This window comes from Temnothorax nylanderi, unplaced genomic scaffold, assembly GCF_030848795.1.
Source record: "Temnothorax nylanderi isolate EJ_2023f unplaced genomic scaffold, tnyl_v1.0 TNYL_tig0577_pilon, whole genome shotgun sequence".
Lineage (NCBI taxonomy): Eukaryota > Metazoa > Arthropoda > Insecta > Hymenoptera > Formicidae > Temnothorax > Temnothorax nylanderi.
Window position 1 is genome coordinate 46792 of NW_027249639.1, and position 63039 is coordinate 109830.

Here is a 63039-nt window from a genome sequence, read left to right on the forward strand (position 1 = left end):
AATACGGGCGGCCATATTTAATCCGCCATTTTGAATTTCCAAATTTTGACCAGATTCGGAATCAACGACCTCGAAAACCCCCTAGTACCGAGTTTCATCCGAATCAAGTGACATTTCTGCATTTTTTAAGAAGAAATACTATTAATTTTTTTTTACTTTCTTCATTCTCGGCGCTGCATCAGTCCACCATTTTAAATTTTCACAAAAGGCCACATGGCATTAAAAAGTAGACACTTCAACGAAAATTTTAAGCCCTGGTTAATTGAATTATGTCAAAAATTGAAGTGGGCAGGAGAGGACTCCGACACGCGGAGAATGCCCCATATATATATATATATATATATATATATATATATATATAATTAAATAATTATGTACATTTAACCACGACATATTTGCTTATTTATTTTTATTGCGGTCCGACATACAGCCCACATTTAATTTATTATAAATGTTTTCAATTCCCCGTTTAATTTGCATGATTCTCAATATGCACATACATTACACCATTTAATTTCTCTTTTCCTTCTTTTACATATAAATTTATTATTAATAATGATTCTGTAATAATCCGAGCAGGCTGTCGAGTTAATTTAAATTCTTTTCCCTCTAAATCCTGTTCGATGACCTCCGCACCTTTGTAACACCCGCGCCCTTCCCACACACACACATACACCTCACACTCGTATATATGTGTGTTCGCGAAATCGCTGATATTTCCCGACGATGGAAGCGGGATGAGAGGGACGTGCGTGGAGGGTGTCAACGAATTATTTCTTTATTTTTTGTGTAACTCAGACCACAGTCTGAGCCGTCTTTAATGCGTCAAAATATGTACAATCTGACCTGAGAAACGATGAGCGGTGTATAATGAGAAGTCTTTTGATGCGCGAGGCAATTATATAAATTGCCTCGCTCGTGGTGATTCGCCCGTGAGCCGTTGAGACACGTGGCGGTCGGCACTCGCGCACGTGTGAGCCTGAGTCGTCGTGTTGATGTACCAGAGCTGGCTGGGGTGAGCGGTCTCTTTACACTTTAAAGTCTCTTGGCAGCTTCAATCACTGCGAGCGGCACGGTATACAGTTCTCCTCGAGAAAAGACACACAGCACACGTCGTACAACTCGTCACAGAGCGGACATGCTTTTCACACTGGCGCGAGGGAGAAGTTCGCGATGAGCGCGCCCGTGCTTGCGCAAGCTGCCGCGTCGATCCGGCCTGTCGATACCCGATCGATGCTGCCATCTGATGAGATGGCGCAACGTGATAACGGAATCTCGAACATTCCGCCCGCCATCAGCAACCTTGTTGATGATTCCTTACTCTTGATCCTTTATCCTGATAAAATGGGTAATATGGCAAGCTTGGCAATTGGCCGGGTGAGCGTCGTGGTGGCCGTCTTGAGGGTAACCACCCTAGTAAGTCCATCCTTTCCGGGGTGCAAAGCCGTTACTCTTGCGAGTGGCCATTTGCACGGTGGAGAGCGTTCGTCGGTGAGCAGCACGATAGAATCCACCTTGATGTTGTTGTTAGGATGATGCCACTTGGATATCGCCTGCTGGCGTTGCAGATAATGCGCCGACCATTGTGCCCAAAAATGCTGAACATGCTGCTGGATGAGCTGCCACCGAGATAGTCGCGAGGTTGCCAGGTCGATTAAAGATGGCTCGGGTATGGTAGTGAGTGGACCTCCAATGAGAAAATGACCTGGGGTGAGCGCTGAGACGTCTTCAGGGTCGTCGCTCAACGGTTCCAAAGGCCTTGAGTTGAGAATGGCCTCTATTTGCGTAAGCAACGTTGTTAGTTCTTCCGTCGTGAGTAGAGTCTCCCCGATGGTCCGTCTCAAATGAAACTTCACGGACTTTACAACCGCCTCCCACTTGCCCCCCATGTGTGGAGCACTTGGTGGGTTGAACTCCCATCTTATGCCGTCCAGTTGCAAAACTTGAGCAATCCGTTGATGCTCTTGACCGCCTTGGACGAACATTTTTTTGAGCGCGGCGTCTGCTCCAATGAAAGTTGTCCCGCAGTCCGAGTACATAGTCTGAGCAATTCCCCTTCTCGCTGAAAATCTTCGGAAGGCTGCTATGAATCCTTCTGATGAGTAGTCACTGACTACTTCGAGGTGAATTGCGGAGGTGGAGAAGCAGACGAACACACAGATCCATCCCTTGTATGTTTTGGCACCTCGTCCCTTCCATGTCTTGATGGTGAGCGGTCCGGCATAGTCGACTCCTGTATGAGCAAACGGACGTGACGGCGTAACCCGAGAGAGAGGTAGTTGGCCCATCAGTTGATGAGCACGGATCCCCCTCTGCCGAGCACACACAACACACCGTAAGATATGAGACTTCACCGGAGCCCGTCCGCCGATGATCCAATATTGTTGCCTGACATGAGCCAATGTCAGCTGTGTTCCTCCATGTAGAGTACGCAAATGGGCGTGGGCGATGATTAAAGTTGAGAACCGTGAGTGGCGAGGTAGAATCGCCTGATGTTTGTTGTCTTGAGCTAGTGCTGAGTGGTTGAGGCGGCCGCCAACTCGGATAACCCCTTGAGCGTCTATGTACGCAGTCAATCGACTGAATGCGTGAGTAGGTGGTAGTCTCGAATTGGCCGTGAGCATCTTGATCTCATGCGTAAAGTATGCCGCTTGAGTAGCCTTAATCCAGAATAGTCTGGCCTTCTCCAAAGCTGAGTGCAAGTCCAGTGACTTGGCTCGGCGCTTTCTCAAGAGAGAGATAAACCTGAAACAGAGAGCTGTTACTTTCAATAATTTATTGAGGGTTGAGTACCTATATATGAGGTCCCAGTGGTAGTCCGACTGAGATGCCGCTGCATACAGCGCAATGCCAGGACGAGCCTCATGAGTGCTCAACTCGTCCGACAGCGCGGGTTGTGATGGCCATGCGTCAGGTGTGAGTATCCACGGTGGTCCCGTCCACCATAATGAGTGGCTTTGAAGTTGAGAAGTAGTCAATCCTCGTGATGCGCAATCGGCCGGATTGGATGTACCAGGTACGTATCTCCAGTGTGCCTTTGCAGTGAGATCTTGAATCTGAGAAACTCGGTTTCTCACAAAATCCTTCCAGCGCGATGCATGAGATTTGACCCACGTGAGTGTCACAACAGAGTCCGTCCACAGGTGAATTGCTGTAACGTTCAACTTCAAGGTGGCTTGAACGTATCGCATGAGCCTTGAGAGCAGCAGTGCTGCGGTGAGTTCAAGTTTCGGGATGGTGAGCCGTTTGAGCGGTGCTACCTTAGTTTTGGAGCACACCAATGAAATCGTGGCGCCGTTAGAGCTGCGGACGGTGATATATACGACTGCAGCCATTGCTAGTTGAGAAGCATCAGAAAAACCGTGAAATTCCACTGACGAGGTACTCCATGTGTTATACCATCGAGGTATTGAGATTCTGCTTAAGCTGGTGAGTTCTTTTCTGATAGTGAGCCACCGTGATGAGAGCTGGGATGGCAGTGGTTCATCCCATCGGAGCTTATGAAGCCATAGCTCCTGCAAGAGCATCTTCGCCTTGATCACTACTGGTGATGCAAAGCCTAGTGGATCGAATATCTGAGCCACTTCAGACAAAACGAGGCGTTTGGTGAAATGATTGGTGTGCGATGAGATCCTTGTTGAGAATGTGAATGAATCTTCGTAAGGAAGCTATTTTAATCCGAGGATTTTGGTTGTGCAATCGTCAAATGCAATTTGTGAGCCCTGGTCCCTTTCTGCTTGAACCGCAGTGAGCACATCTTGATGAGTCGCGTGCCACTTTGATAATGGAAAACCGCCCGCCATGCACAAACTCTTTAGTTGCAATGCAATTTGTATCACCTGCTGAACTGTGTCGACGCCTCCAAAAGTGTCGTCAACATATCGACCGTCAGTGAGTGGCGGCACTGCAAGGGGATACTTGTGGCCTTCATCCTTCACCAGTTGCAGCAGTGTTCGCACTGCTAAGAACGGGGCACCCTTGGTACCATACGTGACCGTTGTTAGATAATTTTTCACTTCCTTGAGTTGTTTGTCGATCCAGAGGACCCGTTGTAAATTCCAGTCATCCTTATGTACGTTGATTTGCCTGTACATTTTGGTGATGTCAGTGGCCACTAAATGCCGAAATTGTCGAATCCAGAGCAAGACGTCTGTGACGTCTAAATGCAACTTGGCTCCCGTGTACATGATATCATTAATTGAGCGGCCGGAAGTAGATGCACTCGAGCCATTAAACACCACACGTAATTTTGTGGTTGCACTGTCTGGTTTGAGCACGCCGTGATGTGGCAAGTAATATTGTGCGTGCTGGCTGGAAACGGGTGAAGCCTCCGTCATGTGATTGAGCTCTCGATATTCCGTCATAAACTGATGATACAGGCGTCGATAGTTGTCATCTCGTGAGAATCTTCTGAGTAAGCCCTGCAAACATCGATGCGCAGTGTGATACGAATCCCCAAGAGTATCAGGTGATGATTTTAACGGAAGTCGAACCGTGTATCGACCTGTTGAGTCCCGCAAAACAGTGTTCTTGTAATATTCTTCACATCTTTGCTCGTCAGGCGTAAGATCATGAGTATTACTTGCAGGCACTTCTTCTTGTGTCCAGAATTTCGCCAGCAACTCGTCGAGAGCATCTTCTTTCTCCTGAATCGAGGCATGATACACTGCAGCAGATGCCGATGATGATGTGTCGACAGGTCCGAGAACGAGCCATCCAAAAATTGAGAGCTGCGCAATTGGTATCAATGGATCTTGTTTGATGATGTTGGGCTTGATGATCTGCCCATATGAATCAGCTCCAATGATGATATCCACTGGCCGTGGTGTGAGGAAATCTGGATCGGCCAAGGTTAACTTGGTGAGATGCGGCCATTCCTGTGGTGCAGCGTTGAATGATGGCAAGATGTTGGTTAACGTCTGCAGAATGTGAGCTTGAATGATGACGTCTGATCTTGAGTGAAGTGAGCGGAGCTGGAGTGAGGCAACTCCTCGAGTTTGAGTTGACTTTTCGCCCCCAATTCCAGTAATGATGATGACAGAATGATGACGAGGAATGTTGAGCTGACGAATGAGTGATTCAGAAATGAAGGTGAGTTCTGAACCTGAATCGATGAGAAGCCGTACGCGCTGAGTAGTCACAAATGAATTTATCTGAGCCAGGGCCGTAGCTAATAATGTTGAGTGTGATGAGCGGGCCAACGAGGAGTGAGCGACGATTGCACCATCTTCCTATTGAGCTGACGCAGCTGAGCTGGTGCTCGGCTTCGCTGATGAGTTCGCCTGATGAGCTTCATGCAGCATCGTGTGGTGTCGGCTGGTGCACTTCTTGCACCCCCGTGAGCTCTTACATGAGCGGACGTTGTGGCGGCCGAGGCAATTGAAACAGAGCCTCCGTGAGATGACGAGTTTCTGTCGGTCGACCGGTGAGAGATCCCTGAATTTGGTGCACGTCACAACGAAATGCGTGCCGTTGCAGCAGTCACACGGGTACACCGTGGAGCCGTCTGATGATTCCGTGCGGGCCGGTTGAACTGCCGCATGGTGAGCTGTCGAAGGGCGCCTGGATGCTGAGGCGACCGTGCTCCCTGAGCTGGCCGTGGACTCTATCCTCTCGAGTGCTCGTGCTCGAGAGGTGAGAAACCGCTCGAGCTGCTCGAATCGCGGATATTCGCGCGTGGCTCCTAGGGACGTCTCCCACTGCTCCTTCGTCTGGCGATCCAGCTGCCTGGACAGCTGGTACACCAGGATGCTATCTCCCAGATCCTGTGAGACGCCCAAGGCTTGCAGGCCCTTGATTCCTTCCTTGAAGGTGTTCAGCAGCTTGTCCAGTGATGCGGCGTTTCTCTGCACTGGTGTTGAGCTGGCAAAGAGTTGGTCCAGATACGACTGAATGAGCAGGCGTTTGTTTTCGTAGCGCTCGACGAGCATCTCCCATGACGGGATGAGAGAATCTCCGGTGAGGGGCAGTCCGGAGATGAGCTGAGCAGGTGTACCTTCAAGCGAGAGTCGCAGATAGTGAAGTTTTTCCACGTCAGTGATTTGTCGGCTATCAAGGATAACGGCCTTGAATAGGTCGCGATACGTGGGCCATGCAGCGTAATCGCCTTTGAAGGACGGGATGTTTATGTCCGGCAGTCTCTGTTGAGACTGTGAGGGCTGCGCCGTTTCAATCGCCGCGTTCGGAGCAAGCCTCTTCGCTAATGCGCCCTTGAGCTTCGCCAGAGAGCGACGAGCCGCCATGCATTCCTGCGCCTCCACGGCGAAGGCGTTCTTGGAGAAGTACTCATGAGTGATGAGCGCCGCCGGCCATGAGACTTCGAAATAGGCATGTTCCTTAAGGAACGCCTTGTGCACTTCCTCGAGCTGGATCGAGATCTGGAGGATTTCATCCACCGATGTGTCATCCGCGGTAGGAGGCAACGTCTGGTTGATGGCCCGCACCGTTGCGATGCGATTCATCTGCGTCTGCACTTTCAGCGTGAGCTCCGCGGACAGCCGCACCGGTGAGGCCCGACGCTCTGACACGCGCTTGTCGGCCGGCAGCTCGAGCAATGGCGAGGTCTTCCCACCCGTCCCGGTTTTGGCGGGATCCGTCATGATGAGCCGCCCCTGAGCTGTTCACGATGAGAAACCTGAGAAACGTCGAGACACGTGTAAGAAATGCTGCACGAGACGAGAACGTTCGAGGAATGCGAGAGAAAGCGCTATGCGAAGCGAGAGTCATGTATTGAGCACGTGATACTGTTTATGTGACACTCGCGAGGGCGCGTGAACATACTTGTGTAACACTCGCGAGCGCGCGTGAGAATGTCTGTACTTCACTCGCGAAAGCGCGATAATGTCTACGTGGCACATCGCGAAGGGCATGCCCTTTTCACATGATCTGTGTCTGAGTTACACCATAAGTTCCACGCATCCGGCTCGAAGGACCAAATGTTCGCGAAATCGCTGATATTTCCCGACGATGGAAGCGGGATGAGAGGGACGTGCGTGGAGGGTGTCAACGAATTATTTCTTTATTTTTTGTGTAACTCAGACCACAGTCTGAGCCGTCTTTAATGCGTCAAAATATGTCCAATCTGACCTGAGAAACGATGAGCGGTGTATAATGAGAAGTCTTTTGATGCGCGAGGCAATTATATAAATTGCCTCGCTCGTGGTGATTCGCCCGTGAGCCGTTGAGACACGTGGCGGTCGGCACTCGCGCACGTGTGAGCTTGAGTCGTCGTGTTGATGTACCAGAGCTGGCTGGGGTGAGCGGTCTCTTTACACTTTAAAGTCTCTTGGCAGCTTCAATCACTGCGAGCGGCACGGTATACAGTTCTCCTCGAGAAAAGACACACAGCACACGTCGTACAACTCGTCACAGAGCGGACATGCTTTTCACACTGGCGCGAGGGAGAAGTTCGCGATGAGCGCGCCCGTGCTTGCGCAAGCTGCCGCGTCGATCCGGCCTGTCGATACCCGATCGATGCTGCCATCTGATGAGATGGCGCAACGTGATAACGGAATCTCGAACAATGTGTATATAATGATTTGCCTATTTCTCTGTTATAATTATATTCCGCTTAAATTTTACTAGATCTTTTCCTTATTAATAAATGTTTAAATGATTTTGTTATGAATAAACGTATATTAATTGTAAAATGAATACCAGTCATTTCTTAGAATAAGACCTCGTCCTCAGCTCCCTCCCTCTCTCAAAGATCGCACAAGGTCCGATCCCCGGTAAAAGGGATAATATCCTTGGCCGAAAACAGGACCACAAGTGCACGAAACTCTCAGTAGGCGTAATAGCGTCCCTTCTGGACGTTGACCCATGACTGGAGTTTCCCGAAACGTGCACTCGTCTCGAGGCACGCGCCTTTTCCAGCGTGCACCCGAGATACGATAAGATCTCGTTACGTCTTCCTATCTCCCCTCCTCTAGATAGCCTTTTCCTTGCTATCTACAAATTCCGGAGTTTGACGTAACAATTATTAGGTGCAAATTTAACTGTATTTATTAGAATATAGGGTAATTGTATAGATGGAGGGGATCACCTTGGATGACCTTGATATTTTAGTATGTTGTCAATGTCACCCTCCTGAGTGACCTTTAGAAGGTTTCAGCCCGCGCTCGTTATTCGTTAAAAAGTTATTAACAAAAAAAGTTTGGAAAATATAGCAGCTATTTTGAGTATTGAAAGGCATAAATGACTAATATATATGTCGAAATAGTTCACACATACACTTTTTTTTTGTTTAGTTTTTGTTTAGTTTTGTTTAGTTTAGTGACGCGCTTTAAACAGTTAAATACTGTTAAAGCGCGTCATCTAATCTATGTAGATTAGTGACGCGCTTTAAACAGTTAAATACTTTTAAAGCTCGTCATCTAACCTATGTAGATTAGTGACGCGCGTCACTAATCTACTTTAATTAAAGCGCGTCACTAATCTACATAGGTTAGATGACGCGCTTTAACAGTATTTAACTGTTTAAAGCGCGTCACTAATCTACATAGGTTAGATGACGCGCTTTAACAGTATTTAACTGTTTAAAGCGCGTCACTAAACTAAACAAAACTAAACAAAAACTAAACAAAAAAAAGTAGCCCACGGAGATTTAGCATTGTCGACATTGCCCACTTGGAACCGAGCAAAGTCCGCAATGTGATAATCGTTGCTGACATTGCCATCGCTGGATGGGCAGTGTTAACTTTGCCCACATCAAACCGGGCAATGTCCGCTAATAAACTACTTTGCCCAGTCGCGTTGTGCAATGCTGACATTGCCCGGGCAATGCCGACACTGCACACCATGCGGACTTTGCCCATAACATATATATATGTGAGTGTGTGTGTGTGTGTGTGTGTGTGTGTGTGTGTGTGTGTGTGTGTGTGTAAGTTTCTTAATATAAATTTTACAAATACTTTTATTTTAGCGATACATATTCATTCCTCTACAAAGTGTAAGAAACGCGTCTATTCACACAAGCACACGTCCCTGTAGCGCACCTCGCGCGTTATCGGGAAATGAACGTTTCTTTTTCTCGTTAGCACACGTCCCTTTAGCGCACCTCGTGCGCTATCGGGAAATAAACGCATCTTTTCTCTTTAGCACACGTCCCTTTAGCGCATCTCGTGCGCTATCGGGAAAGAAACGTGCGTGCGCTATCGGGAAATAAACGTGTCATTTCTCTTTAGCACACGTCCCTGTAGCGCACCTCGTGCGTTATCGAGAAATGAACGTTTTTCTTTTCGTTAGCACACGTCCCTTTAGCGCACCTCGTGCGCTATCGGGAAAGAAACGCGTCTTTTCTCTTTAGCACACGTCCCATTAGCGCACCTCGTGCGCTATCTCGAAAAAAACGCATCTTTTCTTTTTAGCACACGTCGCTTTAGCGCACCTCGTGCGCTATCGGGAAAGAAACGTGCGTGCGCTATCGGGAAATAAACGTGTCATTTCTCTTTAGCACACGTCCCTGTAGCGCACCTCGTGCGTTATCGGGAAATAAACGTTTTTCTTCTCGTTAGCACACGTCCCTTTAGCGCACCTCGTGCGCTATCGGGAAATAAACGTTTTTTTCTCTTTAGCACACGTTCCTTTAGCGCACCTCGTGCGCTATCGGGAAAGAAACGTGCGCTATCGGTACTATGTTTCATTTTCTTGTGTGCTATCGGGCAAATGTGCATATTAGTTGGTGCGTTATCGGGATAGTGCGCCATTTATTTGGTGTGCTATCGGGACGTGTGCTATCGGGCTGTGCGCTATCGCACCGTGCGCTAACGGATCCCGCTCTCCACAGGGAATGGTCACGGAGGCGTCATCAGAGGCACCTTCTGTGACGTGCGCAGGGGTCGGCGTCAACGGCCGACCAAGACAAGTGCACCCGGACATCTACAAGGAATGTGTCCGCAATCGTCATCAGGGGCATCTCCAACGAGGTGCGCACAGGTCGGCGTCAACGGCCGACAACGAGCACACCTGGACATCTTCCACGGGAAAATGACCCGGATTCGTCATCAGGGGCATCGCTAACGAGATGCGCACGGGTCGGCGTTACGGCCGACAACAACGAGTGCACATGGACATCTTACACGGGGAAGCGACCCGGGTTCGTCATCGGGGGCATCTCCAGGGAGGTGCGCACGGGTCGGCGTCGACGGCAAGCGAAGTCGGCAGACCGACGATACCTGGTGCAGCGGCGCCAGTGTAGGAACGTTCCTACGTCGCAATAAGCGCGGAAATTTCCACCGGGAAATTTGACAACATCCCCACGCGGGGACGGCGTGATCAAGTGCGCAGCTAGAATCATTCGGGGATGAAAATCGCATAGTGGGGGAACATGCGCCATGGTGGGGTGCGAAAGTGAAAGCGGCAGCTCGAGGCAGTCTTTCGAGTATCGGCTTAGCGAACGGATGTGTCTCAAAGTAGTTCCGCGTAACGCGAAGATAGAGTACGACGATAGCGGTAGTAGATACTTAACAATCAGGAACTCCCGCGTAATTGCGCGTTAAACGCTCACTCAACAATAGTGAGAGGTACAAAAATACCAATTAACATAAATAATCCGGTGCAAAAGGATATAACGGCGGCGACCATAAGTGCATGTCGAGTATACTACAATCACGGACATTGAGTCTTGCGACTACGAGATGTTGTACGAACGGCGTTATCTGTTATGTTTAAACAACCGAGATCAACAAATTCAGCGATTGTTAATCCATAAAGCGCGATCCACACCGAGGCGTGGCGACACCGTGGCGAAACCACTTTGTGTAAATGTGAAGCGACTTGTAGAATGGAAACAGCGATCTGCAATTAAAGAATAGTTAATTCTGAAACAAAGTCTCAAGATTAATTATCAAATTATCCGTACTTACCTTCCACTTACCTTGTCCGTCGGCGATGATCCATCGTTGTCCAGCGGCGATCCGGTATGCGGTGAAGCGAGGATCCGGGGAAGTCCAGCAGCGGCGATGATCCATCCGGGGCAGGAGCTGAAACAGAAGAAGAGTATTAGTACACTGATAATATTAATTAGCGAGATATCTGGTGACCCGGTATGCGATTAGGCGAGGATCCGGGGAAGCAGAGCAGCGGTGATAATCCATCCTGGGACGTCATCCTGAAACAAATAAAATTATCTTAGCGTCCGGTTAATCATCGGGACGATAAGCGAAATTACCTTCTCGGTAAGCAGAGGTCAAACCGAGTGGCGACCGTTAGATGGGAAGATAGCCGCGAAAATCGGGCCCAACTCGTGCCGTCCGGTCACAACCTTTTTTTTTTTTTTTTTTTTATAGTGGTGGAAATCTTCTAAAGACATCCCACCCCGTTCGGGTCCGGGGCGGGGGTGTGCCGGATTCTACGGGCGCATATCGCACCGGGTTGCCGCAATGCGACCCCGATCCCATAGCCTGCCGGCTAAAACCACCACTAAGTTCCCCCTCGTACACGCGTCCTAATGGGGGGAGGGGCTGGGAAACGCCATGATTCTTCCATGCCCCACCCCATGCAAGCCCTTTTCAGGGCTTCCCTCCTGCGGAGAAGGTAAACCTTCCCCTTCCGTCTAGGACGGTAGTTTTAATAATGACGAGCCGGAGGGAACTCAGTCCGACTCGTCACCCCCCTCTGGGGGTGCCGACTTCCTTATCGGAATGGGAGTGAACCCTCCCTTCAAGGGTCGGAAGTGACGCACGGCAGACCCGAACCGCGCGCCACCACCCCCAGGCGATGGGGGGGGGGAGTGACAGCCACCCACCGAGGACGGACCATCGGGGAGCGCCGGGTGTCCCGTCCGGCACTTGCCATTCGGAACTCGCCATAGGGAACACCCCGGCAACCAGTCCGGCCCGCCCACGGAAGCGACGTGCCCATCCCCCCCCACCGCGCCCTCCGAGAGTGCAGCCCCCTGCCCTAGCGGAGCAAGGAGGGACGCATGTGAAAGATCCCCGAAGAGGAATCTTCCCGAGCCCCTCCCTGTCCCGCTCCTCCTCACTCATTCCGTCGACAGACAGTCGACTCTCCGTGGATGCGACGAGGGAGAGCGGCCGCCGCGCGGCCTCCCAGCCTCGCCGCCCCCACCCTCCTCCTGCTGACACACCCCCGCACGGGGGTGCCGGGTCAGCTTCTTTGTCCTCTAACTCTGTGGGGCTTTATGGCCCCCCCGCTTCCTCCGTCCCCCGGAACCTGGGAAGGAGGGACGGGTCTGCTCCTGCCTCGAGTACGCCGTCCGTACTGTCCCCCTAAATGGGGCCGGGGAACAGGCGGAGCGGCGTGAACGACGTTGCCCCCCGGAACCTGGGGAGGGGAGGCTGGTCGTCCGCCCTCACTGTCTAATGAGGGGAGAGAGGCGGCTCTTGCTTCCTCCCTCATCCTTTCGTCCTCCTCCTTTCGCGCCATTACGGCGTTGCAAAAGGAGGAGAACGCCCTCCATTTATTCTGGCTCGTTTCTCCCATGCCGGTCGTCATCGCGATGATCGCCGACAGGGAGAGATCCTCTCCCACTGCTGTCCGGAGGGCACGGCGCTCTTCTGCCCACGCTGGACAGAATTCCAGCGTGTGCTGCGCCGTGTCCGCCCCCTCCGGACAATGGTGGCAGCGCGTGGTGCGCTCTTTCTTGATGTCGTGCAGGTACTTGCCAAAACAACCATGGCCTGTCAGTATCTGCACAACGTGGAAGGCGAGTCTCCTTGTCCTCCCGCCTTCCATCTACTCCTCGAACACCGGGTGAACGGCATCTATGACCCTTCTCCCAAACTCCTGCTGGAAGGCCCAATCCTTCCAGCGCGGGAGAAGGGTCGCCCTCGCGTTTTGCCTCAACGTCCTCCTGATGTCTGGGGTAACTACCCCCAGCCGTTCCCTGACCAGGCATGCCCCCTCGTAGACTTCGGCATACGACCTGGCCAGAAGGTGCGCCGGGGGTATCCCAGCGAGGGTCGTCGCCCCCGCGTGAGCGACAGTCCGATATGCCCTTGCCGCTCTGGTGGCTATAATTCGCTGCACGCTCAGCAATTTATTTCTGAGGGTGCGCGATCCCCCCACTTTCTGCCACCAGATTGGCGCGCCGTACAGCATTACGGCATGGACCACCGCCACGTAGAGGCGACGGACACGTCCTCCTGCCCCGCCGAGGTTTGGTAGCAACCTTGACAGGTTGTTCGCCACCAGTTTGGCTCTTCGCACACCCGGTCGACGTGCCCGCTGAAGCTTCTAGCGCCGTCCACTCAAAGACCCAGATACTTCTGTTCGGGAGTGATCGGGACTTCCACTCCTTTGATACGGAGGCTGAGCCCCTCCGGAGAAGGAGGCTGACCCCGCTTTTTATCGAAGAACGCTGTAATTTGCGTCTTCTGCGGGGCCACCTCCAGGCCCAGCCTCTCTATCGAGCGCACCACACTCGCCGCTGCCACCGTGGCCAGTCTGGTTAGCTCACGCCATCCCCCCTCCCCGCTGACTCCCAGGTATATGTCGTCCGCATATTCTGAGAGCCAGCAACCTAGGGGGAGGGGCGTCCCGAGGACCAGGTCATAGCCGATGATCCACAGGAGAGGTCCGAGGACGGACCCCCGTGGAACCCCGCATTCCACCAGTCTGATCCACAGGACTCCGCCCCGGTCCGTGTAAGACAGACCCCTGTCCCGGAAATAGTCCCGGACGACCATAATTAGATAGGGGGGCACGCTCATTCTCGCGAGCGCCTCCCCTATCACCCACCAGGGGAGAGAGTTAAAGGCATTTCTCACATCGAATGAGATGCCGATAACCACTCTTCCCTCCTCTATCTCGAGCTCCGTCCTGTCCAAGACGCGTTTTATCGCGTCTATAGTTGAACGCGCAGGACGGAACCCGAATTGGTCGTCCGAGAGACCCTCTCTGCCCATCCGGGACAGGTGCTGGACGAGGCGTTCGGCGATCACCCTCTCAAAAATCTTGCCGACCTCATCCAGCAGACACACGGGCCGGTAGGCGGATGGCGTGCCCGCAGGCTTGCCCGCCTTTGGCAAGAGCACCAAACTGGCCTCTTTCCACTTGTCGGGGAACCGACCGGCGCGCAGACAAGCCGTAAATATCTTACGCATCTTGCCGGTCAGTTCCCCCGCGGCCAAGGTCCACGCCTTGCCTGGAATGCCGTCAGGGCCGGGAGCCTTGTTCTTCCCGACCCTGCGGAGAGCCCTCGACAGCTCCTCTTCGCTCACCCCCCATTCCTCTTCCCATTCTACTTGCGGAGTCGCCGGGAATCGCACCCGTCCTCCCTCGCTCTTGGGGAACAGGGTGTCGACGACTTCGCTCACGAATGGGGGGTCGAGCGTTTCCGTAACCGGGGGCGCCCAAGGTTTCAATTTATTTTGAACCAGTTTGTATGGGCGCCCCCACGGATCCTCCTCCACGCTGTCGAGGAGCTCCTTCCAGGCTTTCCCCTTGGCCGCGTGTATAGCCTTGGAGAGGTCCTCGCGGGCGGATCGCCAGGCCTCTCCTGCTTCTTCCTCGTCCAGGCTGCCGCATCTGCCGGCGCGCGCTCTTTGCCACTTCCTTTTGGCCCGGACGGAGGAGCGCCTCAGATCTGCGATCTCCTCCGTCCACCATAAGCGCATCTTCGAGGAGGGGAGGGTTTCAACCGGGGCATCGCCACGTCGCAGGCATTACCCATCGCCCTCATTAGTGCCTCGACTTCCCCGTCAATTTCCCCTTCCTCGATCTTGCTTCCCTCCTTGCTTATCCAATTCTGGACCATGATCCCCGCCATCAGGAGGTCACTATCCATCTTCTTTAGCGCCCACCTCTGTCGCGACTCATTGCGGCGGCGGGCGGGTTTCTCCGTGCGGGTGGGGTGGATCGCCATCTCTATGTAGAGGTGGTCTGATAGCGTCTCTTGATCCACCGCCACCCTCCATCCTCGTATTTCGCGGGCGACCGGGGGGGGTGGCCCATGTCAGATCCACCACGGATCCCCCCCCGTCTCCTCACGCACGTTTGTTCCTTGCCCCTGTTTACGAGGCAAAGACCAAGACCCGCCGCCCATAGTTCCGTTATTCGGCCCCTCCAATTGGCCTGCGGGGGACCCCATAACGCAGATTTCGCGTTGAAGTCACCCGCGACTATAATTCGACCAGATCGACACTCACGAACGCAGCCCTCGAGTTCTGTGAGGAATCGCTCGTATCTGGTCTTTGACCAACTTGGGGGGGCGTACACCGCCACAACAGAAGTGGGCCCCCAGTCGACCCTGACGTTGCAACCGTTCGCTTAGCCGAGGCGCCGGGGACACGCCGGAGGTAACAACGGCCCCGAAATACATAAACAAGTAGCAGGCTAGAGCAAATAGACTAAGAGCGCCGGACATGCGAGTCCGAAGAGCCCTTATGGCTAGCGTTTATTTCAAAAGGACAGCTGCGGAACCAGCAAGGGGAACCGGGGTCAGAATGACCCATACGGACGAGCCGCGGGAAGCGGAACGTACGAGACAGCGATCGGGACCTACCGGGAGGCACGAACGAAGGAGATGCCACCGATCTTAGCGCGAGTCCGACAAAGGGCCCGCGATATAGCGGAACCGCGCCAAGGTGACCCCCGAGCGCGAGCCAAGGGGGCCAGCGCGGATAAAGAGACACGCGGAACGAACCAGGGGGCGCCGACCGAGCCCGTTGACGCGATCCGCATCGCAATCCGAACCCCGAGAGCGGAGATAGCGGGGACACACCGCGTCCCCCGCGAATCGGGGCACGATGATCATATCGAGAAACTAAGGGGCGGAACGCGCCCAGGGACCCTTCAGGGGCACCGCGATATCGGCGGAGGCGCGATCCGACGTTCGGGGGCCGCGATACCGGGGACAAACAGTGTCACCCGGAACTCGGAAACCGAGAGTCTCCGGAGCGAATGAGCGGACGGAGAGTGATCGGGGGAGGCGCCGAAAGAGATCCCCAGGGTCGACAGAACCACTCGGCGGAGTGGTCGCGAAACACGGGAACCGGGGGCCCGGGGCACGAGACTCCCCAGGCAGATGCACGCGGACATGCGGGAGCCCCGGTATGAGAACCACGGGCGACATAGAATGCGAAAACATGAACAAATGTTATAAGAAAAGAGAAAGTTCGGAACATCTGGCGCGGAAAATTACTGCGGCTTGGAAGTTACCGAGAGTGGGATCGACGGTCCCGAAGTGGGGACGCCGCGAGAGCCCGAGGACTCGGGGCAGTCGCTCGGATATCGTGGTCGCGGTAACACGTACTTAAGAATCTCTCGTACACGAGCTTGGCGCGTAGTTTAGCGCAGCGATACATACAACCGAGCACTCCCGCGTACCATCGCGTTAAACATAACTCGTTTTACTATAGCGAGCGGTAATTAATTACCAATTATAACGGCGTTCGACGAATGTGTCAGCGTGAAGCGCATACAGTGCGGCGATTATGTAACCAACCACGACGATCTGAAATAAATCAATCGTTTGTTAATATACGCAGTGTCAAGTTAATTTGAATTACTTACCTGCTACGTACCTTGTCCCACGGCATCGATTCAGCATAGTCCAGCGGTGTTCCAGTATGCGATAAGGCGAGGATCTGGGACAGTCTGCGGCAGTTGAGATCCATCCGGGGCGAGAAGCTGCAAAGGAAAACGGTCGATTAGTTGAGCACACTCATTTTCTACTTACCCGTTCCGACGACAAGGATGTCCATCGTGGTCCAGCGTGGTCCAGTGGCAGTGGCAGCAGCGGGGCGGTGATCCATCCAGCGTTGAGAACCTGAAAATAAAGAGAATTAATGAAGTTTTGTTGCAACGTCGTACCGTGATTTCGATAATTACCTTCTCGGTAGAGAGAGGTCAAACCGAGTGGCGACCGTTTGATAGGCAAATCTGGCTGAAAGGTAGAATTATCGCGTGATCCACGTGCCCACAAAGTGACGTCCGGTCACAACGTAACCCTCACCCGCCTTCACAAATGTGCACGGAGGGGACGTCGGGAGACTCCTCCATGTTATTGCGACCGAGCCTAGCTCGTCCCCCGCCCAACATGGGTGATTTTCGGGGATCTTGTATGGCTCGGCCGCTATTCCCAAGCCACACCCGCGCTCTGTCAGGACGTGGCAGAATAGGTCCTGCGCTGCGCGGGCGTGGTTGAGATTTGTTTGGAGGATCCGTAGGGCCATTACATATACCCTACGGAGTCCTCCGCTCTACCCTCCTTTTCGTCTTGTGGGGTATCACTGCTCGTTATCCCCGCATCTTCCACTTCCACCTCCATTTCGGTGCTACACCCCTGCCCCTCCCGACTTGTGCTCGGTTGGTGCTGGGTATCCCTCGCTTCCACGACATTCGTACAGGGCGGTGGGGCTGCAGTGTCCCCCCCAGCCCGCTTTTTTGGTTGAGTGTTCGTGGTTTCCTCCTCCGTCTTGCTTGCGGGTTTGCTCCTTTTGGTGCCTATGGCAGGCCTGCCGATGAGCGCCTTGCCTTTGCCCTTTGGGGCTTCAGCAGGCACTACCCCGGCAATTACCCTTCCCTCCTTGGTGACCTGGAAACCTGTCACCACCAATTCCGACGTCTTCTTCGGTTTGACCTTAGCCGTGGTCTTGGCTCCCTCTTTTGCGGTGGTTGCCGCTTTTGCGGTAGTTGCCGCTTTTGCTTTGACCGTGCTTCGGTCTCGCTTTTCTTTGCGGCAACCTTTGCACGCCGGTCCCCCCACTCGGTGATTGTGAGGGAGATTCTTCGACGAGCATACCCCGCATTTGACGGGGGCGGTGCATTCTCTGGCTGGGTGGCCAATCTCCCCGCACCTGTAACAAGCCCCCGTGAGGTCGGCTTCGTTCGTGCATGTGGCACGAGTATGCCCTAGCTCCATGCATTTATAGCACTGGAGCGGTCTTTTCTCCAGCAGCTCTATTTTAGCCGGAGACCACCCCAGTGCTATCTTTTGCTCCCGCGCCAGCGCCTTGGCCATAGCGATCGGGCACTTGATGACCGCCGAAAATAGGCCGTTCGCCATTTTCCTCGCTGGTCCCACCGTGATCGTCGAAGGAGTGGCATTGCCCTTTACTGCGAGCGTCTGCCTTATTTCTTCCGGCGTCACCGACCCCTCGAAACCGCTGACTCTCAAGTCAGCCGTCATGACTGGTCGAGCCACCTTAACTCCCTCGCGGTTTGCGAGGACCTCCTCCATTCTGGCAGCCAGAGTGTCAGCTTTCTCGGCGCTGCCTTGTCCGGCTATCTCCAGACTCAGGCCGCCGGTCGCCGTCCTCCTTATATTGGGGACCTTGGTAATGCCAATGTCCTCCAATTTAATATTATTCCTAACAATGTCCATCGTTTCAGCGTAGCTTTCCGGTGGGCATGTTAGTGTTACCGCGGATGTGCGCGGTGTCCTCCTTTTCCCTCTTTTCTTGGGGGGGGAGGTAGGGGTCGTCCCCCTCGTCCCTGCTCCATTGGGCTTTGGTTTGGTGGTAGCCGGGGGGTTCTTTTTCCCTTGGGCTTGCATCTTGGAAGGCGCTTGTTTTCCTTTCCCTTTCCCTTTCCCTTTACCTGTTACCACTGTCCATTCCATTTCCTCACTTTGGCCCGGAGCGGCCTTGTCTCCCAGTACCTGGGGGGGCGTCGTCACAGACGCGGACCCCGTGGGAACGGAGCCCGTCTTCTGTCCCACCGCTTGAGCCCACGAACTTTGTTTCGCGGGCTGTGCGGGGACTGGCGGCGTCGCTACCGTCTGTGCGGCCTTTCCCTCCTTTTCCTTCCCTGCCTTCTTCCCTTTCTTATTCTGGGGACAGGTTTTCTCGTGGTTGCAGGCGTTCGCGGAGTTGTTACGCTTGCCCACTCTCCTCCTTGACCTCTTCTACTCTGTCCAGCCTCGATCTTATTTATCCTTTCCTCTATTCTTTCGAACTTTTCCGTGAGGAACGCGATCAGGCTTCTGTCTTCTTTCGTTGCCGGAGTTTCCGCCGGAGCTTTTCCCTTCGGCGGCAGCTCCGGATCGATCATTTTCGACCTTCCCTGCAGGGATGGACGAACCGCCGCGGGCATACCCTTCTCTAGTATGTCCTGTATGACGCGATCCCTGGAGCTTTCTTCCGACACCTCTGTCGGTTGCTCCTCCGTCCGCGTCTCTGTGACGTAGTCCATTTCCTCCTGCCGCGTGATATTGTCGAGGCCTCTTGGTTCGTCCTCCACGCCGTCCGATGTGTCGGGTGAGTCTCGCATTCTCACTCGTTTCATCCCTACCCTCCTGGTTGGGGCGTTGGTATCTGTGATCGGCGCGTATGACGACGCTCTCGTTATTCTCGCGTCGCTCTCCACTTGTGCCACGCGCGCCGTCATTTTCTCCAACCCCTGTCGGAGCTCCAGGATTTCTTCTTGGGACCTCCTTTGGTTCTCCCTCTCCTCTCTGAGAGCGGAGAGTTCTTGTTCCTGAGCTGTTATTCGCTCACGGAGCCTCTCCAGCTCTTCCTCCTTGGCGAAGCCAGTGGCTGGGTCCTCGTAGCGTTGGACCAGCAGCGTCATCGCCGCCTTGATCATGGCCGCTGACTTGTTCAACCTACCGCGATATTCGCCTCTCAGCGAATTCGATTTCTGGGCGACTAAGTCCACCCCGTTGATCGCCTCCAAGATTATACCTGGGAGGGTCTCCACCGGGGTGGTGCTCAGCTCCTCCTTCGCCTTCATTTCCTCGATCTTCCTGTTAGTCGAGAGGCTAGCAGGAACTACGGCATCCCTGATGATCTTCAGTTCCTCCGCCATACGGATTAGTTCCGCCTGTCCTTTATGGAGTTGTTTTAAGTAGTAACTCCCATCTTTAGCGGGTCGACCTTGACCGCCGGCCTGTCTTATTCCTCCTTTGAGGGGGCAGTTTTTTTCCCCTACCAGTCGCTCGACGATGACCCTCGCTTCCTCGAAGACCCCTGCCGTGCGTTCCAGTTCCTCCCTTGTAATCTTCTTCCCGTCATCCCGCGCGCCAGACACTTTGCTACTGCTGGTCTGGGGTTGCGATCGCTGTTGGGTTTCTTCCTCGTCGTTACAATCCTCGGAGTCGAGGGAGTCTACGGAGTCTACCGCAACTGCTCCCCCGTCATCCTCCGAATGAGACTGATCGGATCTTGAGCGCATGTTTGCGTTCAAGGAAGAAATCGAAATGTCCCTCCTGTACGTCTTTTGTCGGGCGTCTTTAGCTTGGGAGCGCGCTGCTTTACGTTTCTCCTCCGCATCCTTCTCCTTCTTTACCTTGAGGAGCTGAAGCCGTTGTTGTTGTTTTTGCTTCTTATACTTTTGGGCTGTTCCAGCAGACCTCGTACTACGGAGGACCCTGCTGTCACCCTCTGGCTCTCCGTCAGTGTTGGAACAGTGGTCGTCCATTGGCGAGTCCTGGTCCTCGCCCCTTTTCGCTGTTCCCTCTATGGACCTGCGGTCCCTGACACTTTTCGGGCCGAGAAGTCTCGAGCCGCGAGCTGTGTCCGAGGCGGAAGAGCCGGGGACAGGTGTTAATCCCGCTATCATGCTCTCCGCCTTGTGTGACCCCGCACTCATAGGCGCTGTCGGGTCACCCGTCTCTTCGCAACTTCTCCGAGGGTCTGTATCCGGCCCCCGGTTGTTGCCGTTGCTCCCTAAGCTCGTCATGGAAGGGTTTAAATTTTTACTACAACTCATCTTTGGTTAATCCCGCTCCTCGCTGCGGCTCTGCCACCCAGGGCGTGCCCTCACCAGCCGGCCAGGAATTTCCCGACCGACCGGCGCCCCCGAGTTCCCCCAGGGGAGGTGGCTATGGCTCGGGACCCCGGAATAGTCAACGGGGGCACTGGCCTCCAGCCCCTTACACACCCACGGGCGGGGCCCATCAAGGGGCCGACGCACCGTGGGCTTTCGGTGGGTCCCCGGGCTCCGACACCCGGGGCACCGCAGCGAGCGCCGCCACGCGGGGGGCCCCACGGACGGATGGGGCCAAGGGTGTCGTCACCCACCCATGACCTTGCCCGCCGTGGCGACCAGCCTAAAGTCTCGGGTCGCCGGCCGAGGTGACCTCTGCGCCGACGACCCCGTCTGCCCCATTGGTCGGCTTAGGATAGGGAGAGCCCCCACCGTACACCTCCCGCGCGCGGGACTAGCGGGGAGGAAGGGGGGTCCGGCCGAGTAACTTGATCCCAGCCCTCCCCAGCCGGTCGAGAGACTCAATCCCGGCCCGCCGCCGCCCGCGAAAGGGCAGGGCACGGGGGCTCCCCCAGTTGTAACGATCACCGACCAATGGGGCCACTTAAACTCGCCGTCGGCCCGTGCGTCCGACGGCTAGACCCGCCGTCCCCGACCTCGGAATACGTCCGAGCGGCCCGTTGGGTTTCCCACCCAGGTCGCCCCGGCCTCGACCTCGGAATACGTCCGAGCGGCCCGGAACGACCCTCCGCACCAGCGGCACCGTGGGTCCACGACCCACCGTCCACGAACCTGGTGTGCGAGCCACCGATGCGGGCCTCTCCTTCGGTCGACCCGGCACCACGTACCGGGCCAGCCCGAAAGAGGGTTACCCACTTCTCCCCTGCCGGAGCATCGGCGTGCAATGGGTATAGTGAGAAGTGGGTCTTCCCGCTCCCTCGGCGAGACGGCATCCCTGCCCGCCTTGGGGACTTGGGAAAACAGTAACCCTCCCCTCCCCACGGGCTCACCCTCCCTGACCCTGCCGGAGCACCGGCGTGCAATGGGCAGAGAGGGGGCCTATCTCCGGTGGTTTTTTATCGAGGTTTTCCTTCCTCTAGGTCGGCGGGAGGAGTAGAAACTCCCCCCTCACGGTCCCGACCGACCGGGCGTTTGAAGTCAGGGTCGCCATCCCCTACCGGCAAATCGGGTCTCCGGTCTCCTAGAAGACCAGAGACCCTTACGGGGGTTGCCGGACCCCCATTCTTCCCGCCACTCCGATCCATAGATCGGCGGCAGGAAGGGTGGACTCTTGGACCCCGCACCTCACCAACGGGCCACCACAACATCCTCTGCGAGCAGAAGATGTCGGACGTAGCCCGCCGGATCCGAACGGGGAGCCCTCTCACCACGCCAAGGTGGTCCACCACGAGAGAGGTCCGGTCACAACCTAACCTAATAGTCCATCGCCTACCAACTAAAACCCCATGAGTTGCAACTCTTAACCTTAAGGGGAACCGTGGGAAATAGTTATTATTACTTCCACTGGCGTTTCCCAGTACAAAATTACGTTCCCTTACCCCACGGGGAGAAGGGTCAATCGGGGAGCGCCCTCAGGGAGCGCTTCAGCAACCAGTCACGGACTCCAGTCGGGGAGCGCCGCGGCGCCCAGAGGCGCCGCAACAACCAGTCATGGAGCCCCTTCGGGGAGCGCCTCAGCAACCAGTCAAGCAACCAGTCAAGACCCCCCTCCCCGCTTACGGCCCTAAGGGCCGAAAATCTACATTTGGTAGATCTAGGGGGAACTAACCCCAGTCCGCCCCCTATCTAGGGGGTGCCAATTCCAAAATTGGAATCAGCAGCGGGAACATGGCTGCCCAACCATGCCCCCACCCCCCTCGATGGCAGGAAGGCCAGCAGCCCCCCGCAGCCAACCCCCCAGAGGACCCCGCAACAACCAGTCACCGACCGAACCAATCGGGGAGCGCCAAAGGCAACCAGTCATGGAACGGATTGGGGAGCGTCACGACGCCACCAAAGGGCCCGCCACGAGGAGCCGCCCCTCTCCCCAGCCGACCTACTCCCCTTTAAACGAAGAGCAGGGGTCCGAGCCTAAGACCGAGTCCCAGGCCCCGGCCCCCACATACACCTCACACCACTCACTACATTCACACCACGCGGACAGCAGCAACCCACCACGAGGATCCCCAGTCCCGGGTCCAGTTCCCGAACACGCCGACCACGGCCACAGGACCGCCGGCACGAATAAGAGCCAGACCCGGGCGCACAGACCCCCAGGCCCCGCTGCCCGCGTTCATCCATATAACACAACTCCCACGCGGGGGGAGAGGGAAGAAGAGCCCCCGTCCAGCCGGGAGCCTCCCGCCCCCTTTTATTATTAGCCCAACTGACCCAACGAGCGACGGAGAACGAAACCGAGGCCCGAACCCCCCGCCACACCCGGCGCGGCCCAGCCGTCGAGTAGTTACACAAGACGAACCAGCCCGAACAGGGAAACGACTACGGGGAACGGCCCCCACGGCCCGAACCCGACCGCCCGTCCCCCCCATCCACGAGAGAAGCCCATCAGATAAGGGAGGGAAAGCCGCCGACTACTAAGTCAGCCATCAGCGGCCCCCCCCGCCCCCACCCCCAATCCCATAGGGGGCCCAGGCCCAGGTCACGTCTGACAGCTGGTCCAGACCCAAACCCCCAGACGAACCAGGGTGGGGCGGTGGTGGCGTGAACCACCTAGGAAATGGTTCCGCCTGCCCCTCCTCGGACATATGATCTATGCCAGGCCCTGGTCCGCCATGTTGACCCCCAGAAACACGATTCTAGGCCTAGTCAACCATAACTAATACACACCTGATGACAGGGTAAGCGGTCCCAGATGGCCCAATGGCCCCGGACCCCTTGCCACTCGTGTCCGCCTCAGGTCGGTGCATCCGCAGGGGCACACCCGCCCAGGGAGGAAGGAATAGGGGACAACCGCTCAGGGCACGCCTCCCCCCAAGCTAAGCGGCCCCCGCCCCTCCCCCCAAGTGGTTTTTATAGAGGTGTCCTTCCTCTCCACCTCGCCGGTGGGGGGGAAAACGAGCGCGTCCGCCAGGACGAGAGCCCCGCTTCACGTGCCGACTGAGGATCGGCCACGGTCAGCCGCAAGCCCCCCCTCGGCGGCACCCACCCGACACCCCCCCTCTCGGTTGCGGCTAAACCGGCTCCTATTACACCTGGGTAATTGGTATTAATCCAGAATCTGAAATATGATTGTGTATCTTAATGTTTTATAATATGAGAAATTTCTTAAGTTGCAAATGTTCTTATATTTTAATAAAAATTGGATAAAAGAAATCAAAAAACTATTTTTTAATGTTTTACAACTGGAGAAAATAATAGTTTGATTGACTCACTGTTGCTGGATTATCTCAATCTCATTAGCTTGCACAGGAAATTTTATCCATTGTGGTATAATGACATTTATTGCATTTATAATTTTATGTATTGCACCACTAATAGATGCCTGGCACATACGCTTAGAAAATCTTGTCCAACTCTTCTTTGATAGGACCTTGAACTTACAAAATTTAACGTTGCTAGAACCTTTACAATTGTTACGTCCTGCTGACTCCACGATTTCTTTCTTTCGTGGGATCGCTCATTTCATCACACGAAACAGACGGAAACCGTAAAATACGAAGCGGATGCACTCCAACTGTCATCGCTCATTAAATAGTAAATGACGAAACCTTCCAGAAGACTCGAGCCTAATAAAATAGGCAAATTATAGACTTGTTTGTCGCATTCCATTCTAATTCCACGAAATGAAGCACGAAATTTCAATTATCTCGAAATTTCGTGGCATAGGGCGCAATAAATTAAAAATGCCATAAGGATCTGGGTGACCTCTCGGGTCACGGGGGAGCTGATCTCACGCTTTTCTGTGAAACGCAGATTTGACCTAAGACCCACGGCTCGCGGCGATTGATAAAGTTAAGCCTCTGGAAGGGACTGTCAAAGGGCAAGTGATAACGTACTCGCCAATGAATAGCCGCTAATTAGAAATTGCTCATAGACAATGACGATTTTTGGGGAAACTCGCCAGGGGATAGGCGGAAAATCGAAACCGACGTTACGATCAAAAGAGAACTCCACCAATCAAATCAGAATAAAACATAATCCCGCCTCCTTAATTTTGTATAAAAATCGCGACTATGCGCACTTGGAGGCACTTCTGATCCAGTCCGAGACGTTTTATCTTGAAGCCATATTTACCAGCCGCACTTTTTACTCAAACGTGAAACAGATTTCTGTTGCTCCCGCGGTTTCAACAATCGCGAGTAGATTCTGTGCGCGTCAAGATCACGTCGCAGTCCCGAACCGAGTCAAACCTACGTCGGGAAGAATCCGCCGCAATCACCTCAGATTCCACGATCGCAACCATCAATAGTAAGCCCGAGATACCCGCTCGCTTGTCATTATACATCTTTACATAAATATATATATGTATATACTATATACGAGAATACATATATATATATATATAAATTTATCTTTAAAACCTCCCCCCATTTCGGATTCAAAATCATAAACTAATTTTTAGTGTACTCGCAAATACACCGCCGCAAGTCCTTGGGCATAACTATCCGGAATCGGATAAAACGAAACAGGCGCGCTCGTATAGTGGAGCGACAGCTCCTTGCTTCATTTTTAAGACGCAAACAGTATCCGCATATCGACCACTCTATCCTTGATTCTCCCCTTTCGCCATCTCCCTCACCTGTCTGTTGTTCCCTTGGGTATCGGGTGTTCCCCGATACCCCAGAATCATCCCCCTTTTTGGAACCTTCCTACTCTCCAGTTCCTTCCAAGGAACTTGCGGAGTTCCGGGAGAGATCTCCAACTTTCAATTTCTCCCCGGTTTCTTTCGTATATCGAGAGGAATCTGTAGACAGAACTGGTTCCCCCGCGCTCTCTACCTCGACCACCCTCTTCCGAGACCGATCACCCTCTCCCTCCTTCTCCGACTCGAGTATCGAAATACACTAGGAATTCTCCCCCCGAACCTCATCCCCCATAAAAATAGTTTACGAATATATAAATTTATAGTCAATTAATAACCATTAATTGTACCGTAATCATAATCTTACGAAACCGTAAATTTTAAATAACTATTTCTTTGAAATAATTCTGGATATCCTACACTAATGACTATGTTACCAAATTAATGTTTGTCTATTTTATACATTGTCTTTTGTATCTACACATACATAGCCCATACTCTTTCTTCACAATCTGATGTAAAATATTAGTTAACTTACCAAATGTATTCTGGCGGGCAGGATAGCCATTTACTATAGATTCATTTCCCTTAAAATCCTGCTCGATGACCTCCGTACCATTGTAACACCCGCGCCTTCTACACACACACACGCCGCACTCACACGCATTTATGTAACACAATGATTTTCCATTTTGTTCTTTTCTTGTAATAAATGTGTAATAATTTTAAAATGATATTGGCTTTCCATTATTTAATTTAAGGCCTCGCCTCACCGCTACCTCTCTAAATCGCACAAGGTCCGATCCCCGGTAATAGGGATATTACATCCTTGACCGAAAACAGGACCGCGAGTGCACGAAACTCTCAGCTGGCGTAATAGCGTCCCTTCTGGACGTTGACCCACCACTAGAGTTGTCCCGAAAAGTGCATTCGACTCGAGGCACGCGCCCTTCTAGCGTGAACCCGAGAGAACATAAAGATCTCGTTACGTCTTCCCATACCCCCTCCCTTGGATAGCCTTTTCTTCGCTATCCGTTGAACCAATATACCTAAATTCCGGGGTTCTGACGTAACACAATTAAAAAAAAATAATTAAGATATATTTACAATAGCTTACATAACTATTATAATTTGCAACATGTGAGCAGTATATTTTGATATAATAGATATTTATCTTTAACTTGATCATTATTTTACCTTTAATTCCAATAGAATCGCTGTTGGTCTTACAGCTTCTTGCACATAAGGTCGTATGTTTATGCATAATGCCAACACAGCATCTTTTGAAAGCCTGTGCATTAAATATTTTTAATATATATATTTATATTCACAATATATTTACACTGTTACATAAAATAAAATAAACAAGATATATAATAAATAAGACACAATAAATTCAAAGTTCTATGTATAAAAACTATTTTTATTTTAAAATATATAAATTATTATATTTATGTAATTTACCTTTATACTTTTCTTCATGTTTTTATTTTTAATATTTAATCTTGTTAAAGTATTTTTTTACCTACCGATATAAAGAAAGAAATTGTGATTCTGGAATTTCAAAAGGGTTAACTGCATCTCGCAGTTGTCTTCTCTGTATTCTTAATAAATTATTTTCTTCCTCATTAGCCATTTGCAAAACCTACCATACTACAGCCATATTATAATTATGCATAAAAATATTATTAAAACGTTGTATATAATATTATAATATTATAACTATACTATTATAATTGTATGTCGATGAATGCTAATAAGAATGTATATATACATATGTACCGTACCACATTTATTCTAATTCCGAAGTACATTTATTAATTCCCTAGATTTCCGCCTTTCCGCCACCAAGTTTCATGGCGAAAAAGTTCACGTGAAAAGTTTCATATTTCCGCGGTTGGGAGAGGTACATGATCGCGCGAAATCATAGAGTTCACGTGAAACTTTTCACTTTTCACGTTTCCACCCTAGGGGAAAAGTACATGATCGCTGCCAGCGCGCGTCTCGTTCCGTTTCGTAAGTCCTGTCACGGTCGCCATTTTGGGATTACCGTGTACCTGGCAGACTGCAATTTCCATACGCGCGACTTCACGATTCACGCACTAACAGATTGACGCCTTATCGCGGCCTATATATACTGTGACAGGACAGAGGGTCGGTAATGCCACGACTTGAATTTTATATGAATTTATTCACGGTCGCCACTCGGTTTTATCTTTGCCCACCGAGAAAGATATGAATATGTATATCACTGACCCTTTCGATGACCTTGCTATTCCCCTTTTTCTGTTTCAGGTTCTCTGGATGGATCGCTGTTGGACTGCCGCTGGACTGCCGCTGGACCGTCGTGGGACTGCCGCTGTGCACCGCTGGACTGCCTCGGGACCTTTGCTGGACCGCCACTGGATCTCCGTTTGGAACGCCGACAGGTAAGGTGAGTAGGTATATCGAAATCAGGATCGTTGTGCAGGAAATGTTAATAACTTGTCACTCGTGTCAATTTCGGGTAAAATTTAATTTATTTTCCCTTTCACACACACATCTTAAGCATAGTTGCCATTTCCTGAGCCTGGTAGCATTCGGTCGCATGTAGAGGGGATGGAGTGGGGATGGCTCTCGTGAGTCACGTGACGGCCCGTGACGCACACAAGCCACGTACCGTGTACGTGTGCGCTCGTGGCTTCGACCAACGTCGTGCGATTCGTGCGAATAGATCGAGACAGACATATGACTGTCTGTCTCTTTCTTTCCTTCGTGCCGCTCGAGCGCGGCGCTGACGATACGTTCAATAAAGAAAGAGTTAACGAAATCCACATTATAAGTAATTTGTTTTGAACAGTAAAAATATTTAGATATACATATTCTTTGTACAGGGTGCTTCCGCAACATACACATCAGTAAGTCGGGTTGCCTATTCGAGCAGGCGCGCATGGTCGTTCACAATTGCGTTGACTTTGGTGCATCACCTATAATCACTCGCATATCTTTTTTACAATAAAATGAACTTTGTAGCGCCCGAAGTTGTAATACATTTGTGACGGTTTTGCATAGCGATAACGTTAAAACAGAAGTCGAGATGACAATACAGGTTATGAAATAAATTTTATTAACAAAACGAAAGATATCTTTTCTCTTACGAAAAAAGCTCGTATCATAGTCCATCATAATCATTATATATTATAATTTTATTACTTAAATTATTTTTTGCACACAATGTTTATACACAGGACAAAAGTCAGCAATTAGCATATGTGTGCAAATTTAAATTATAAGTCGGCCAATAAATTTCATTCAATGTAAGTTTAAATAATGGCAGAAATCACTATTAACAAATCTTACAATATTCATTTTGTTACATTAATAAATAATTTATCATTAAATTGATAATCAATTTAATATATATCAATACTAATAAGCATTATATATAATTCTTTATATAAATGATGCTGCTGCATCTTAAAAATCTTAATCTTAATCTCATAAACAAGAGGAAAAGAGATCGAATTACAAATCGGGCGTAGAATGAAAAGAAATTGAATTTTACCATTCTGATATAGTGTAAAATTCAATTATGTTATATAAAATAAATACTTAATAATACAGATAATAATAATAATACCTGACCTTGAAGCCGTGCACTAAGAAGGGGCACGGACAGCTCCTCGGCCAGCCGCGGGTGGTCCTACGACGGCTGTCCGCGGACGAAGCGTGGCGAGCGGGCGCGGTATCCCGAGGGAGCCTGGGGCTCAGCGCGTGGGAAGCAAACCCACGGGCCTGCGGAACGGTGGCGCGCTACCGGGTGGCCCAGCCAACCGCGATCAGTCGAGATGCGGCCTCGTCCGCCAGGGCGGACGATTTCCGGGGGGCAGCGGGACCCAGTGGCTGCACCATCACGTTGCAGAGGACAACGGTCACCGTGAGCGAGACGGTGACGGTGACGGCGGGGCCGCAAGCGGCGGCGCCGAACGAAGCGGACGAATCGGAGGGATTCCACAGTCCGTCGTCCGAGGAAGAACCCCAGGAGGACGAGAAGAAGGCCCTCCACTAGAGTGTAAGAGGCGCGAAGCGTTCCGAGGACGGAAGCTAGAGTGTAATAAAGTTTTGTTTATGTTGGCATACTCCGTCCGGCGCAATAGTACATAAGATAGAGATAAGTTGCGCGATGACAATCGCCGGGCTACGGCCCACTTAGCACGTAAGCTTGATTTGACGATCCACAGATAATTTAGTTCCGTTTGGCACGAAAGTGCTCGGCTCGGCCGGTAAACATTAATTAATTTGATGCGCGTGGATCGCAAGGCAGCGCAGAATAGATAGCGCCGAGCCACACACAATCTTCGTTCCCGAAACATACGGAGGTAACTCCGTGAGGCGACGCAAAGCCAAACGAGGTAAAATAACTACCGGTGCCACGTTAGGGCATCGCGGGAGACAGGCACAGCCGAACCGCGCCACGATCCGATCACCGGGAGGCAAAATACGGAACCGCGGTAAATGGCGGTCCGATCGGGCGGACTTAGGAACAAGGTAACCATCGGTGCCACGTCAGGGCACTGCGAGAAATAGGCACAGCCGAACCGCGTTGCGATCCGACCACCAGGAGGCGAAGTAGCGAGACAGACGTCTTCTCCGAGGAAAAACCGGCGGTGCCGTGTCGGGAAGACCTGGTACACCCGATGGACCAGGCGCCGTCGCGATCCGAACTCCTAGACGAGAGTTACGGGGACGGTCCGCGAAAACGATACCCAGGCGCCGGCTACGGGAACCGAGGCCGGAATACAGACGGGAAGGGTCGCAGAAGCGGGCACCGGGGGTCGCCGTCAACGGCGGGCACCGCGAAGTGCACCTGGACATCTTCGTCGAGAAGTCGGTCCGGGTGCCCGTATAGAAACGTCAGAAGACTCGTGCGCACAGGTCGACGTCGACGAAACGCGAATATTGTAAGTAGTGGGAAACCACTACCCGGGAGGTAATAGAGCATGTTATCATTAAGGGGACGCATGTGGAATTTTCCACCGCGAACATCTGGCGCGGCCAGAACTGACAAACACCAGATGTTACTGCGTCGTAGCCCGCATTCCGGAAAGAGAAAGCGGCCGCGGCGCGATGGAAGGGGAAAAGACCGTAAGTGGGGAGCCTGCGAACGGAATATTCCTCGAGGCAGTCTCTCGTGGGCGCTCGTAAAGGTAACATCTCTCTCGCGCGTATATCTCGGTGTGTCGTGAAAAGTTCGCGATCGTCTACCGGATTACGATAATTAGTTTACCACAGCGTCCGAAACCAACGGGAACGCCCGCGAAACGCGTTAATTGTCGCCGATACAAAAGGCGAACGGTCCGAGTGAACCGAAAAGTGAAACTTCGCACTTTGCGAGACGTGCGACCGCCATCTTGCGCGGATATTGTAACAGCGAAAACCTGTTTGTGTAAAACGAAGATTATGAATAAATGGAAACTACACTTGTGAAAATAAAAGAGTTAACGATTACTTACCTGATACTTACCTGCACGGGTGTCAGCCATCTTCTATAATCGTTGACCCGGGTCGGAGTTTATCACCGGTGCTACATCAGTGGACATCGGGGATGAGGCACCAGCGGCGAAATCTCGAAAAATTATAGTAACAATTAAGTTAATTTACCACGGTACTTATACTTACCTCGGGGGAGTGGCGGTCAGCCATCTTGTGTACGCGGGGATCCTGGTCGGCAGTCAGCAGCGATGATCGATGGGCCGGCGACACAGATGAGGCACCCATTCCAAAAACCTGAAAATAATAACAATTAATTAAGATAATTCACCACGGTACTTATACTTACCTCGGGGGAGCAGTGGTCAGCCATCTTGTGTACGCGGGGGTCCTGACGGGCGTTCAACAGCGATGATCCATGGGCCGGCGACACGGATGAGGCACCCGTTCCGAAAACCTGAAAATAATAAATATTAATTGACTTAATTTACCACGGTGTCGGGACTTAGCCTGGTGGTAAGCCATCTCGATACTGCGTATACCTAGGCTGGTGATGAGCGTCGATGATCCGAGAGGAGACGATGGAGAATGGGCACCCCGGTCGAGAATCTGAAAAGAGGATTGTTTAAACAAATTAGTTGACCATACACTCATAAATACTTACCTTCTCGGTGGATTGAGGACAAACCGAGTGGCGACCGATGACTTAGAGGGCATAAAAGAGCGTTCCGTGACCCAATGTTATACCGTTCGGTTACAACCTAACTTAACATAAACAAAATTTAAACAAAAAATACATATTCTTTGTCTTGGAATATGCTTGCGCTTATGTAATAAAGATCTAACCATGTTTTTAAACATAACGCAATCCTGCACATAAAATGCAAAACACGTTGAAAAACGTTAAAACGCGTTATAAATTAAGAGATAACGATGGAGCCAGAACGAAACCGTTATTCATTTGAGGAATTAACGGACATGATTCTTATTTATGGCGAGTGTCGCAAAAATCAAAGGCAAGCGGCTGCACTTTACCCCCGAAGATTTCCAGAGAGACGACACCCAGATGGATTCTTTCATCGATTTCATGAGAGATTAAGAAGAAATGGATAGTTTAATAAATCTCGGAGGCCGATTCATGTTTCGCAGAGAAACCAGGAGGCAGTTGATGCTGTTCAACAGGCTCTTGTTGCAAATACTCATACAAGCACAAGAGCAATTGCCATATATTTAAATATGAATCATATAACAGTTCATAAAATAATTAAACATTCTTTGGGTTGGCATCCGTTCAAACGGCACACAACACATAAACTTATACCTCGTGATATGCCACGACGACTAAATTTTTGTGAATACGTTGTTGATCATGTAAGTTAGTTTAAATTTACTTTTATTATAACATACTTAGACATTGTTATTATTTATCAACTTGTGTCGTCAATTTTATATTAAATTATTCAATTTTTGCAGGTGGATTTCAATGATGCCGGAAATAATAAATTTTTGAAAAATATTTTCTGGACGGATGAAGCAACTTTTGGGAGTGATGGATGCATAAACCGTCATAATGAGCATCACTATGCAGAACGCAATCCACACTGCATAAAAGAAAAAAATGTTCAAGGACGGTGGACTGTAAACGTGTGGCTGGCAATTATAGATGATCACATCATTGGCCCCGAATTTATTGAGGGAAATGTGGATGCATGTTATTATTCACAATTTCTTCTCCATCGGCTTGATGAATTATTAGAAAATGTGCCACTAGCTATTAGGCTAGAAATGATATTCCAACAAGATGGACATCCCGCCCACACTTCTCTTTTGGCAAGAACTGTTTTAAATAGAAAATTTCCTGGGAGATGGATCGGACTTCATGATCCTCAAGAGTGGCCATCACGTTCTCCTGACCTTACCCCTATGGACTTTTTCGCGTGGAGCTTTTTAAAGAATAAAGTGTACGAAACTCTCCCCGAAAATGAGGAAGATTTAAAAAATAGAATTCGCAACGCATGTGCAGAAATCACTCCTGCCATGCTAAACAGAGTGAGAGAAAATTTCATGCGCAGAATCGCGTTATGTTTAGAGGAAGATGGCAATTACATCGAACATCTGTTATAAGCATATAAATTTATTTATTATTTAGATAAAAAATATTATTTAGTTTTGTTTTAAATTGTATTTTTTGCACATATATGTTCAATGTTCCTTTATTTTATTATTATGTTAATTCATTATGAATATCTGTGTTAAACATTCGTATTATTAAACATATCTTTTATCTATATTTTTTAACTATACCTGAGTAAAAGCTAATTTCCCCTGCCTCACTCACTGTCGGATTTGCAATTCAAGGTTTGATTCTCAAATTCTTACAAAAAATGTTCGCATACGAAAATGACGGCGTGTTCACTGATTGGCATATAACTTTTATATCTTAAATTATATACGCCGTCATTTTCGTATGCGAACATTTTTTGCAAGAATTTGAGAATCAAACCTTAAATTGCAAGTCCGACAGTGAATGAGGCAGGGGAAATTAGTTTTTACTCAGGTATAGTTCAAAAATATAGATAAAAGATATGTTTAATAATACAAACACAGATATTTACAATACAAACACAGATTTTTAATAATACTAACACAGATATTCATAATGAATTAACATAATAATAAAATAAAGGAACATTGAACATATATGTGCAAAAAATACAATTTAAAACAAAACTAAATAATATTTTTTATCTAAATAATAAATAAATTTATATGCTTATAACAGATGTTCGATGTAATTGCCATCTTCCTCTAAACATAACGCGATTCTGCGCATGAAATTTTCTCTCACTCTGTTTAGCATGGCAGGAGTGATTTCTGCACATGCGTTGCAAATTCTATTTTTTAAATCTTCCTCATTTTCAGGGAGAGTTTCGTACACTTTATTCTTTAAAACGCCCCACGCGAAAAAGTCCATAGGGGTAAGGTCGGGAGAACGTGGTGGCCACTCTTGAGGACCATGAAGTCCGATCCATCTCCCAGGAAATTTTCTATTTAAAACAGTTCTCGCCAAAAGAGAAGTGTGGGCGGAATGTCCATCTTGTTGGAATATTATTTCTAGCCTAATAGCTAGTGGCACATTTTCTAATAATTCATCAAGCCGATGGAGAAGAAATTGTGAATAATAACGTGCATCCACATTTCCCTCAATAAATTCAAGGCCAATAATGTGATCATCTATAATTGCCAGCCACACGTTTACAGTCCATCGTCCTTGAACATTTTTTTCTTTTATGCAGTGTGGATTGCGTTTTGCATAGTGATGCTCATTATGACGGTTTATGCATCCATCACTCCCAAAAGTTGCTTCATCCGTCCAAAGAATATTTTTCAAAAATCTATCATTTCCGGCATCATTGAAATCCACCTGCAAAAATTGAATAATTTAATATAAAATTGACGACACAAGTTGATAAATAATAACAATGTCTAAGTATGTTATAATAAAAGTAAATTTAAACTAACTTACATGATCAAGAACGTATTCACAAAAATTTAATCGTCATGGCATATCACGAGGTATAAGTTTATGTGTTGTGTGCCGTTTGAACGGATGCCCACCCAAAGAATGTTTAATTATTTTATGAACTGTTATATGATTCATATTTAAATCTATGGCAATTGCTCTTGTGCTTGTATGAGGATTTGCAACAAGAGCCTGTTGAACAGTGTCAACTGCCTCCTGGTTTCTCTGCGGAACATGGATCGGCCTCCGAGATTTATTAAACTGTCCATTTCTTCTTAATCTCTCATGAAGTCGATGAAAGAATCCATGGTCTGGGTGTCGTCTCTCTGGAAATCTTCGGGCGTAAAGTGCAGCCGCTTGCCTTTGATTTTTTCGACACTCGCCATAAATAACAATCATGTCCGTTAATTCCTCAAATGAATAAGGGTTTCGTTCTGGCTCCATCGTTATCTCTTAATTTATAACGCGTTTTAACCTCTATGAGTTTCACGTCAATTTCCCTTAAACAAAAGGCGATCGGGAGGCTACGATGCACGGAGTGCAAGAAGGGAAACAATAATCCAAAAAGCAACATTTAGCATGTGCTAAAATTATTCAAATGCAGTTAACGAATATATTTCTTATTTATTGAGCCAAGAAAATCAAACGCAGTGGCTGCATTTTGCGTTCATAAATTTTCGACAACATCCAAAATACAGTTTCTTTCACTACCTTTATGAAAAATTTTTCTTTACGAAAACAAATGGATAATTTTATAAATCTAGCAGGTCAATTCATGTTTCGCAAAAAAAACAGGACTTTTTTGCCTTTTTACGAAGTAAAGTATCAATTTCTACCAGACAATATAGAAACTTTTAAAATCAGAATAGGTAACTCGTCATTCAGAGATCCTCTTATGATGAAAAAAGTGATAAAAAATTTTATATGCAGGATTGCGTTATGTTTAAAAACATGGTTACATCAAATCTTTATTACATAAGCGCTAGCATATTCCAAGACAAAGAATATGTATTTTTTGTTTAAATTCTGTTTATGTTAAGTTAGGTCAGGTATTATTACTATTATCTGTATTATTAAGTAATAAAATTATAATATATAATGATTATGATGGACTATGATACGAGCTTTTTTCGTAAGAGAGAAGATATCTTTCGTTTTGTTAATAAAATTTATTTCATAACCTGTATTGTCATCTCGACTTCTGTTTTAACGTTATCGCTATGGAAAACCGTCACAAATGTATTACAACTTCGGGCGCTACAAAGTTCATTTTATTGTAAAAAAAGATATGCGAGTGATTATAGGTGATGCACCGAAGTCCACGCAATTGTGAACGACCATGCGCGCCTGCTCGAATAGGCAACCCGACTTACTGATGTGTATGTTGCGGAAGCACCCTGTACATAATATATTTTTTATATACAGTATATAATAAAATTATAAAAATCCTAAAACAAAAAATATATTATGTACAAAGAATATGTATATCTAAATATTTTTACTGTTCAAAACAAATTACTTATAATGTGGATTTCGTTAACTCTTTCTTTATTGAACGTATCGTCAGCGCCGCGCTCGAGCGACACGAAGGAAAGAAAGAGACAGACAGTCATATGTCTGTCTCGATCTATTCGCACGAATCGCACGACGTTGGCCGAAGCCACGAGCGCACACGTACACGGTACGTGGCTTGTGTGCGTCACGGGCCGTCACGTGACTCACGAGAGCCATCCCTACTCCATCCCCTCTACATGCGACCGAATGCTACCAGGCTCAGGAAATGGCAACTCTGATCTTAAGTACAAAATTTTCCGCACGCGTAACCGCACTATGCGAGTAATTATCGATTCTACGTTCGCAATATATTGTAATGTTTCGTTCGCAATATATTGTAATGTTTCGCGTTGTTATAACGTAGTTTAACTTTTCTCCGGATTCGCTCCGTACGCGGGATTCTCGTAGTTCGCAGACAGGCAGATACCTACGCGTCCGCACTGTATCGTGTCTGGCGAGAGACTCCTCGAGTGCTCGCCCTTCCTAGCGGTTGTTCTCGCTCAGCGTCATGCGATCCTCACGTGTGTTCACGTGTCCCTATTGTGTGCTCACTGTATTCGTACGCGTGTTCGCTCGCCGTTTGTCGCAAACAAGTTTTTCTACCACTTTCTCCATTCTTCTAGAAAGTTCCATCACGTACCGCGTGATTTTAACATTATTACTTTCGCTACGATATATGCGGTTGTTAACAACAATTATATACCCACGCGTTAACAAATTTTATCATCTTACGTTCTTGTGGCGCTTTCCAAGTACTCGTGTCTTAGAAGGCGTCACATTATGCCGGTGTTTTACACATTATCGCAACGCCATACGCTCGTGCTATGCCCCTTTACGTTACTGTAAATTCGACTTTGGAAATCCGCTGATTTTTCCTCATGGCTGTGACGGGCGTGTGTCGCTGCGCTTACATCTCCAATTTTATCATAATCGGATCAACCGTTCGCTAGTTCCTACCACGAGCGTGTTGGGTTTTTTCTGACCCCGCTATCGTTATCCCCGTATCGCTTAGTACCTATTTCCGCTTTTGCCATATCTCTATCTCTTATGGTTCGCTACTTCCTAGGGCGATGGCCTGGCGTCGATGCCGACCTTGTATTCGCGTTCCCTAGGCTATTCGAAAGCTATTTCCGCTTTCAGCTTCGCGATAGGCCTGCTGGATAATTAGTTCCTTGCGCGGTGGAGTTGGGTCGTTACTGACCCCATGTCCGAATTCCCCGTGACGCTTAGGCTCTAATTCTAACCTCATATATCGCCTAGCTTGCACGGTTCGCTACTTGTCGGGGTGTTAATCGTACCTCGTCAACCTTGATATTTTCGAATTCCCCGTATGACCCTGAACGCGCCTATACCAGTTGCTATCACGGATTACGCACCGTTCGCTATTTTCGCGAGCATTGACTCTATGTGAGTGCCGTTTCGATAACCGCGTCCTCCGGACTCACCTGAAGTCGATGGTACCCTTGGTTACCGTGTGGGATGTCTCGTTTGTCCGTTCGCGGGGCAGTGGTCCGCCATTGACGGGAGTGGGTGTGATGGATTCTTCGCGTCCTCCGGAAGCTGTTGGTACCCCTTGTTCCCGGAGAATGTGGCTAGTTCGCTATCTAGCGAACCCAGTGCGCTGTGACGTTCGTGTTTTCTTTCCCGGGTGTACCAGGTGTCCCTGGACTCGCACGCAACGGAATTAGTCACTTTCGCGTTCTAGCTTTTAAATAAACCGTTATTTCGCGCGGGTGACTTTAGAATCGCGTTCCTTACTTCCCGCTTAAGACATTTCCAAATAGTGACTTTTCACTTTCGGGATCATGCTCTATGTATTCCCCCGAGTGTACCCATAACCTTAGAATGTTAATCTATGCTCTTTCTATTCGTTAAATCTTTGCAACATGTGCTTTCGCTGGTTATGTTTCGCGTCGCGTGGCGGAGGAAATAAAGGGTAGGTTTTTTTGTAGAAATATAACTTTATTAACCCGCCAATAAGGCGTCAGTCTTTTACCCGACTAGTTGTCCTATTCAACTTAAATCATAGCGCAATATGGCGCTTAGCAAATCAACTTAACCTCTATTTTATATATGGTGAACAAAATAAATCGTTGCGCAATATGGCGCTTAACAAAAAATAAACCTTTGCGCAATATGGCGCTTCACACAAAATAAACTCTTGCGCAATGTGGCGCTTACTCTTAATTCTACGGCACGCTAATGGCGTCTTTGTCGCTCTTAGCTTAATTCAGTCGGTTGAACAGTTGATATCTCCGGTGATTGTCTCACTTTCCTCCTCGCCATCCTTGCGCTGGTCGTCCATCTTCACCCACCGCTTCGTCGTCAGCTGCATTCGCATCGAGGTGTGTTTCACCTCCATGATTAGCTCATGCCTCCGCAGCACCACCGTCGGTAACCCATTCTCCATTTTGGCTACTTTCGAGAATAACGCCACCGGCGTCGGCAATGGCGGCTCCATGCGGCTGGCTGCTGGGCCTGCCCCAGCCGTCGGCTGCACGGTTCACAATGATGCATCTAATCCTATATAAACTTAAAAAATTTTCAAAAATTTTTATCTCTACTTTTGGAAGCTTTTAGTAACTTATCGACTATGCCACCTCGTCGTCGACAAGGAGAAAGTACAACCCATATAGGGTTTTACTAACGGTCTTATTCTGGCCCAAAACTGGTCCCCAAGTCACCAATATTGGCGTGATAATGGCAGCCACGACTAGCCCAGCAATGGGACTTCTGTGGAATGATAACTTCGGTCCAGCAATGGGTAACAATGTACGGCCAAACGTGGTAACCAATCATGGGCCATTAATGGTTAATCTGTCCTGCCAATGGGTGCTTACGAAAAAGCGCTCGGAGTCAGAATTTGACCAGAGGTACGCACGCCTCTCTATGATTCAAGTATTTCATGTTCTGCCCCAATTTGTCTGAAATAGCAACCCGGATCGCTTGAATAGGGCTAGATAGTGGATAGGGCTTTCTGCACAAGAATATTTGAACACGTTACGTTACCGTAAGTAATTACATATATTTAGGCCGTAAATTTAGACTTGATCTGAGCGTAGTAAGTCCGAATTTACACACAAATGTAAATAAATCAGCACTTAACGTAACGTAGCGTGTTACAAATGTTCTTGTGCTGAGAACCTAACCAAGATATTGGATTTCGTTCTTATTCAAGATACCGTTCTTCAAGAGGTAACTATTACATATATTCAATAATATATGCAATACATATAATAAATAAATATATAATATTTATATCTTTTCCTTCAGATTTACTTTGCCGAGATATTGGATTTTGTCACAAACCTATATTTATAGGTTACTGTCCATGAAAAGGTAATTATTACATTTATTTAATAATGTATATATATTGAAATTTAATGTCTACAGTTAGCATTTATTACGTATTTAAATATATATTTTGTTCCATACACGTAAATTAACATTAACTGCTTGTACATAATACTTTTTAAAGTAAAACTTTAACCTTACTTTACGTTGAAATTATTAATAATTAATTAAAAAATAAAATGAAATTATTAATTATTATTAATATATATTTTCTTACATATACGTACATTTATTTGACGTTTTGCATGTACAGATGTATTTTATGTTATTGATAAGATATATATTATTTGTATTTGAGAGGAGTGGGGGAGCCTGCGGAGGGAGAACAGGCGGATAAGGGAGAGCGAGTGAAAAAGGTTGAAAGGAAAAACCGGAGATGTGAGGAAGCTGCTGGAGGAAGGGAGTAGAGAGGGGAGTGTGAAAGGAAGACGGGAGGCTGGAGGCGAGGTGGATGGTGGCCTAGAAAAGGCGGAAAAAGTTGGTGAAGAGGCACGTAGAAAGTAAGGTTAGGAACGAGTGCGGGTTTAAAGAAGCGGAGACGGCAGTCCAGGTTACATGATGAGGGAGCTGAGATGGCAGCATGGAGCATCAATCGAGCGATCGATCGAGAGGTCGAGAGATGGAGGAGTATCGATGATGGCGTGGCAGGGAGGAACGGAACAGCGAGTTGGCTCGAGGGATCGAGGAAAGACCGAAGGAGAGGGCAGACAGTCGAATTGGCGGCACGAAGCAAGTGCGTGAGTACGGCAAGGCACACGTGTTGAGCTGGAGGTACGAACGCGAAAGGAGAGTAAGGCACGGAGAAACGAAAAGAAGGGAAGGAATTAGCGAAGAAAAGAGGAGAGAATTAAGTAAGTAAGGGTGGAAAAGGGAAAGAAGCAAGAGTCGCACATAGACAGGCACACGTAAGGGGGTCAGAAGGAAGTAGAGAGAGAGAGAAAGAGGGGGAGTCGAGAGGTAGAGCCTGAGAAAAATTTAATTACAGGAGGTGGAAAGGAGAGGTAGCGGAAAAGCGGGCAGAGGAGGGACGAAAGAAGGTGACAAAGAAAGCGACCAGAAGATAGAGGACTGGAGAGGTGGAAAGGAGAGGTAGGAGAAGCGGAGAGAGGAGGGACGAAAGAAGGAGATAAGGGAAGTGATCAGACGGCGGAGGACTGGGGTGCGTGAGCAAGAGGAGCAAAGGAAAAGAGTGAAAAAGAGGAAGTACTGGAAAATGATGGAATGCAGAGGGAGGTTTATGATAGAGAAGGAGGTCATGGAGAAGATAGTGAAGGAGCAGGTAAGGGAGATAATGAGAGAAGGCAAGGAGGGGAGTAGGAGAAGAGAGGAGGATGTGAAGGAGCTGAGAGAGGAGGTGGAGAGCCTGAAGAGAAAAGTATATAAGTTAGAACAGAGCGCGGAAAAAAGGAAGAGGGACGACAGCGAGGAGAGTAGGGGTAAGGCTGGAAAGATGAAGTGGTGGGCGGATGATTGTGAAAAGGACGACGAGGAGAAAAGGAAAAAGAATATAATTATAAGAATCGAGAAGGAGAGATGGATGAGAGAGGGATCAAATTGGGAGAAAGTGAAGAAACTGTTCTCGGAAGGATTAAAGGTAAAGGTGGAGGTGAAAGAGGTAAGTGTAGTAGGGCAGAGAGGGGATTGGGTGACAATATTAGTAAAGGTGGGGGGCGAGGAGGAGAAGTGGAGGGTGTTAGATGCAAGGAGAAAGGAAGGGAGCAGGTGGAGAGTAAAAATGGGTGAAGATAAATCATGGGAGACGAGGGTAAGAGAAAGAGAGGAGATGGAAAGGAGAAGGGAAAGGAAAGAGGAGGGAGGCGGGAAAGCAGGGAGGACAGCGGAGAAAAAGATTGCGAGAAAGATGGAGGAGAGCCTTCTAATGAGTTCGGATGAGGACGAAGATCAGGGAAAGAAAGGAGGGTAAGAGAAAAGTAGGTGGAAAAAGGAGAGAGGGAGGGAGTTGGAGGGAGAAGTGGAAGGGGAAAGGGAGGGGAGGAGGAGATGGGAATAAGGATAAGGCTAACGCTTTTTAATTTCAGAGAGAAGGTAGAATAAAATGGAGGGGTGGCGGTGAGCGTGAGGAGGGTGAGAGACGGAGGGAAAGGAGAGCAGTGGCGGATAGGAGGGAAGCAGAGAGGTGGCTGAGGGAATTGGACGAGGACAGGGAACAGATGAGACAGGAAGGACGAAGGCGAAGGTACGCGGAATGGAGGAAGCAGAAGAAGATAAACAGAGGGATGAAGGAAGAGGGGAGAGGGAGAGGGAAATAGGATGAATTGTAAGGTCGCATATGGCCAGGATAAGAAGGGGAGAGAGGTTGTAAAGGGTTGGGAACGTCCCTGTAAAAACGCCAACTGTAATAGATTGTGAACCCTACGGGGATATACAATAAAATTCTACATACATATTATGTGTATTTACATGCAGCATTTATAAAGAATTATCTGTTATTCTTATTATATTGTTTATTGCTTTACAAATATCTTATAATAATAAATAGCTTACTAATAATATTAATGTATATTTACAGGACGCAAAAATGGATCTTATTGATATATGGGAGTTATTTTTTTATGAACAACATGAAGATCAAGAAGAATATAATATACCATTAATTCGAGAGCGGCATGTAAGAATTCAAAATTTTTATGAGGATGTTGTCGAAGCATATTCCTTAAATGGTAACAAGATTTCTTTGAATTATTATATATTATTTGACCAGTATTACTATAATTATATAAGGAAAATTGTTAATTATATGACATTATTTTATAATTATTTACTTTGATAATAAGACATTGTTTTGTCGCTGCATTCTGTTTATATTTCTTGTTGAACGTTGGAAACAAAAAGATTTTACGAAAGTATATAAATTACAATCAATATTTTTATTACATTAAAAATCACAAATCAAATGTAAGAGACAAAATAGTAACAATTATCATATTTGTGAAGTATAAAATATTTTGAAAAAATTCTAATTACATAAAAAATATTAATATTCTTAAAATATACCCGTAAAACTGGTAAATATATGAATAAAATTTATAGAATATTAATTTGTTTGTTTTCCAGATTTTAAAACACATTTTCGTGTAGAAAAAATAACATTTGAACGGCTAGTTCAAGATTTTGGACCAGCATTATTTTCGGATCGAGGTCCTAATGAAATATCTCCTGACAAAAAATTGCAATGTCATTATGGTATTTTGGAAATCAGGAAGTTTATAGGTGAGTAATTTCATATAGTATTTAAAAACGTAGAAAAACATTTCGTAATAAATTATACATCTAATGAAAAAAGAGTTGAATTACATAATCGTTATTTGAATCTCATAACTGTTATTAAAAAGAAGTACATTATTAATTGCGTTATTAACATACATATTAATTCAATCAAAATAAATTTTAATTTATGCAATAATAATCCACGTTTACAATAGATGTAGTAAGCCGTTAGCTTTTTGCTGTAAATCTAATTTTGTTGTAATTTCTGATAAAACGTGTTTTTTCACGCTATGACAATCATACAACTTAAACCTTAGGGATCAAGACTTTACTTATTACTTTTGGCAACGTGAGAAATGCATTTTGTCAGAAATTACATTAAAGTAGTGAGCTTAGAGCAAAATGATGACTTACTACACCTACTGTGGACCTGGGATAAGAATTCTATTAGTTTCATACAATAAATGTATATATTTTAAAGTACATTTTATTAATAGGGAGCTTTCCAGCAAGCGACACAAGTCGACACAAACGTCATTCTATCTTTTTTTTGGCAATGAGTAACAAAGACAAAACGACATGTGTCGACTTGTGTCGCTTGCTGAAAAGCTCCCAATAATCCAATGTCAGTATAGAAAAATTATTATTTTTAATGAACATTTGTCGTAATTATAAAATCCATGTTTATATAGTCATCTTATTTTTCAAACGTAACATAGAATCTGTCAGTAAATCGGTATCTGATCATTTTGAGACACCCTGTATACAGATATTTTATTTTGTTTATTTTAATTAATTGGAGTTAAAAATTACAATTATTGAAAATTATATAACTTTTTTATTATTATTATAATTATTTCAGATGTCTAGCAGACCGATTTGGTGTGTCTAAAGACACTGTATGGAGATCTGTATTAAAAGTATCAAAAGTGTTGTCAGCTAACGTACAGAATTATATTAAATGGCCCAACCCGTTTGAAATGGATCACTCTCAGCAAAAATTTGCAGATATAGCTGGTTTACCTGGTGTAATTGGTGCTATTGATGGATGCCATATCCATATTAGTGCTCCTACAATAAATTCACATTGTTACGTAAACAGGAAAGGCTATCATTCTCTCCTTCTACAAGGAATTTGTGATACTTCGTTAAAATTTATAGATGTTTTTGCTGGTATTTGTGGAAGTGTTCATGACTCCCGAGTTTGGAACATGAGCGATATTAGACGTGTAATAGTAGAAAATGATCATAGATACTTCCAAGATTATTATTATCTCATTGGTGATGCAGCATATCCATTAACTAATCGTATGCTTACACCATATCGCGACAATGGTCATCTCCAACAATGGAAAATAGTTTATAATACTAAACATTCCAAAACTCGTGTTGTTATTGAACGAGCGTTTGGTATGTTATTAGGCAGATTTCGGAAATTAAAATATATATATGGGACATTCCACGTCAACTGAGACAGAGCTATGCCCAAAATTTGTCACGACCAAAAAAATCGTTCCTGGGCTCAAAATGTTCGTACTCCCATGTACTTTCGAAGGTCACATGGCGCTTGCGGAAAATTCAAAATGGCGGTCAATAGGGAGCCCATTAACCCCATTAAATATCACATTTCATCCGGAAAATGACGATCCCCAAAATTTGTCACGACCAAAAAAATCGTTTTAGGGCTCAAAATGTTCGTACTCCCATGTACTTTTGAAGGTCTCATGGCGCTTGCGGAAAATTCAAAATGGCGGATTAAATATGGCCGCCCGTAAAGAAATGTCACTTGATTCGGATGAAACTCGGTACTAGGAGGTTTTCGAGGTCGCTAATTCCGAATGTGAAGTCGAAATTTAGAAATTCAAAATGGCGGATTAAATATGGCCGCCCGTAATGCAGAAATGTCACTTGATTCGGATGAAACTCGGTACTAGGGGGTTTTCGAGGTCGCTGATTCCGAATGTAAAGTCGAAATTCGGAAATTCAAGATGGCGGTCAATAGGGAGCCCATTAACCCCATTAAATATCACATTTCATGCGGAAAATGACGATCCCCAAGTTGATGATCATCATTCATTGAATTGTTGTTTGTATCTTGAACATATTTCATATAACATAAAATTGTAATTATGTGGAAAGATCTCTGCGTTTACCAGGGTTGAGACTGTCTTCAATATCAATATTCGAAGCCCGCATTACTTTCTTTTTTTATTTATTTTTTATATTTTATTATTTTTATTTTTGAATTTTTAAAATTTTTTAAATTTTATTTTGTTATTCGTTTGATTAGATATAATAAGATTATATAAAATGTACAATTTTATAACGTTTAATATTGAACAACTGCAAGTGCCTCTTTGTCTCAACCCTGGTAAACGCAGAGAGATTTCCACATAATTACAATTTTATGTTATATGAAATATGTTCAAGATACAAACAACGATTCAATGAATGATGATCATCAACTTGGGGATCGTCATTTTCCGCATGAAATGTGATATTTAATGGGGTTAATGGGCTCCCTATTGACCGCCAGCTTGAATTTCCGAATTTCGACTTCACATTCGGAATCAGCGACCTCGAAAACCCCCTAGTACCGAGTTTCATCCAAATCAAGTGACATTTCTGCATTACGGGCGGCCATATTTAATCCGCCATTTTGAATTTCTAAATTTCGACTTCACATTCGGAATTAGCAACCTCGAAAACCCCCTAGTACCGAGTTTCATCCGAATCAAGTGACATTTCTTTACGGGCGGCCATATTTAATCCGCCATTTTGAATTTTCCGCAAACGCCATGTGACCTTCGAAAGTACATGGGAGTACGAACATTTTGAGCCCTAAAACGATTTTTTTGGTTGTGACAAATTTTGGGGATCGTCATTTTCCGGATGAAATGTGATATTTAATGGGGTTAATAAGCTCCCTATTGACCGCCATTTTGAATTTTCCGCAAGCGCCATGTGACCTTCGAAAGTACATGAGAGTACGAACATTTTGAGCCCAGGAACGATTTTTTTGGTCGTGACAAATTTTGGGCATAGCTCTGTCTCAGTTGACGTGGAATGTCCCATATGCATATAATACAGAGTATATACATCTTGTAATTCTTGAATGTTGTATTTTACATAATATTTGCATTGATAACGAGGATGAAATACTAATTGAACCTGTGCATGTAAACATCAATGAGATTAAACTTGCAGGCTTAGAAGGAGATGTTAAACGAAACACTATTGCGCATATGTTATATAATATGTAATGTACAGGATGTCTCTCTCTCTCTAAAGAGAAGTAGTACATCTCTAATATACGTATAGATTTATAAATCATTCTGAACACAAAATTCTCTACCATTTTACAAACAACCACGCAAAAATTTGAGTTAATAATAATTAAAAATGACCGCGTTTGGAAGCTTTTTTAATTAATAACTCGAAAATTTACGTAGGGGAGACCGGGGCTAAACAGTCCGTTTTTTTTCGGTGCCGATTTTTAACAACAAAATAAATAATTGTAGTTAAAAGTGGTATACCACTGTAAAGAGTGAACCTTTAGCTACAAAATTTATATAGGAAATTTTTGTCCATGTCGCTTTGTTTAACCGGTATAGAGCAAAAATGACAACGGTGGAAAAATTGAAATCTCAAAAATGCCGGGGTATAACAGTCTGCACTGCATTTTCAATACATATACGTACATCTAATTCTAAAAAATAATAGGATACATTTTAATAATTGTTTTTTAAAAGAAAAATATAAAAATTTATTTAAAATTTTTATGCAAAACATTATTAAAAAATAGTTACGAGAGTTCCTCTTTCCGCAGAAGTCACTCGTCGGACTTGTTTTACTCCTCGACGTCCGATGACTCTATTCGGTGTCTGAACGGTTGTAATTCCCGTCTCATCCATATTCCATATGCAGTGAGCCCGAAAATGTCTTGGAAATGCACCCGGACTGCTTACTGACCGATTAGCCCCAAACACAAGTTTCAGGTTTGATCGCCCACGAAATATTAGACATCAACGATAATGAAAAAACTACACTGGATTCGTGTTCAGCATGCATTACTCTTTATAATCACGTACCTCGAGATTTGGAGAGCAAATATTATTGCAGATATTACAAAATTTTCACGCGCAGAAAATGTAACTTTCACCTTCCGAAAACACGTTTGCCCTCGTAAAAATCATAACACGGCAGGTAACCTGCCGAAACTCCGTTGGTCACATGGGTACTATAAGCAGCGTTTACAATGTTAATAGCGAGTTCGCACAATATACAGGTTCCGAGATATTTGATTAGACGTATTTACCCCGTAGACGTTTTAGCCCCGGTCTCCCTTACTTGCTAGAAAAATAGTGGAAGATTTTATGTTCAGAATAACCTATTCTACAAATATATGATTTGTGTATAGATATCATATATAATTTAAACATTTCTCTATACAGTTAGAAACGTAACATATGTATTATAAAAACAATAGTTTTTGAATAATCCTCAAAAGCAAAGTCCTCTTATTGAATTTAGCTTTTGTACTGCACAGTGAGACAAAATTTTTAAACTGTATTGAAACCTGTACATATTTTATTATATATATCAACCATAAAAAAACTATAATTTAATTATAAAAAAGGTTAGATAAATGTAAGTTTTCAAATAACATAAGAAATTATGTAAGAAACAGATTTGCGTTTAATTTTATATTTAGGTTTATGTTATATTCATATAAATGTATTACCTTGTTTATATATTGGAAGAAATATAATACTCTAATGCTCTAAAAAAACACGATATTTATAGAATAACCACGTTCAACACGTTTATTTGTACTTTAGATACAGGAACATTACTTAAACATAATATAACAATTATTTTTATATAATATTTCTTCATTAAAATTTTTGATATTATAAAGGAACCGAATTTGAACAAAACGTATAATAATATTCAGTATTAATACAAAATAATATGAAATAAAATGAAACATGTTTCCATAACTGTAAAATTTCTAAGGCTAGTATTCATATAGTCGGATTTTATATTTAAGACCGTCTTAAGTACGATCTTAAAATGTTATAAACCAAACAGAGCCATATCAGCATCGTAAGACATTACTTAAGACAGTCTTGAAATAAGATCCGACTGAATAATGGCCTAAAATTTACTAATAATGTACTTACTCACTAATAATACCTATACTTATTGCATAAATATAATAAAATAAAAAAATTAAATCACAGCATTTTAATAATAATGCAATATTCGCAATAAGTTTGCATAAGTAATTACTTTTATTCTGATATGTAAAAACGTTTAGATATTTAGATTTCGTTTTTCCAGTAGGGGAGACCGGGGCTAGACCGTTAGTTTTTTTTCGGTGCCGATTTTTAACAACAAAATAAATAATTGTAGTTAAATTTGGTATACCACTGTAAAGAGTGAACCTTTAGCTACAAAATTTATACAGAAAATTTTTATCTACGTCGCTTTGTTTAACCGGTATAGAGCAAAAACGACAACGGTGCAAAAATTGAAATCTCAAAAATGCCGGGGTTGAACCGCCACCCCCCCCCCCGGGGTTAATCCGTTACACTGCATTTTCAATACATATACGTACATCTAATCCTGAAAAATGATAGGATACATTTTAATAATTGTTTTTTAAGAAAAAAATAAAAATTTATTTCAAATTTTTATGCGAAACATTAAAAAATAATTGTTTTACCTATTCCATAAAACAATTTAGGCACGTGAATACAGAGGTTAACCAAATCATAAACTCCCCAACGGCACGTCACATTGTCAACGCGAGCAACCACGGGAAACACGCGTGACGGCGTTCCGGTGCCATAGGATCAGCGCGGACCCTCGAGCAACCTAACCAAGCCGCGTTTCTCGCGGGTGAGCGATAAATAGCGACAGGGGGGTTAGAAAAACTCGCGGTGGAGCGCGACCATTTTACCGACTCGAAGACGTCCTCGCGCCGATTCCTCGACGCGCCGACGACGACGACGACGACGACGACGACGACGACGATGCGGCGAACGCTGGACGATGCGGTCGCACGCGCGACTGTCACTGACACAACGACCAACAACGACGATCTACCGCGCGCGCGGCATGTCAACTCTCGCGCGGAAATCGCAGGATCTCAGAGCCGTGCCGTGTCTCGCCGTACCTCGCCGACGTGCCGTGAGCGCGAGCGATCTCGAAAACAACGGTCCGCCACCTTTTCGGTCGGCCAAAACACCCGTTTTGCGACGATACGTGCGTACCATTTCCCTCCTACACAAACTGACGCACGTGCAAGGGAAGACAGAATCACGCTCGAGGGAAACCTTGCGACCGCTCTCCCCAAGGGCGATCGCGCGCCAGCGTGGGTCACCGCGGGTAGTGATCGAGAGAATGGTGGAGCCGCCTAGCACCGCGAGCGACGACGACGCGCCTCCGAGACGGGGAGGTGACCGACCGCGGGACATGCCCGCGATCTCGTCAGCCGGCTCGGCCGCGACCGACGGTGACGAATTGCCCACGGGTAGTCCGATAATACCCGTACAGCCGCCCATAGTATGGGTACCAACGCCTCTAGGGGAAGTCGACCAGCCGTCCGATGACTTCCTCAGCCCGTCGAGCGGCGACGAGGAGACGGAGTAAGACGAGGAGGCGCATGGCGGATCGCGAGCCACGGCGGATTCAATTAGTCGCCTTGGAGAGGATTTTCTCATTTAATTTTCTTTTGTTCTCTCTCCCAATTGTGACATTTTATTTGGCTCGATTTAGTGGCGATCTCGGCGATGAAATTCCAAGACTAGATTAAGTTAGTGGTTAAGCCTTGCGGGCCCATATGGCCATAAGTTCACCGAGCGTGGTTAGCCGAAACGGCATAAGATAAGGTGCCATTTCATGGTAGCGACGAGCGACGAGCGACGAGCGACGAGTGACGTCGAGTGACGAGTGACATGTTTTTCGTCGCATTTGTAGTTGGATTTTTCTAACTTCAGGCGACGTCTCTCACTTTGAAATTTGTCGCCGATTTTTCCATACTCAATATATTAAAAGAAAAGTGGTAAAATGGAAAAAAACCATGAAAATTTAGGGGTAAGTAATGAATGTAAGAAAAGTCGATAATAATTCAGTATATATAACCCTGAATAACCTAAAAAATAATAAATATTTAATAAGTATTTTAACTAAATTTATAGATTATGTATTAATTTTTATTTATTTTCTTACAATAAAAACATACATATAATTAAAAATAAGATAATCTTAATTTCAAAACATGAATTTATAAGTAGAACTTTGTGCATAACTGCAAAACTATATGTTTATTTAGAATCCACAAGAAATACAGGAGGTGTACGTTTGCTCTGTATGCGAAACAATATTTAGAAGCTCAGAGATCTATAGCCATGGCTGTTTTAAAGGATATCCAGAAGTGCACATTGATCAGAACCATTATGTATACCCTCAGTGTGGTAAGCGATATTATTCTCAGGCTATTGTTGTTAATGGTTTCTCGTGTAAAGTGATCGAAGGTTGTTCATTTACTTAAAATATCAATAATATTTTACAGATAATTTAATTTTTTGTTTTTCTAAGTAATATGTATCACATAACTGATTGATTTCTTGTAAGAAGGTTATGTCTCTTTTCCTGTATTCTCTTTCTAATTGATTTGTTGAAAAAGGCTAGAAAGTTTTTACTGTGAACATATATTTGATGGTTAACATAATTTTTAATATGTTTCTAGAGGATCGAACCATTGTCAGGCGAAGTGAGGTTAATGGCAATGAACAAATCGTCACAGAACCATTAACTTCAACAGGTTCATTAGATACATTAGATAGTCAGATACAAAATTTAAATATAGAAGAACAACTGATTCTCCTCATTCAAGAAAGAGAGCCTCTGTGGAATTTAAGAAGTCCTCTTCAAAATCGGAGCAAAGAAAATAAAGAAAAACTGTGGGAAGAAGTTGCTGCTGCCATTGGATCAGGTTACACTGTAATTGGTTTAAAAAAAAAATGGAAAAATCTGTGTGATTCATACAGAAGATTTGTAAATTCCGAGAAAGGTGCAAGTGGTTCAGCAGCTAAAAAGAAGAAAAAATGGATGTATAGTGACATCATGTCTTTTATGAGCGATATGAATCTTCAGAACAAACTTACAGATTCAAATATAATTTCTAATACAATGATGTCAGACAGTAATGACTCCACAATGAGTCCCATTCCACCAGAGGTATTGTCCGATGATGAGACTGCTTCATCTGTGCCATCTGCTTCTGTGCCACGTACACGCAAAAATACCAAAAACTCACAATCAGATATGGAGATAGGTGATAAGTTGGTGCAAGCTATCACAAATAGTACTCCTACGAATATCTTCAAATTTCCAGATATACCAGCTCCACCTTCAACAAGAACTCCGGAATCATCAGATGATGCTTTTGGAACGTTTATTCAATGCTCCCTTACAGAAATTAAAGATGAACGTGATCGAACAAAGGTTAAGAGAGCTTTGATGAACACATTGTTCACGGAATTAGAAAAAATAGCAGAGCGCAGCTAATGTATGTCTACATAGTAGTTAATGTCTACATAGTAGTTAATGTATTTTAAGATTTCGTACCTAAAGTTTTATATTTTTATATAAGCAGTAATAATTTTGTTTCATTTTTGTAATTTATTATTTTTCCCCAAGGAAAAAATAACAAATTACAAAAATTATTAACACATCGTTCTTCACTTTAAGGTAATATAAAATAAATAAAATAATGACTGACATTAATATATACAAATTGTAAATATAAAGTTGTTTAGTGTTTTTATTTAATTTATTTTTTTTATTTTTAATTTTTTAATTTTTTTTAAATTTAGTTTTAATTTAGTTTTTTATTTAATATTACTTCCAAGTGTAAAGAACGACATCGTTGGGAAAAAGAAATGAGTGCGCGCGTATCCAATGAGTGACGATAATCTATGATTGAGATTGAAAGAAAAAAAAGGTATTCCATTATTCTCTATAGCAATACTCGCACGTTTCTTCACGTTCTTCTATTCGCGCTATATGAATAATTTCATTATAACAGTAATTATCATTATTCTTGTTTCACGAACTAATTAATAAAAATTGACAGAATTTTGCTTCGTGTGACGACCTAGGTTTGGGTTATTTTTCATATTTCAATAAGGAATTCTAGTTGGTAAATTTTATGATATAAGACTATGTATTATGTTTCATAAATGTACATGTATAATTTGCCATTTTTCATCGGCGGAGATTAATATTACAAACTGAAAGCAAAAGAATTCTTATAATAAATTTATTCTTCTACATTCTAAATCGCATCTATTCTTTACCAGTGTATACCAGTAGTGTTATGCTAGTAAAACTTAGTACACACTTTTAAATAATATTGATAAACATTGTTTGTCATATAATAATGTCATATAATAAATATATTATAAAATGAATTGTAAAAATTTACAGTTTACAAATTATCGTATTGCCAATTCACGGCTCCTTCATTGTTGAAGTAAGAAGTAAACTCCTCTCTGATTTGAATGGCTGTATGAGTAGCATTGTTTGATCCCATTCGGTTGATATCTACTAATCTTCCGTGTCTTTCATTTCTCTGAGTACTGTTAGCAATTGGACCATAACAATATGCTTCATCGAGCAGCTCTTCTGAAATGTACGGCACTTTTGGGCAATTGTCTAAATCATGTCGTCGCAACTAGTTGTGAAGAACCACAGCAGCTTTAACTATTTTTGTAACGTTGGAATCACTAGTTATTATGGCTTTTCTAAAAATACGCCATTTAGCAACTAAAATGCCAAAAGTATTTTCAATTACTCGTCTAGCACGACTAAGACGATAATTAAAAATACGTTTTGGCAATTCCGCTGATTGCTTTCCAGGATAAGGACGAAGGAGATAGTTTTTTAAAGGAAAAGCTTCATCGCCAACTATGCAATAAGGTAGAGGCGTTGTTCTCACATCACTTATGGGCGTTGAATCTGGAATATTCATTTTGTTCTCTTCCAATTTTTGTCCTAGCAATGAATCTTTAAAGATTCCACCATCACTTCTCCTTCCGTACGCTCCAATATCAATAAAAGTAAATATGTAATTGGCATCACACATTGCCAATAAAACAAGGCTGTGACTATTTTTATAGTTAAAATACATTGAGCCAGCGTTATTTGGGCACTGAAAAATATTGATATTTATTATTTATTATTAACATATTCACATAAATCGTAACGCAATATATATAATACAATTAAATAATGTTTATACTTGAATAATAATATGCTTCCCATCGATGGCTCCTATGCAATGTGGAAAATTCCACTTTTCTTTAAAATCTTCTTCTATAGAAAGCCACTGTTCTCTTTTTAATTCAGCAGGCATACATAACGGCTGAAGTTTCTTCCACAAAGCAACACATGTTTCATTTATGATATTGCTTGCTGTTGTTACACCAACTAAGTACTGGTAATGCATTGAAGTTATGGAATCTCCAGAGGCCAAAAATCTGAGCAAAAAACGTGTAATTAACACATTAACTTAATACAGAAAATTAATTTGTATAGCAATTTAATATCATAAATTTACATTTAAACAACATTTGATATATAATAATATGCATACCTCAAAGTTAAAGCTAATCTCTGTGCAGGTGATATGGGTTTTCTGATGCAGTTCTGCTTTATTAAATCCTCTCCAACTAAAGTTAGCAGTTCTTCCATTTTTGTTGAGTTCATCCTGAAGTAATTGTAAAATCCTAAATTTTCTAATCGAAGTGATGGCAGTATTGCCTCAAAAAAGCCATGTTGTTCCCGTTGAGAGCAGATTGGTGACACCCAAAAGCGTTTCTTTGAGTAACTTCTCTTCTTTTTTTTTTCAAAATGTACTCTGCCACATGTGCTAATTTTCGTTTGTGTGCATTGTTACATTGTTGCGCAATTATTTGAGCACATTGAAATTGATAATTTAAGTATTGCGTGTACCATACTACGTGTCTCTTCCAAGCATCATACTCATCTGACATGTTTTCTTTAAAGCTACAATTGAACAATTCAACAATTAAACAATTGTACATAACACAAAGTATAATTAATTTTACACACTCACAAATTAAAACAAAACGAAGTAGTTCTTCTTCTTCTTATTTTATAGCACTCGATCCCCTTATCGGGTTTGATACTGCCAAGCGTTCTGATGTAGATTCTAACTTTTTAAATATTATTAAGTGAATCAAATGTGGGAGAACAAAAACGATTGATTGCCTCCGCAACCTTAAAAAATTTTCTTTATGACGAAACACGATAAAAACACGTTTGCTATCAATTTGCGACTAAGAGACGTCAACGGTTTATTTCACAATACATACTCCAACATACACTGAACAGCTGTCACTCGTCACTCGTCGCTCGTCCGGCTCGTCACTCGTCGCTCGTCGCTCGTCGCTCGTCGCTCGTCGCTCGTCGCTCGTCGCTCGTCGCTACCATGAAAAGGTACCTATAGAATAAATTAAAGATCACGAGTCGCTGACCGTACGAGTTGTTTTCGTTTATTTTGCCGGTCCATTGGTTTAGAACATTTTTGTTTGACGCGCGAGGGTCAGCGTGACAATTCGCGCAACTAGTAGGTGGACCACAACAATCTCCAGGAAAAAGGAATCGGAGGATCATCAGCCGGACCTAGTATACGCGCCCATAGGGTCGGCGTCGTCGGCGGAGCATCAGCTCAAAAAGGGGATTTCTTCCCCAGGAACAAAGTCCCGTATTCATCTCTCGAGGACCTGGGACACCCGCCTGTAGGGTCGGCGTCAACGTCCAACCACCAAAAAGGCGCCCGGACAACTTCTATAGGAAGTCGGTCCGGAAACCTGTTCCGGGGCATCTTAAAAGAGGTGCGCATAGGTCGGCGTCAACGGCCGACGACCAGAAACGCACCCGGACGACTTCTCCAGGAAGTCGGTCCGGAAACCTGTTTGGGGGCATCTCCAAAGAGGTGCGCACGGGTCGGCGTCAACGGCCGACACCCAAAAGGGCACACGGACGTCTTCTTCAGGAAGTCGATCCGGAAATATCATCAGGGGCACCTCAAAAGTGGTGCGCACGGTTCGGCGTCAACGGCCGGCAACCCAAAGTACACCCGGACATCTTCCACGGGTAATCGACCCGGAATCATCATCGGGGACGTCTCCGAGGCGGTGCGCACGGGTCGGCGTCAACGACACCACGAAAATAAAGAAGGTGAAAACCTGGTGCAGCGGTACCGAAGGAAGGGGACCTCCACATGGTACTGCGCGTGGAAGTTTCCACCCGGGAGCGTCCGAAAGGGGGGCACGGGGGACAAGCGTGATAATCACGCGCGGCGATATGGGAGCGCGTGCGAAAACACACAAAAACCGAAAGAGAAAGTTGTGACGTCACGGCGAACGGCGAAAACAACCCGGGAGTAGGGATGGCTCGGCATGGTGGGGAGCCAGCGCGAGATAGGCGGCTCGAGGCAGTCTCTCGAGTATCGCCATAGCGAACGGACGTGTCTCGTATAGGAGCGTATATCGCGAGCGTAGATCACAACGACAGTTATCGGAGATACTTAACAATCGGGAACTCCCGCGTAATCGCGCGTTAAACACTCGCTCAACAATAGCGAGAGATAATTAATTATCGAAATAACATTCAGTGATAGTGAAATAGAACGGTGGCGACTTAGTGCGTATCGAGTATATTACCATCGTGGACATTGGGTCTCACGACTACAAGATATTGTACGAACAGCGTCATTTGTCATATTTAATCCACTGGGATCAATAAAATCGGCGTTTGCGGAAATTGTTGCAAATAAAGCACGATTCACACCGAAGTGTGGCGACTCCATTATGAAGCACCTTTATGAATTGTGAAACGATCTGTAGAGCTGAAATAACGATCTGGAATTAAAGAATAGTGAATTATAAAACAAAGTCTCAAGATTAATTATATAATTAGTGATACTTACCTTCTACTTACCTTGTCCCTTGGCGATGATCCCTCGTTGTCCAGCGGCGATCCGGTATGCGATGTAAAGCGAGGATCCGGAGACGATCAGCAGCAGCGATGATCCATCCTGGGCGGGGCCTGCAACAGAAGAAGAGTATTAGCACATAATTAATATAAATTATCGAGACGTACCTTTATCCAGTATGCGAATCAGGGTTGGGTCATTTGACCATTTTGAGTAGTTTCCTACATTATCATGTAGGAAACTGTATTATACGTATGAAACGTAGAAAACGTATTATACATAACCATAATGGCTCCTGCACACAGGACGCAGACGGCATATGGTTTCGACCAATCACGTTGCTCGATTCGGCGCAACGCGATTGGTCGAAAGTCGAAACCTTATGTTTATGAAAAAGTTGACAGATCATATTGGCCTAGTTTACATCGATCACTTGATACGCGTATTAAATAGTAAATAACTAGTAAATTAGTTTGATTATTGGCTGATCAGTTCAAATACACTATTTGATACGCGTATCAAGAGATCGGTGTAAACTAGGCCATTCACATGTACATACAGCAGATCATAAAATAAATTCGAAAAAATGGAGCAAAAGAAAATTGGAGCAAAACGCCCTTATCCTTCCGATCAATCAATTGACCTGGCGTTAGCTAAATTCTTTTTTAGCTGCAACATTCCTTTTAATGTGGTGGAATCAAAATTATTCAGAAACTTCGTGAATTTGCTGAATCCTAACTATAAAGTACCAACAAGAAAGAAGCTTTCAAACCAATTGTTAGACGCGGTGCATGAAGAAATTACAACTAAACCCTGGTGAAAAAATTTCTCATTTTTTTTTCATATTTTCTCATATTTCTCATATTTTCTCAGAAATTTTGCAAGAATTGGGATTTATAGAAAATTCTGAAAAAATATATAAAATTTCTCAGATACTTTCAGAAAAAATTGGATAAAGACTTTCGGAATATTTCAGTATCCGTATGTATGAAAATTTCTGATAAATTGCACAGATTTTCTCATATTTATTCAAATTTCTACAAAGATATATTAGCAAAAAATATTTTATTTTTATTTTATCTGAATTTTTCTGAAAAACGTTCCAATTCGTATTAATAATATAAAAAATTCTGATATTTTTTCACCAGGAAATACCAAAACACGGAAGGTGTACTAGTAATTGATGGCTGGAAAAACTCTGCTGCGAATACTCACCAGGTTGTCTGTATCATACATACTGTAATGGACAAAAGTATATATCTTAATTCATGGGATTTAACTGGTGTGAGAGAAACAGGAGCTGCATTGTCAAAAGTCGTTGAAGAAGCTACGGAAATGGCTAGTAATAGATTTAATATTCGTATATATGCTATCGTATCAGACAATGCTTCTGCCATGATATTGATGGGTAAATCCGTGGAACATTGGCATGTGACTTGTGCAAGCCACAGTGCTAATTTATTAGCAAAATCTTTAATCGATAGAGAATTTGCTGAATGCGTCAACCGACTATTGAAAGAATTTAAACGGTCAGGACCAGAAAAAGAACTCGTGAAAGGAGGAGGGAAAAAAATCGTTCTTGCCTGTGAAACCCGTTGGTGCAGTCACAGAGATGCATTTCGTATTGTTTAAGCAATTTATCAATTATGCGTGAATTGGTAAAAAATCGAAAGGTCGTTGTTCAGACTGACATATCAGAAATTCTATCTAGTAACGAATTTGAGATGAGACTTCAAGATTACGTGTTGATTTTTGATCCTGTGTGTGAGATGATAAATAAATGCCAACGTTCCAATAGCAGCATCGCAGATGCTTGCGAAGAATGGTTCAAGTTAAGCATACCAACAGATAATATTAATTATGAGAAAATATTACACGATAGATTAGAAAAAGCTTTAAGACCAGCAATTTTAACAGCTAATTATCTACATCCTGTTTATAAAGGTAAACGATTTATGCATCTTGAAAAATACCAACGTCAAGTTTACGATTTTTTCAGTAAAGAATTGAACATTGAAAATCCACATGATCATCCTGATGTTCAGGCGTTCATTAATGGCACAGGCATATTTAAGTCCTTAAATAACAAAAATATCAAATCTCCTCAAACTTACTGGTTTATAGTTGCAAAAACGTACTCTCTTCTTGGTGGATTAGCAGAGAAATTGATGAAAATTCCAGCTTCTTCAGCTCAAATTGAGCGTGTATTTTCTAATTGGTCCTTCATTCACTCTGATTTACGAAATCGGCTAACTGCTGAGCGATTCCAAAAGTTGATTGAAATATACTATTCATTAAAAATGACGGACGAATGGGACGAATACAATTTCTCTAAGTCTGATTAATGTACTTTATGGAATATGTTTTTATGTATTTTGTTCAATATTTTTGTAATTAATCATATGTGTGAAACTTTTTTAAAACAATAAATGTAAGTTTAAATAAATTCGAAAATTATTGTATGAATGATTTATATATCTTAATACATATATATCATATACAAATGGTTTACATATTTTAGTACATAGTTATACACAGCTCTGAGTACAGTAATAGTCGAGTAATAGTAATAGTTTATTTACTTCAGACTTCAGACTAGTTTTTTCTCAACAATGTCATAAATATTTTAATTCTTTGATTAACTTAACAAAAAATAATATGTAATTATTTAATTTAAAAAAATAGTCTTTCTCGTTAATTAAAAATATTTACTTTACACTAGTTCAGACTAGTTTTTTCTCAACATTGTCATAAATATTATAATTCTTTGATTAACTTAACAAAAAATAATATGTAATTATTTAATTAAAAAAAATAAAGTCTTTCTCGTTAATTAAAAAATATTGAACTTTTTAAAAATTAAATTTTTTAATATTTATCTGTAACATTTTTATCTTCTAATTTTAACTGATAATATAATTCTATCATTTTTCCATTATCATCAGATATATCATTCTTACATAAAGATTGGAATTTAATTTGCAAAACTGAAGCAGGTACTTGCATTAATTTTGAAGCAAATTTTGTTAGACTTGGATGTTTTTTTCTGCATAATCCCAATATTTTTCTGGGTCCACAATTTTATGTTGCGACAGTTTTTCGAAAAGTTCTTTTCCCTTTGAAAAAGCATGGTAGTCATCCAATCCTTCGCTATCTAAGACTCCAAGCAGATATTCGAAAACTGCAGTGACACGTTCTGTATTATTTTCAAACATATGTCCCCTATACACTGGATGCAAAAAATTTGCTGCCAGTAACATGGGTGACATAATCGAAGAAATTTGTTCACAAATTTCATCCATACAACCACGATACTCTTCCACGATAGCTGATTCAATTTTTAACCATTCTTCAGTAATATCTACAATGCTAGCAGTGGGGTTTTCGCATTTAGAAATCAGTGAACAAAAATGTTCGTACAAACATATGATTTTTCTCAAATCTTCTTCAAAAGAGGAGGAGGAAAAGGACGAAGAAGTACTATCGAATAGAGTCATTATAATCTCATTTTAAAATGTAAATTCTCCAGTAGCTAGGATTTGCTTCATAATAAGCCTATTTTTTAGGCAAGCATTGAGAATATCTTTAATGAAAAAACAAGACTCATCGTCATTCAGTAGTTCAAATTTCATTCCACCACGATTTATAATCTCTTGCTTCAATTGAGGAGTGTTAAATGCATTCAATAAAGTTCTCACTTTTGAAATAAGTGGAATATTTAATAACGACTTTGTTATTTTGTTAGCAATTGTGGCTTGGCACTCGAAGAACCATAGATGATCAAGTCCATCGTCGTTTATGCATAAATTGTCGCCTGCGATGATTGCATAAACATCAGCGTTGTATTTTAACTTAGCTGCTTTTACAGCATCGTGAATTATCTCACTCACATCGTTTTCATTGCCTGCAAGTGTCCAGAGTTCAAGAAACAAATTTTCTTTGTTTTTACTATATAATACCCCGATAATGTGTTTTGTATCTGCTGTGTGATTTATTTGTGACACCATTAATATTTTGTCCGACTTCTCACAGTTTGAAGAATTATTCTTAGTCAATTGTTGGTACATTGTATCCAGAAGTGTGGTATTCATGATGTCTTTAGAGGGAAGTTTGTAAGCAGGCCTCAGCAACTTTATCAAATTTTTAAAGTGGCAAGATTCTACGACGTCAAAAGTAATATTGCACCCACACAAAAATTTCATGAGCTGATTATCGATAACAGATTTGTCTGCTTCCGATATTTTATCAACAAAAGAATCAAGCTTTCTCTTTTTGTTTCTGGATGATCCTTTCTTATTGCCATCGATTGGCAACAACGCTGGACGTTTCAGCAACTGCGATGAAGAACTTGCTACATTCTGTTAAATAATATAAACAATAAAATTAGTAGAAAAAAGAGTTAAATCACATAACGTAATACTTATCGTGCTAGAAAAAGAATAAAAATCTCAACGAAAAATATATTTCAAGTCACTCATTTCCAAGACAATCATTAATAACAGTTTTTAAGTATAAAATTATTAAAGTAACTATTAGAGAGCCTTTTGTCTTACTCTCTCCTATTTTCGGATTTTTTCTTTTTCCATTTCATCCTGAATGTTATAAATAACTTAATGTTATAAATACTTACACAAGATGTATTCGTAATTAAGATATCGGTAGAATGTGAAGTGGCTGAAACGTCGTCTGCATTTTCAATATTTTCATCTACGATGAAAATTATTCCTTCGGGGCTTTCGACAGTTTCGACTTGCAGTTTATCTTCTTGACATTGTTTTCTGAACAAAAAATTGGAGACGAGATTGCAAGTATAACTTACTAATTTAAAAAAAGTCAAATAAAAAATTACATATTGTTTACTTACCTGTGATTCCTTAACCTATTTTCGGCACTGTGCCGTATAACTCTTTTACAATAATTGCAATATGCAAACAGTTTTTGGCCTTCGTAATATTTTTCAAAATTTCCTTCCTCCCAATATTTATGACACGGCCTACCTCCGCGATTCATATTTTCGAAGTTAATAATTAACTTGTTTAACTTCTTTGTAATTAAAAGATGGTTACCGACTATCGTGCATAAAGTTCAGCTAAAAAGAACAGGATCTATTATCAATTTATCAATCGGGTAATCTATAGTGGCGCCATCATACGTATAATACATGATTGAACTCACGCATGGAAGAAACAATGTATAATACATTGAGTATAATACTTACCCAACCCTATGACGTATTATACTATGTATAATACATGGAAGAAACCACGTATAATACATCGAGTATAATACTTACCCAACCCTGATGCGAATAGGCGAGGATCTGGAGACGGGTAGCAGCAACGGTGGTCCATCAGGGGCATCAGTCTGAAGGAAAGAAAGAACATTAGCGTCTTGTTTAAGAATCGGGGCGTTGATACGAAATTACTTTCTCGGTAGTCAGAGGTAAAACCGAGTGGCGACCGTTAGATGGGAAGATAGCCGCGAGAATCGGGCCGAACTCGTGCCGTCCGGTCACAACCTAACCTGAAATCGCCGTGAGCTGAAGTCGTGCGCCCGGCGCGCCACAGTGACGAGACTAGCGGACCAGCCCCGGGTGCTTACTAGCGGATAAGCCCCAAACATAAGTTTCAGGTTTGATCGCCCACGAAATATTAGACATTAACGATAATGAAAAAACTACACTGGATTTGTGTTCAGCATGCATTACTCTTTATAATCACGTACCTCGAGATTTGGAGAGCAAATATTATTGCAGATATTACAATATTTCCACGCGCAGAAAATTTCACTTTCACCTTCCGAAAACACGTTTGCCCTCGTAAAAATCATAACACGGCAGGTAACCTGCTGAAACTCCGTTGGTCACATGGGTACCATAAGCAGCGTTTACAATGTTAATAGCGAGTTCGCACAATATACAGGTTCCGAGATATTTGATTTGGCGGATTTACCCCGTTAGCGGTCTAGCCCCGGTCTCCCCTAAAGCTAAAAATCTTTCTTTTTGCTCCAAGTTTTCTTTATGATGTTTCTCTCGTTGTAATCTTAATTGCGTTGCCCAATACGGTTTATTTGCTTTTCTAGTCTTTCTACATTTGTCACCAGGCCTATATGACTTCAAATTATTATCACATGACGGTATTTCTTGACTCTCATCATTGACGGTATTTTCATTACTCTCATCTTCATCCGAATATTCATTTTTTCGAAAACCACTAGTGCTTGAGGCTACAGATAATGGAGTGATTTCTGGATGTTGTTTTAGAATGTCATCAATAGCATCGAAGTAAATCCAACACTGTGCACCAGCACCTGATCGTTTATTATTATCTTTCATTGCTTTGTATTTTTTCTTCAAACTTTTCCATTTACTGTTACAATGCTCAGCATTTAGATTGTATCCTTTTATGTTGATAGCAGTTGCAACAGATTTCCAAAGTGTTTTATATGGTACAACACTAAATAAATGTATGCGTGTACCAACTTCTTCTATGAACAATTTTGTCATAGCTTCGTTCCAAGAAATTTTATCTGTTCTATAATCTGCAATCAAAATAAAATATATTTTTAAAAGGTAACAACATTCTAAATTATAATATTATAATTTTCTTTTTATTTACCACAATCACCCATAACATTCTCTCTTTCCATCTCGTTACTTATATTATCCATCTGAATTAATAATTTCTTTGTATAGTTTAACGTGCCATCAATCAGGCTGTAAAAATTAATTAATAATTTCAACGTAAAGTAAGGTTAAAGTTTTACTTTAAAAAGTATTATGTACAAGCAGTGTTAATTTACGTGTATGGAACAAAATATATATTTAAATACGTAATAAATGCTAACTGTAGACATTAAATTTCAATATATATACATTATTAAATAAATGTAATAATTACCTTTTTATGGACAGTAACCTATAAATATAGGTTTGTGACAAAATCCAATATCTCGGCAAAGTAAATCTGAAGGAAAAGATATAAATATTATATATTTATTTATTATATGTATTGCATATATTATTGAATATATGTAATAGTTACCTCTTGAAGAACGGTATCTTGAATAAGAACGAAATCCAATATCTTGGTTAGGTTCTCAGCACAAGAACATTTGTAACACGCTACGTTACGTTAAGTGCTGATTTATTTCCATTTGTGTGTAAATTCGGACTTACTACGCTCAGATCAACTCTAAATTTACGGCCTAAATATATGTAATTACTTACGGTAACGTAACGTGTTCAAATATTCTTGTGCAGAGAGCCCTATCCACTATCTAGCCCTATTCAAGCGATCCGGGTCGCTATTTCAGACAAATTGGGGCAGAACATGAAATACTTGAATCATAGAGAGGCGTGCGTACCTCTGGTCAAATTCTGACTCCGAGCGCTTCTTCGGCTGCGTTCGGGGAGCGCGCTATTAGCGCTATTGCATCATTTTATCTTTATCGCTCATCAAGTGTAGAACAAGGATAGAATAAGCAAATAGTGCTAATAGC

The 63039-nt window shown here is 44.6% G+C and overlaps 3 protein-coding genes and 1 pseudogene across 3 annotated transcripts; 1 reads left to right on the forward strand and 3 right to left on the reverse strand.

The window, feature by feature from the left end:
* Positions 1-1331: 1331 nt before the first annotated feature.
* On the reverse strand, positions 1332-3527 carry LOC139784048 (uncharacterized). The gene has a single exon (XM_071723214.1). It carries the CDS (start codon positions 3525-3527, stop codon positions 1332-1334), a length of 2196 nt encoding a protein of 731 aa, XP_071579315.1.
* A 141-nt stretch (positions 3528-3668) lies between these two features.
* On the reverse strand, positions 3669-6242 carry LOC139784049 (uncharacterized). Its single transcript, XM_071723216.1, has 2 exons — positions 5351-6242; positions 3669-5104 (listed from the first exon to the last, which is right to left on the reverse strand). Exons 1-2 carry the CDS (start codon positions 6240-6242, stop codon positions 3669-3671), a joined length of 2328 nt encoding a protein of 775 aa, XP_071579317.1.
* Positions 6243-40488: 34246 nt separating this feature from the next.
* On the forward strand, positions 40489-45766 carry LOC139784050 (putative nuclease HARBI1; annotated as a pseudogene).
* A 5595-nt stretch (positions 45767-51361) lies between these two features.
* Positions 51362-56771, reverse strand: LOC139784051 (uncharacterized). Its single transcript, XM_071723217.1, has 7 exons — positions 56755-56771; positions 55707-55780; positions 55545-55652; positions 53173-53461; positions 52819-53056; positions 52516-52728; positions 51362-52202 (listed from the first exon to the last, which is right to left on the reverse strand). Exons 1-7 carry the CDS (start codon positions 56769-56771, stop codon positions 52125-52127), a joined length of 1017 nt encoding a protein of 338 aa, XP_071579318.1. The 3' UTR covers positions 51362-52124.
* Between the last annotated feature and the right edge of the window lie 6268 nt (positions 56772-63039).

Excerpts from the sequence above, each read along its gene's own strand:
- LOC139784049 (XM_071723216.1), bottom strand. The coding sequence starts at position 6,242 with ATGGCGGCTCGTCGCTCTCTGGCGAAGCTCAAGGGCGCATTAGCGAAG. Across the intron at positions 5,105-5,350 it reads CCGCCACAACGTCCGCTCAT|GTTCAGAACTCACCTTCATT; the intron begins GTAAGAGCTCAC and ends TCATCGATTCAG.
- LOC139784048 (XM_071723214.1), bottom strand. The coding sequence starts at position 3,527 with ATGCTCTTGCAGGAGCTATGGCTTCATAAGCTCCGATGGGATGAACCA.
- LOC139784051 (XM_071723217.1), bottom strand. Across the intron at positions 55,653-55,706 it reads GATTCGCATACTGGATAAAG|GCCCCGCCCAGGATGGATCA; the intron begins GTACGTCTCGAT and ends CTTCTGTTGCAG. Across the intron at positions 52,203-52,515 it reads ATTCAACGCCCATAAGTGAT|AAGAGCTGCTCGATGAAGCA; the intron begins GTGAGAACAACG and ends CGTACATTTCAG.